Raw genomic sequence first — 72,089 nt, forward strand, 5'->3', positions numbered from 1 at the left:
TATTACTAATGATGTTAAACGTTCATTAGGTGCCTACTTTGTGTTAGGTGCACAAAGCATGGAAAGCAATAAATGCTCTCCAGATAGGTGTCAATCTACAGAATAATACTGCCTTCCTATAGAAGTGTAGTTAAAAATATAAAGACCAAGGACTCATGAGAATAAATGACATTTTGTGAAATGTGAAACTAGAATATTTCTCCATAAGTTTCATAAACTTGTATACCTTTTACCATGCTTAGCAAAATAATTGAGCGCTCACTAAATATTTATCACACCATCATATCTGAGAGCATTTTACAATAAAAAATTACATCTTCTGTTTCATTTCACTTTACAATAACCCAAAGGTAGATAAATACAGGAAACAAATACAGGAAAATAAACCCATTTTATGGGTGAGAAATGAGCCTCAGGGAAGTTAAATGATTTGTTGAAGATAAGGAAGCCCTCACCGCACTGCTTTCCCATTCACTGTTGGATGGTTTCAATATTTGAGTGCCAATTTATCTCTGAGCCCCAAGTTATCTCTGTAAAACTTGTGCTTTATAAGTTCGCTCTCCTATAACCTTGCATTGTCCTTATGAGGTTCGTGGGATAAAGTTCATAGTCTTAAGTGTGACCTAGAAGGCCCTGACGAACCAAACCTTCACCTAACTCCCTGGCTTCATTTCAAGGTACATGGACTTCACTCAGTTCTTATCACCAAGCTCCTTCTTAAATACCAGTTTTCATGTCTGTTCTCCCCTTTGTTTATGACACCCCTTCCTCCTCCACCCTTCAATCAGGCTAGCTTTTATTCACCCTTTGGGTCTCTGCTTAAGTAGCTTCCTCTTCAAACTTTTCCCCAACTTTCCACATTAGGTGAAGACCCTGTTATTCATTCACATACATTCCATATATAAAGAAAACATTTGTCAAAGTCTTTTTGGCTGTCCTGAAGATGGACTGATTCCTTATTTGGTCAATTTCCCAAAGTATAAGTTATAGTGAAGGATAGAGCCCACCTCCCATTATGCAGGGCTAAAAGCAGATACTTGTTCCCGCCTGTCTTTTAGCTAGAACACAGATGCATGGAAAATTAGATGCACCTGCTTCCAAGCTCAAATGAGAAGCTCGTGACTGAAAGAAGCATGGACAGAAGAGAATTTATCCCCAGTATGGTGACAATGGCTGTGCTGACACCCAGTTTTGAGAAATCACAGAGACATCAACAGGATTGTTGTCGATGGTAGAATCCTTGATCCCATTCTGGCAATGTAAGGAGTACAAGTCATGGATCCTGGTGATTAGTGGAGTAGTTGGTAGTGTCCATACTTGACTAGTTTTGTAGCTTAATTTTGGGTGTGACCCAGCTATGCATCCACCCTTATCCAATTTCTCAGCTTGGTTTCCCAACACTCCTGACAAATCTATAAACTAACACATGTCTTTTCAGTAAATTATATTTCTGTTTCAAGCAGCCAGGTTCAATTTCTGTTGCTTGCAACTGAGAACCCTGAAAAAAACACTATTTCCCTTTTAATCTTATGATTTAAAAGGAGTACATATTTCAGTGATGTCTGCTTCCCCAACTGAACTATAAGCTGGAAGACTTGTACTTTGTCTATTACATGAGCCACAGCTGCCTAGCACAGGTTTGTCACATAGTGGACAAAATCAATCTGCTGCATGAAAACAGTGAATTAATATCTGCAAAGCACTGTGCCTAAATGATAGAGAGGGGAGGGGATAATAAGGTTCAACAATGGAAAATCATATATATGATACTCAATAGAGAGGATCTGTTTATAATGAATTATAAACAGCCACACACACACATATATATACTAATGACTGTATACATACATATGAACTAATGAATGACCATTATGTAAGATAGAAAGTGAAAAGTGTGGGAAAGACAGAAAAGTCAAAAGGAGAAGAAATGAAGGCATTATGAAAGAGATATCTTTCAGGCAGGATCTTGAAGTGTATATCAAATTTTGATATTCAAAATTTGGAAGAGGGATTATTCAATGAAGTCTGGACAGTTGGAGAGATGGACAAAGGCACAGAGGTCAAAATGCATACAATGTAATGGGCACCCTACTAACAGCTATTCCGGAGGGGGAAAGCTATTAGGGAAGAAAATGGCATGTCTAGGCTGCACTATGAAAAAGTCAAAATTACAGAATTATTTAAAATCTAACAGAGTAGAAAGAGTAGACAAAAAAAAATCAGGTTTTAGAAGCTGTGGGTATAATTCAAAGGAGAGGTAATAGGACACTGTTGTAAATAGTAGAAACAAATGAGTGAGACAAATTATGAGCCACCAAAAAGGTGGAATTGCAAAGGTTTGGAAACTGGCTGGATATGGGAAGTTTCTTTAAAAGTGAAGAGTTTTTTAAAAGGGAAAATAAAGCATGGATAACCAGGAAAATGGTACTACCAAGAACAGAGGAAAGAAATCATAGGGAAAGGTGAAGTTTTATAGAGAAAGATCAAAGTTTTTTGTAGGGTATTTTGAGCTTAAGGTACAGATGCATTCCCACAGGCAACTGGAAGTAGAGGTCTGGAGCTCAAGAGAGAAATCAGAGTTAGAGGTCCAGATTAGGAACAGAAGCAGATGCTGTCCGTGGTCTTCTAGGTCCCCTCAACTCCCTTTATATCATTTCTGTGTACCCTTCTCCCCAGTTCGGTGTGGGTTCAGGCATCAGCCTCTGTGGCCCACTTTGGAGGACAGCTGTGAGTTACTGGAGATGTACTACCTGCGTGTGCAGATTGCTACAAGAGTTTGGAGTTTACGTGCTCTTCTCTTCTGTCCTTAGCCCTTTCTGGTGCCAATCAGGTAAAGAAGTATGAAAGCCTTGCCTTGAATTGTGCAACACTGAGATGTACCTTACACTCCAATTGTTCTGCAAGATCAGGTTGACTTATGCCTGAGATCACACCCTTGCCTGACCTCCTCCCTTCCCTGTCCTGCTCTAATCCTTTCCAGTCTCCTATAAGAGCACTTCTTCACTGAATCATTTGTATATGAATCCATTTCTCAGGGCCTGCCTCTGTGGAACCAGAAGGAACACAGGGAGTTGTTCTCACAATGTGGCTCAAGTCCTCCATATTGCCACCGATGTTCTTCCTGCTTGTTTTATCAATTTTTGAGTGAGGGGTGATGAGATCTCTGATTCTAATTGTGGATTTCTCTATTTCTCCTTACACTCTACTGCTTATGCATCACTGATTTTTAAAACTCTGTTATAAGTTGCATAAACCTTTAAGAGTTTTAAGTTCTCCTGGTTAAGGGATACGTTTTATCATTATGATATTACCCTCTTTATCCTAATAACTTTGTTGTGATTGAAAGTTATTCGGTCTGATGTTAATATAGCCCCTCAGGCTTTATTTTGATTACTATTATCATGGTATGCCTATTTGCATCCTACTACTTTTAATATGTTTGTGTCTTTATAGTTAAAGTAGTCATTTTTTAATCAGTGTGTAGTTCAGTAAGAGTGAACCATAATGTAAAGTATGGACTGGGTGACTAACATGTGACAACGTAGGTTCACTCTTTGTATAAAATGTACCATTCTGGTGACAGATGCTGAAAATGTGGGAGGTTATGTATGCATGGGAACAGAGTGTACATAGGAAATCTTTATGTCTCTCTCAATTTTGCTGTAAACCAAAAACTGCTCTAAAACAATAAAGCCTTAGGGGCGCCTGGATGGCTCAGTCGGTTAAGTGTCCAACTTCAGCTCAGGTCATAAGGGTTCGAGCCCCACATCGGGCTCTGTGCTGACTGCGCAGAGCCTAGAGCCTGCTTCAGATTCTGTGTCTCCCTCTCTCTCTGCCCTACCCCTGTTTGTGCTCTGTCTCTTTCTCACTCTTTCAAAAATAAACGTTAAAAAAAATTTTAATAAAAAAAAACAATAAAGCCTTAGAAAATAAATTTAAAAAAATTTTAAGTGCATATTTTACCTTCATTTTTGAAAGGCACTTTGAAAGGCAACCAATTTTAGGTTGGTAGTATTTGTTTTGTTTTTTCTGTTTTAGTAACTTAAACATATTTTACTCTCTTCTTGCTTGCATTGTTTCCAACAACAAGTCTGTTGCCACTCTTATCTTTGCATCTCTGTATGTCATGTATCTTTTTGGCTTGTAACTTTGAAGATTTTTCTCTTTATCATTGCTGCTAAGAAATTTTATTATGATATGGCTTGGTATATATTTCTTCATGTGTCCATTGTCCATAAGTTCACTGAACTTATTAGACCTGTGGATATAAATTGATAAAATTTAGAAATCTGTCAGCCATTATGTCTTCAAAATTTTCTCTATGTCTTTCTTCCTTTTGAGATTCTAATTGCAGAAATATTAAAACAAGGTTCTCCCACTGATCACTATACTTTCATTGTCCAGTATTCCCTCCCTCTGTGTTTCATTTTAGTTCCTGTTTCTATTTCTATGTCTTCACGTTAACAAATCTTTTCATCTGCAGTGTCTAATCTGTTAATCCTCCACAGAGTATTTTTCATCTTCAACATTGTAATTTCCATATCTAGAAGTTCAATTTAGGTCCTTTTTATGTGTTTTATATTTGTTTCTTTAAAAAAATTTTTTTTTACGTTTATTTATTTTTGAGAGACAGAGTGTGAGCAGAGGAGGGGCAGAGAGAGAGAAGGAGACACAGAATCCAAAGCAAGCTCCAGGTTCTGACCTGTCAGCACGGAGCCCGACACAGGGCTCGAACTCACTAACCACGAGATCACGACCTGAGCCGAAGTTAGATGCTTAACCAACTGAGCCACCCAGGCACCCTATATTTGTTTCTACATGCTATACTCAATCCTTATGTTTTGAACATGTGGCATACATTTATACTAACTGTCTTAATAATCTTTCCACTAAAATTATCATCTGTACCATTTCTGGATTTGTTTATGGTGGCTGATATTATCTTCATTATGTTTCATATTTTCTGCTTCTTTGCATGCCTTGTAGTTTTTAACTGGATGCCAGACATTGCGAATCTTATCTTCTAGGGTGCTAGACATTTTTGTATACCTTAATATTCTTGAGGATTGCTCTGTGATTCAGCTGAGTTATCTAGAAACAATTTGAGCATTTTGAGGCTTTTTAAAAAGCTTTGTAAGGCAGGACCAGAGCAGCCATTCACCTAAGGCTGACTTTGTCCCAGTACCAAGACAATACTTTTCTGAGTACTCTATCCAGTGCTCCATTAATTAATCAATTTTTTGCTCTAGTTCCTGGAAACAAAAATTGTTCCTGGCCATGTATGAACTCCTGGAATTATTCCTCTGCTCCCTTGGCATGCTTCTTCCTTGGCCTCAGATAAGTTACTTACCTTCATGTGCTGATCAGCATTTATCTGAAGATTTAAGGAGAACGCTTTGCTGACCTCCCAAGCTTTCTCTGAATGCAGCTCTTTCCTCTAGTATTCTGTGAACTCTAACTCCTTTGGACCCCTCAAACCCAGCTTCACCATCTCAACTCATGAAGACAGCTAGCCTCCACAAGGGTCTTTCTCCCCCATACTCTGGAAACTTGCTCCTCAGTGAGAAAGTAATAGGGTTCACATGACTTTTTTCTTATTCCTAAGCGATCACTACCCTGCACTGTCTGATGTGCAATGTCAGAAAACCAGTGTTTCACATATTTTTTCTGGAATTTGTTTCAGCCACAAAGATGAATCCAGTCTTGGATATTATATTTTGGGCAGAAGTCACGTGTTGCTGTTTTTGGTAATAAAGGAACTTTGTAAGTGCTCATAGAGGGGAAAAGATTGTAAAGTAGAATTTGAAATTGAAGAGAGAAGGAAAAATTAATGAATGAATTTCCTAAAGGAAGTACAAAGCAGATATAATGAAAAGCTGGGATGGGACTCAACTTTGGATAAGGAAAAAAAAACCCACTTCTTCTGAGACAGGAAGAAAGTAGGAGAGCAATAGTGATAAGGCATAGAAATTTAGACTCAGGCTTCATGTGGTCAACTGATACTATGTGCACTCCTATTATGTAATGTGAACAAATCTCAGCTCTTTTCTGCAGGGTGGGTCAGGGGATGGAGGAGGAGAGCGAAGCATGATACCCAGTACATGTCTCCCCCAAATCACCCTCATTCCAAATCCTCCCTCCTGAGCTTTCCATATTCTTGATAAAAGTGAATGTTTTGTAGATTACCCGATGGGCTCTTAACCAACTTCCTTTAAAACTTCTGGTGGTCTGATTCACAGCTCACATTGGTATCTGGTATTTATCATCTTTTGGTGCCTCCACTGATCTTTTCAACCTAAAATCCTGTGATATAACATTACCTAAGGGGTATGAGACAAGTGAAAATACAATTTCAATTTAGCAAAGCAAGTGTTCTGTTCTGTAAGTGTTCTGCATATCAGGTTATGGAAATACAGTGGATGGGCCGGGGCCCTACATAATATTCAAAGGCCAGATAGATAAGGGGAGTAGGAGTGGTAAGAAGGAAGGATGCTCCATTAGAGGGAGGAGAATGTGTGAAGGTCTGGAGGCAGGAATTTTTGGAACTGCAGGTGGATTAATAGGACAGGTGAGGTCAGAGAGCTCATCAGAAGCTACACCCCCACAAATACCCTGAATGCTTTCTGGGGTGTTTGGAATTGATCCTGAGAACAGTAGGGAATCCTAGAGGAGTTTTAAGTAGAGGAGTGGCTGCAATCAATTTTGTGGTCAGAAATCATTCTGATATCAGTGTAGAGACTATAAGGGAAGGAACAAGACTGTTAGAGTAGTTACTGTGACAAGGGATACTATCATATCCTGAGATAGAAGGAGAATAGTAGGGATGGACAGAAGTGATACATCCTCGAGAATAAGATGGTGGAACTGCCAGATCTTATAAGTGATTAAATATGTGGCATAAGAGGAGCTACCAGGGAAAACACCCAGATGTTTGCCTTGGGTAACTGGATTGACGGCCCTGTTTTCAATGAAACAAGTATAACTGGTTAGATGTCCTAAAACTCCTTGTAAAGTAAGAGATAGTAGGGACGGTTGGAATGGTTTAGATTTGCTTTCGTTCACTGGACATATTTGTCTACTGTGCCAGGCTTAAAGATGGGGAAAGTGAAAGAAGCTATGGGATAATAAACAAGACAAGTAGTGGGGAGGGGTGGTGGCAGAAAGTGACAACCTCAGGAATCCTTAAGTCCCAGTCAAGGTTAGATAACATGAATTAGTGGAAGCAAGAGGCTTGGTTATGATCTTCTTTCAGTAACCCTGGACACTATGAAAGCAGCATCAGAGAAAGCAGATATTGATGGCGGGTGGAAGCCAAGCTGCAGAATATGGGGGCAGTGTGGGTAAATTTACAGTAAAGTACAAGATGGAAGGCAATATCTGGGACTAACATGAGCATCTCTAAAATGCCTTCCCATGAGCATAGAAAGGACAGGGAAGCCAGAATGGGGCCAATGGGAGAATAAAGGCAAAGTGAAAGTCTGGAGGCCAATGCACTGAGAATGAAGGAGAGTGTGATGAATAGGAGACAGCCATCAGAGAGAATGTCAGCGTTGAAAGGAATGGCAGTAGTGAAATTCCAAAAGGTGTGTGCAGATGTGATTTCACTTCATAGAAGGCAGCAAGTGGTTGTGAGGCAAGATTGTTAGAAGTGTCATGAATATGAATGATGACATTCCAAAATAGGGGTTCCACAGGAAGTCTATGAACAAGGTAAAAGTCAGGCTGGAAGTCAGTTATGGAAACAGGACAGGGAAAGAGCAGAAAGTAAAACTGTGAAGAGCGCAGAGTCAATTGTGTGGAGGAAGAGACACCGTGGTGAGGTGGAGGTGGGGGTGAGTGCTTTCCTTCCTGAGTCCAGAGGTATTACTTTCATTAGAAGGAAACTGGTATTATCACGAGAAAAGAGGTATGGGTGGCGACCATGAGCAGGGAAAACCATTCTAGGAAGGGATTAATTTTCAAGCAAATAGTATGTTACAATAATAGAAGAAACCTCGAGGATACTTCTTTTCATTCCACTGGTCATTGTGGAAGCAGGTAGGAGAGGGAAAACAGGGATGGTCAGGGATACATGGGATAGCAAGGAACGTGCTGGAAGGGACACAGTGAAAAGTTTTCCCCTCAGTGGCAATTTTTAAAATAAGTGAAATTGAGGCTCTCTGGGTCATTTGTATTTCTGGAAACTCCAAAGTCATTTTAAGTTTATTTGCTAAAATTTGGGGGGCCCATCATAGTTGCTGAGCATCTCCCTAATGAAATTCTTTGAAGAGGTCTTCCCTTTGAATTTTCCTTTCATTTTTTTAATGTTTATTTATTTTAGAGAGAGAGAGAGAGGAGATTGTAAGTGGGGCAGAGAAAGATGGGGACAGGATCCAAAGCAGGCTCTGCACTGAGAGCAGAGAGCCTGATGCCAGGCTGGAGATCATGACCTGAACCGAAGTCTGACGCTTAACCAACTGAGCCACCCAAGTGCTCCCTTTTGAATGTTCTTCAAGTGCTTATGGAGAAACGTTAGGCAGAAAATACAATGTGATATGATACACAGGAAGATTATTCCCTACTGTCAGGGTCTGAACACAGAGAGAGTTCACTAATGAAACAAGTCAGAGGAGAAAACTTTCTATTTCCTATGAAATAACTAGCTCACATTAAATATCAGAAAGTAATGACGAAGAGGTGGAGAAGATGGGAGGAATATACAGAAGGTTTCACCCACACCCTGTTTTGTGGTGTTTGCCCTCATCCTGCCACCACACCTATGAGTTTCGCTTATTAAAATAATAAAGAGGTAGAATGACTAAAAGCTGCTGACCATGCATAGAGCTATACACAGTCCCATAAAGGCTAGTACCAACAGACAAGATCAGTATTCAATTTGGGGAATGCCTGATGATGTTAGCTAATATTTTTTCCAGCTTGGTCTGTCTGTGCATACTGGTGTGTGTACTTTTGTTTATCTTCAGCGGATCATTGAGAAGATTAATCTCCTATCCTTCATTTCACTTACAAAATGTTGACATTAAAATCAAAGATAAAACGGGGATGAATTGGGGTAGGGAATCTAAACTATACATAGCATCCTTTTAAAAAAAATCCACGTAAGTGTTTAAAAGGCAACAGCAATTCAAAGTTTGGAACAGGTAAAATCAATTAAAGTTTTATGCGGAAAATACAGCCTGGGCAACATCATATGTACACAAGAGCACGATATGAACATGTGTAAAAATTCAAAAAAATAGCAGTCGTCATAAAGCTACCATTAAAAGAGCACTTCCCATGGTCTAAGCTCTTTCCATGTTAATGTAATTTCGGTAATGACAGGAGGTAGCTATCCTTAACCCCATTTCACAGATGAACACACCACAGGCCCGCCAAGAAGCCTTTGCAGCACCCACCACCAACAGGTGTTGGAGCTGAGCCATCTGACTGCCCTAGCGGTGTTTAAAAAATCCCACTAGAGTCTCACTTAAGGCAGATCTACTCCACTTTTTAGGTGTGCCTAGTGACCTTCATTTTACCTGCCGAGTCACAATTTCAAGACTTGTCTTACAGTTACATTGAAGAAAGTAGGGTAGAGAAGTCGTGAGAGTAGGAGGAGGGGTAGGGCAGGTGGAAGAGAACAGGTGGAAACGAAGGGAGCTAAAAGAAACAAATAAAGGGCAGGGCGCTGGCCCGCGGAGGGGCGAGGAGGGCGCGGGAAGGACCGCGCCGGGTGGCCGCCGCACCTGTGCACGTGACCGGTGCGGGCGCCAAGGCGGCCTCGGCGCGCTCACCTGGACCCACGTGACGGGGCGGGGCCCCGCGCGGCCCTAGACAGCGCGGCCACGCCCCCTCCCGCGCGGCGCGCCGGGACCCCGCGGACCCGAGCGGCGGCGGCGGCGGCGGCAGCGGCGGCGGCGGCGGCGGCGGGAGCCCGGGCGGCGGAGGCGGGCGGAGGGAGGCGGCGGCGGCGCGCAGAGACGCAGAGCGGCAGCGGCAGCATGTCGGCCGGCGGAGCGCCAGTCCCGCCGCCCCCAAACCCCGCCGTGTCCTTCCCGGCGCCCCGGATCACCCTGCCCGCCGGCCCGGACATCCTGCGGACCTACTCGGGTGCCTTCGTCTGCCTGGAGATTGTAAGTGGGGCAACCTCGGCGCGTCGCCCGGGGAGCGAGGACCGGCAGCGGCATCCTAGCTTCCCGGGGCTGGCTCCCTCTGCCCGCGCCCCAGCTCCCTTACATTCGACGTGGCCTTTACCTGCGCCCCTCCCGGGGTCCTGCCCTCTCCATGCCCAGAGCAGCCCGAACCTGGGCCCTCTCGCCTGGCACCTGTTACGCTGGCACCTGCTCTCCCGCTGGCGACAGAAATGGCCCCGAGGGAGCGAGCAGACGTCCCAGCGCCGGGGCCAAGGATTGGGGTCTTTGAGAGGGGAAGGGTGCTTGGGCTTGGGGCGCCGCGGAAGACCCCCGGTGGCTTGGCCAGGGGCCGCGCTTGGCTAGGGCAAGAGTAGGCTCTCTGGGCCTCGCCTGTTGCTAACCTGCCATTTTGTTGGGTGGTGCAAAGGTGTAGCCGATGACTGAGTGACCTGAAGGCTGCCACGACGTGAAAAGCCGGAGGCGGGAGGTGCCAGGAAGAGAAGGCGGGCTTAAGACCTGAGCCTACCCACCCCCTTCCCTTTCCATTGTTAGTGCCCTTTGGATTGGGGAGAGGAGCAGAGCTCTGGAGGCAGGGCAGGGAAAAAGGTCAAGTGAACCGTGCCCTTGGCAGTTTCTAATAAAGTGGGCCTGAGAGTGGCGGGGGCGTTGGTGGGGGAGGTACAGAGGTGGCTGTCAAGTTCCTCGCTGCCTGCCTTTGTGCCTACTGGCTTCCTTGCCGACCTGTGCAAGTGGACACTTCTCAGCCCACTTTGTTGGGCCTAGGTGAAGGTGAGGTCACCTGCCCTGCCGTGCACCTTATTGGGCTAGAGATTTTTTAAACCTTTTTAAAGCTATTTTGTGGAGTTGGAAGATTTTGGAGCTCTTTGTGGACCAGGGGGAATGTGCAAACATAAATTGGGCAACTCCAGGTTGCATCATGCCCTGAGAACGGCAGATCCAGAGTGCAGTGCTAGCCAGTCCCTGCCCTTCCTGTAGGCTGATGTTGTTTGTTCCCTATGGAGTTTTCATCTCTCTTTTCTCACCTCCTCTGAGTTTGCATAACCTGGATTTGGTCGCTTCGGTTTCGCTTTTGTGCTTGTGGGGCCGGAACGCCTTGTGAGCATTGGTTTTCTGCCCTATTGTGTGAAGGTGGCTAAGGCGTGCTAAGTTAAGTTTAGCTCAGATTTGAATCTGCAAAAGGAGACAAGTGAGTTACAGGCTACGACATCAGTAATCGGATCGTGACTGCGAGGCTGGAAGAGGCTGGTTTTGAGTCTGAGCCCAGTTCAGAAGCATCTGAATGCTTGGGATGAGGCGCGGGCATCCATGTGAGGAGAGTAGAGAGGGGATGGCACTGGGCCCGGGCACCGTTGTGTGTGTGTGTGTGTAGGAGGGGGAGACACTCTTAGAACGGTAGAAAGCTTGTATAAGTTCTGGGCTGCTTTAGTCCCATGTTCCTCAAACTCTACTCATTTGCATATCGCTTTTAGGAGTTTTTGCCATATCTGCATTCCACCTGTTCTAGGATTTACAGAATGTTCACTTCGATTCACTTTCTAAACTTCAGTACCTACTTTAGCCTCATCCTAAGCAACAATATACATGAATTCTCGAATTTGATATACTGGGTATATTTTTTTAATATTTACTCAAATATATACTTTCGCGTTTACATACATGTATGCATACATGTAAAGATATGTAAGGATACATGTATGTATATAGGGACCTGTATACATATATACGCAAAGAAGGCTCAAACACGTGCCATCACATCAAATACTGTGCCAAGGGCCATCTATGGTCTTGTCATACTTTTGGAAACACTGCCTAATTCTGTGGGAAAAAAGTGGAAGTGATTTATTTTCTCTCCCCTGCCCCCATATCTCTTTATCTAGCCCAGGAGTTAGTTCTCAACTCTGCTGTACTTAATTACTTGGGCAGCTTTTAAAAATACGGTGGCTGGCCCAGACTAATTAAATAAGAATCTCTGGGGAAGCACCCTGAGTCGGCTAGGTTCTTCTAAAAGCTCCCCAGAGGGTCTAGTGAACACATGGCTGGGAACCCCCGAGGGTGGCCTTTACCAGGGCTCTGTGGACAAGACAGCCCTCATGCAAAGCCAGAGCTTCTACCCCTCCCCATTCTAATAGGGACCCAGGCCCAAAGAAGTATCCAGACTGTTCCCCTTATCTCTTCAAGTTTTCTTGTTGCTTTAAAGTGTTCAGTCTCCCACGGCTCCTCCTCAGAAATTCCTCTGCCTGTGAATGAAACGTGACAGTTTGCTAGGAGCAGTTCTCAACTCCAGGTGATCTCCTTTCTGGGGGCCTCTTCCAGTGTTTCTGGATATCCCCAATCTCCTTCTCAATTTTGGCCTTCGGTTCAAATGCATTTGTCTTGGTGAGTTCTCTTTTTGCGTCTTGTTGCCATCTAAAGCTTGATGTGGGAAAACAGCAATTGACAAGTGGGCTGGGCTATCAGCAGCTGACTAAGCTAATGAAACCGTGATCTTGGAGTTCACTTCTCACACTAACTGGAAACTTTGCTCAGAAAATTCAGTGTCACAGATGGTGCCTATACTTACTGTGGTGAGTACTCAGTAATGTATAGAATTGTCAAGTCACTGTGTTATACACTGAAACTAATAGAACGTTGTATGTCAACTATACTTCAATAATAAATTTTCTCAAATTTTACATTAAGAATTCATTTTCAGTCCCTCTTATTATATCCATGCATAATCTCTCAAGTGTAAGCCGTTTATTGAGAGATAATTCAAAAGATGCAAACAGTGCCTGCCTAATGGCACCAGGTAAGGCAATTTATAGCACTGGCTTCATAGGTGGAGAATATTGCAACCACATAGACGTGGCATGGTTTTTTGAGACAAATGTGGTCCACTCCCAGAGATTTAGGTTGTCAGCTCCTATGTTTTTGCCCTGAGCTATACTTACCAATGCATGCTTGCCGTGAAGAGTGTAATACTAAGTTATTTTTGCAATGCTAAGTCTTTTAGTTTAGGATGGAAAACATCACCTTCAAAGTTACATTTTCAAATTCTCTGTGTTTCCTGGTTTAGTGTTTTCTAAGTCTTTTGTCAGGTGCTGATTGAATACCTACTGAGTGCAAGACACTCGTCTGGGGGGAAAAAAAGGTGGTAGACCCTTCCTCACCTGAAAAAAACATCTAACCTAGTTGAGATGATCTGCATACAAATAACTGCCATTCAGGGACGATGTAAATATGGAGAGTGGGCTACAGCTAAAGTGTTTTCCAGGCAGGTCTGTTTATAAGAAAATGAACGTCAGAGCATCTGTCCTATGGGGCCGAACAAGATACTTGAGGTCCCTGTCCTCAGTGAGCTTACCTTGTATAATCCGCAAGATAGATCAGATGTTACAGTTAAACATGGAAAAGAAGAAAGGTCAATATGTTGAATTCAGTGCATTGCATGGTTTCGGTGTTTGGGAAACTATCCACATTCCCCAAGATATTCACTAGCGTTTTTCTTTATGGGAGATATTCTAGGACTCCTATTCACATGCTCTGACCTGCAGTGGTGTGGATGTCCCAATAACTTTCACTCATCCAACAAATAATTAAGAATCTGCTATGCATCAGGCCTTATTTTATGCCCTGGGAATAGGATAATTAACATAGCTCTTGCCCTTAAATTCGTGTATAGTGAAGTATACAGTCAAGAAAGAATTCCAGTGTCTGAAGTGATAAAATTGGTCATGAAAAGTACTATTGAAAAATGGGGTAAAGCACATCCGGCCACTGGGGAGTCCGAGCCAGGCAGCTCGCATGAGATGGTGACACAGGAGTTTAGTCTTAAGTGATGAGTAGACATTCAGTAGACAAGAAAAGTGGGAAAGAGAATTCCAGGTAGAAACAAGGGCATGTGTAAACCCTAGAGACAAGACAGACCATGGCACGAAGTTTCCAGCAACTGTTTGTTTTTGTTTTTGTTTTTTATTTTTTCTAATTTTTTTTTAATGTTTATTTTTGAGAGAGAGACAGTAAGGCAGCAGCAGAGAGAAAGAGAAGGAGACACAGAATCTGAGGCAGCCTCCAGGCTCTGAGCTGTCAGCACAGAGCCCAATGCGGGGCTCGAACCCATGAATCACGAGATCATGACCTGAGCCAAAGTCAGAGTCGGATGCCCAACCGACTGAGCCACCTAGGTGCCTCTGGTTTTTTATTTTTTTCACATGACACATGGGAAGGTGGCAGAAGAAGGAGAAAGAGCAGAAAAGGCCCGAGTTGTGATTTGCTGAGAACTGACTGGACCAGGCATCACATGGGGAGCTGCTGAAGTCCAGGGGCAAATGTGATCGTACTTGTGTTTTAGAAATCTTTGAGTACGAGCACCTGCGTGGCTTGGTCCAGTCAAACGTCCGACTTCAGCTCAGATCATGATCTCGTGGTCCATGAGTTTGAGCCCTGCATGGGGCTCTCTGTCATCAGCACAAAGCCAGCTTCAGATCCTCTGTTCCCCTTTCTCTCTGCCCCTCCCCCATTCATTCCCCACCCCGTCTCAAAAATAAACAAACATTCAAAAAAATCTTTAAGTGGTGAAGTTTGCTGATAAAACAGAGGCTGAAGGCAGATCAGTTAAGGGACTTATGTCAGTGGTTTGAATGAGGGATAATGACAATGACAAATGACAGAAGTACAGAAGAAGAGAGATCTGACCTTTAGAAGGTCAACCAAGTATGTAAAGTTTGACATGTTCTGAAGTGAAACTACGGTAAACTTAAATATAAGATGTAACTCAGAGGAATTACGGCAGGAGCACAAAAGTTAGAGGATGGTGGGGAGGGAGGGGCTCTGGAGCGGGCGTGCACAGAGAAACCTGTGGAAGAGATTTCAGATTATTGTCAACCCGAAGTTTTGACATTATACTAACATATAAACAGTCAGATGTGTAGGGTTTTCTTTTCTTGCCCAGAAAATAGATTTGAGTTGCACAGGCACATTGTGTGTTTGCAGCGGTGAAGAGGGGCTCTCTGTGGGTATGTTTCCTTCTCTGTGGGGGTTTTAATTCTCTAAGTAGGATTTTCCTTTTTCCTCTGGGTTAGAAATCTCCAGCCGTGTGAAAAGAGTCCTTAAAACTGCATAAGAGAAAAGGAACTGATGCCCTTGCCAAAGATTATTTTCGGCACTTGCTTCGCCCTGACTAGCAGCCCCTTACAAAATAGGAAGAACTACAGCTCAGAAAAAGTTACATCAGTTTCCTGAAACTCTTCACCTGGAGCTCCAAAGGAAAAGGTCAAGGACAGGAGATTGGTTTTGCAGAGCCCTACAGAAATGTTGGACGTGGTGGTAGGAGCCGTGGCCGTGGCATGTCTGCGTGGATGTGTCCGCATAGAAAAGACTGCGTAATGACAAGGACAGGGACCGGGCTGTCATACACAGTATTGTGCATGCGCAGCACCTGACCCATGCTATCTGATCTGGAGGACGGTCTGGACGGTGTGTGAAGATATTCTAGAGAAACTGGCTGGAGTGGACAAGGGCAGCTTTGAGGTAGATGTCCTGAGCAACTCTTTTTTTTTTTTTTTTTTTTTTTTTTAATTTTTTTTAACGTTTATTTATTTTTGAGACAGAGAGAGACAGAGCATGAACAGGGGAGGGGCAGAGAGAGAGGGAGACACAGAATCTGAAACAGGCTCCAGGCTCTGAGCTGTCAGCACAGAGTCCGACGCGGGGCTCGAACTCACGGACCGCGAGATCGTGACCTGGCTGAAGTCGGACGCTTAACCGACTGCGCCACCCAGGCGCCCCCTGAGCAACTCTTAAAACATCATGGTTCTTCTCCAGGAATCTGCAGTCTGACCTGAATTTCCTGTGTCCTCTCTAACATGAAAGGGGCCATGTCCTTTCATATGTGACGTTCTTAACTTTTGTATAATGGCTTTCAGAAGGAGGGAGGTAAAAAGCAAGAAAAGCGGCATGACTGATCTGTGTGGTTCTTGCTGACATCAAGGCGTTGACCTGCATGAACGTTTTTAACCTAGGTGATAACTAGTTACCTGCAAACAGGAAAAGAGGATTAAAAAAAAAAAAAAAAAAAAGAAATCAAGGGCAGTTATAAGTAAGAATAAAAAGAGGCCAGAATTTATTTCTCCCCTATAAAGATGCGCTTTCCATTTTAGGACCTTAAGTAGCCTCAGCTACTTAAGAAATTGAAATGGAAATTTGGGGCAGATGGGGAGGAAAGGCCTGTAGTAACAAATGCTTCCCAGCATCCTCAAACATACTTTTGAAATTTTCAAATGTTAATCTAAAAAGTAAAACTTCCTTTGCATTAGTGTGTTTTGTACCTAGGCCCCTTCCGTATATGCTATTTCCCATTGCTTCCCAGAACTTGTCTTGTTCTCCTTTCTCTGATTTAAAACAAAAACACCTTGCCAGCTTGTGGCTCTAAATCAGAACTGCACCAGGGCTAGTCCGGGGCCAGGACCAGTTTGGATGGATGTCCGCATGGTGAGAGAACAGATGGGGATTGATGGAGGGCTCAGGAGGGGGTCGGGTAAGGCACAAGATAAACACCACCCTGGTCAAGAGTTCCAGTCGCAATTGCAGGAGAATAGGTGAATTGAACACATTTGAGACTCGAAGAAGAGTAAAAATGGAGTGTCATGAGCTAGACTGGCAAAAGCTGCCACCTTCCCCATAACTTTCCATCCCCGCCTCCTGAGATCTTGCTAGTACAAGATCGGGGTGGGTGTTGCCAATAATAACTTAAAAATTGAGAAGTACATGTTCCTGCTTCACTAGACTTCATGCCGATTTTTGAACACCCACCATGTACCAGCGAATGAGCTAGGCTCCAGACAGCAGTGTGTTCTTAGCATCTCAAGCTGCACTTCTGGATCATTTTCTTCTAGAACCATTCATTACACATACCGGTTGGTTTCCGTTTCTTTCAGGGAGAATGCAGTTGAACGTCTCCTGTAGAAAGCACTGTCCTGGGTTCTGAGCGTACAGAGATATTTAAGGCAATGCTGCCGACTCTGACCTCACAATCCGGTGGGCAAACAGCCATATGAACCCATGATTTCAAACCAGTAGATGTCAGTGCTACAGAGGATACACCTATCAGTAACCATGGAAGGACCAGGTGGTGGCATCCAGCCAGGGAAGTGTATGTGGAAGACGTGCTGCCAGAGTTTAGTTATCCAGAGAAAACTTTGATGGCAGCATGCTAGGCAGAAGCATGAACCAGTGTGATGGACTCGCGTGCAGGGGGTAAGAGACCAGAGCCCGGAGTGCCAGGTGAGGGTGGCTGGGGAAGCAGCAGTGCCGGGAAGAAGGTGAGCTTGACTACAGTCCCACGGTGAACGAATTTATATACTTATGGGCTGCCTCGCAAGCACATCTATCTGCTGACCAAAGTATGTTCCCAGTTAAAAAAAAAATCTTGGAATACAAGTTATGCATAAAGAGCTAACTGTAGGTCATCTATTCATTAGACTATAAATAGTCCCAATATACTAAACACTCTTTAACCATGTTTAAACCAAGTTTGTTTATTTATTTTGAGAGAGACAGTGAGGGAGCATGAGTGGGGTAGGGCCAAGAGAGAGGGAGAGAGAGAGAAATTCAAGCTCATGGCGTGGAGCTTGACGCAGGGCTTGAATCCACGAAACTGTGAGATCATGACCTGAGCTGAAGTCAAGAGTCGGACCCTTAACTGACTGAGCCAGCCAAGTGCCCCGATATTTTGAACTTTTGGAGGGCACAAACTCCTTTGTGATCCTGATGAAAGTTGTGTCCTCAGAAAACTGCACATGCACTTTACCCAGCTGGATATGACTTTAGGGAGTCAGCACTCCCACATCCACCAAGCGACTCCACAGCAAAAGGATAGAAACCCTTTGGGGGAGACACAATAGCATAGTATCGAGAGCATAGGCTCTGGAAGCCAGGTGTCAGTTCGAGTCTCATTCTAACATTTATTAACTGTGTAACTTAGGGCAAGTTATTAATGGCTATCTGCTTCAACTTATCTGTGAAATGGGAGTAATAATAGTAATTATCTCTCAGTGTTTGTGAGGATTAAATTGGTACAAATAAAACCCTTAGAGCAGTTCTTGGAACATATGCATTCAATAAATGCTGGCTACTATTTCTTTTATCCTCATTAGCTTCAACCTCTTAGTCAAACTGACTCTATAAACCAGACTAAGAGACCATTTTTTTTCCTCTAGGCTTGCTGGTGGGTTCATTCTCACTGCTACAGTGATGAAATTCTCAATATATAAATTTTTTTAATGTTTATTTTTGAGAGACAGCACGACTGGGGAAGGAGCAGAGAGAGAGAGGGAGACACAGAATCCGAAGGAGGCTCCAGGCTCTGAGCTGTCAGCATAGAGCCCGATGCAGGGCTTGAACTCACAAACCACAAGATCGTGACCTGAGCCGAAGTCGGCGCTTAACCGACTGAGCCACCCAGGCACCCCTGTAATGCTCAATATATAAATTGCAGGAAAATTGGAAACTTTCTGTTATATACAGAAAGTTCTAAACAATTAAATATTTCTCCTTAGGGGTAGTCTAACCAGTCCTTCCTACCTTCAGATTCACTTACCTTTCCCTGTTCTCATTCCAAACATTGACTAAAAATAGGTCAGAGTAGGGACTGGCCTGTTTACTTAGTGCAATAATAAGAGTGCAGTGCACTAAGGTGAAGGTGTCAGATTGGTTTGGAAACTGTCAGCTAAGATGTTGGAGGGCATGTTTAAAAGCATGCTATTAGGAAATAAGTGACATTTGAAAAGACATAGGCTATTTGCAAAATGAATCCTTTCGAGACACGAAACCATCCAAATAGGAGACAAGTCGCGAAGTGTGTCATTGCACAGCCAGGATGTGGCCAGAGTTGTTTCTGGCACAACACCCTGTTTTCCTGCAGGGTTATGGGTTTTCACCCGTCCACGGTTTCTAGTGAAAACACGTTTTAAGTCCAACTCGGAGGGCTCATTTCAGTGTGATGGGCGGATGAAAACGTCCGCGACTTTCTTATGGGAAGGCTTCAATCGACTCACACCCTCGTGGGCTGCAGGAGCCAAGCTGAAGTGGTCAACACATGGGAAGCCACAAAGGAGATCTGTGGTTTCAGGGATGTGTAGCAGTTTAACAACTGCAACTCGACACAGACATGAACACTCCAGGTGGCTGCCAGGGACCCCTGAATTTGAGCGCAGAAGGGAAGGGGAAACTGAGACACAGGGGAAGGCTGACACCTACTTCTAGGAAATGTTTGCCTTTGCAACATACCTGGAAGTCTGGTTGTCTTTTTGTTAGAGCTTGAGGTACAGAGTCGTGCGCCCCAGCTTTGTTCCTGAGAGAAATGTCAAAATGTGGTGCATTGGGGAGTTTTGTGTGTAATTATCAGACTTTTCAGGACACTAGAGTGATGGAAGGCAGTGGTAGACAAGAGGTCAGAATGTGGATTCAGATCCAAGAAGAGAAAACGTGGGCGGACACAGCACCCCATCCTTCTTCACAGTGTGTGTACTGTGCAGTTGCTACGATACTTTATCAACTGTTCTCCCTCAGATTTTAACCATTTTTGACTCTGCTTTTCACCTCTACAATCAAGGCTCCCTCCAGAGTCACCTCTACTAAACAGGGATGCTAATATTTACAGTATGGCTGGTAAGTGCTCTCAGCTTAGTAACACCCAGGATTAGAAGAGGTGAGTGTAGTGAGCGTTGGTAATATTATTAAAAGATCAGTCGTTACAGTTGCAGCCAGGTTGGGAAGCTCAGGAGAAGGGGAAGCTTTTGGCAGAAGGAAGTCATGAAGTGAGGAAGAAAAAACTGTGTCAGAGCCCTAGTGACCTATATGCCAACGTGAGTCTGTGCAGTGAGGAAGGTGGAGCTCTGTAGTGAGCTTAATTACGTTCTCTGACCTGTCCCTCCAGTATCTCCCAAAGCTAAAGCTAAAGTGGTGAGCAGGACTTAAATCCGGATTTCACAGACTTTTCAAACCCGGGATGTGGAGTATGTTTACTTGGGGGAGGGGCATTCGCACACCTTCCTCCCTCTCCTGCCCCCTTCCCACACAACACACACCGCGAATGAGGAGGCGAATCTGTTCTCTTTCCATGTAAGTGCTTGGTTTCCTTCCCAAGCCTTTGAGGTGTTGGAAGGGCTCTGATTTTGAGTAAGAACGGTTTATCTGTATTGTTTCACATCAGCATCTGCTGTCAGAGCCCTGGTCTGCTCTGTAAACCTGCTTCAAAACCCGCCTCCCTGCCTCTCTTTCTCCATGCCTCCCATTAGATTTCTTCTCTCCTCTCCCAGCCTCTCAGAGCACACTGCATGGAGCTCTTTTTATAGCACTCGCCACAATCTGCTCCGGAATCAGCTTTGATGGTGTCTGTTTCTCCCTAATCTAGAGCTCCAGGATACAGAACCTCGCCTTTTTGTCTTTTTTCCCCGAGTATTCTTCTGCAGTACCTGGCAGTAGATTTGAGGTCAACTAGTTTGAGATCCAGTCTGGGTTTATTAAATGTTATGCCTAATTCTGGGGGATCATATAGCCCTTCTTCAGAGTGTCAAATTTATCATAATCCCTGTAGCATATATTTATGCTTTAATATCTGAGTCTGCCTGCCCCTAATAAACAGGTTCTTTATTACCCTGGTTGAATGAATAGATATTTATTAGTGATGTATATTTCTTAAATAGTATTTAAAGTAACATAAGTTATTTGTGGTGGGAGAGTAAGAAAACGTTACCAGAAAGAGGATGCTGAGAATAAAGGAAACAATTTGAAGATCTTATCACCTTCGGGTATTTAGTAGACAGTATGAAAGAGTAGAGAATCTTTTTACGAGGAACATTATTTCTTTCGTAACAACTAATCAGTTTGTGGTTAAATTTTTTAATGTACATTAATATTCATGACTTAGATTTATTTCATAAAACTTTGTGGGTTGATTGTTAATTTGTTTATTGTTATTTTTTTTTTAATTTGAAATCAGGACTTCAGGTATACCAGAAACCACAACTGTAAATGTAATGATTGGTGCTTTAGTTATCATACTCAAGTCATAATTCATTATGCTTTCAAAAATATTTTTCAAAGTGGTAGTGAATTGTATGACTTGGCCTTTGTGGAGAAACTTGAATTAAACTTGTGGTTTTGACTTTTAGCGACTTGTGCAATTTGGATATTATCTACACACTTAAGCGAGATACATGGGATTTCTGTTTGTTAATATGTGGAGCTCTAGCTATTCTTGGAAACTTGGAGCTTTTTTACTAAACAAATATGGGAGAGCCTTCTGCCTGCCAGACAGACATGTTTCTATGATATCACTTCCATGTATATGGGGGGGGGGCGGGGGAGGGAGGGGGTGCTGATTCCTACTTGCCTATAGGTTTCTTCAGAACAGGTTTCTTCAGCCTCAGCTTTTGGGTCACCAAGTCCAGCACACTGCCTGACTGACAGTTAGGAAGGGATCATGTTGATGGATGAATGGCTTAGGATGCAGAGGCCTATAAGGCGGCTGGCTGCCAAGAAGGTCTCATCGTGCAGTTGGCATGGAAGCCAGGACATTTACAATTACAATTACATCAGTATAACATATCCATACAGGGAGCTTGCCCAGGTGACAGGGTACCTGAGCATGGGGTGGGACTCAGGAAAGACTTTGGGGTGTTGTCCTCTTCAAGATGAGCTGTGAGTGGAAGTTTCTCAAATACTCATGGGGAGGGAATGACATTCTCGGCCAGCATATGTGAGGCCACTCAAATGTGAAAGTGCTTTGTCTTTGGACTATGGATTTTTTTTCTTTAATATAAAATGTGAGGGGCTTAGTGGCAGGAGACAAAGATGGGAAAGACAGGTTAGAGCATAAAGGGCCTGGAATGCCATGCAAAGGACGGGTAGCCTCTATTAGCACTAGCATAGAGGAGAATTGCTGTGGTTAGGTTCGTGAAACTGGCCGTCTTCACCCCAACACCATTCCTCCTCCTATGATGTCTCACTCACCCCTAGTTGCCCAAACCAGAAGTCTGGGTTTCTTCGTTATCTGTTCTTTTGCTGACATGTTCCCTACCTGCCACCATGCCTACTTCTAGGCATGAAACTAGAAACTGGAAACATTCTAGTATCTGTCTAATCCACTCACTTTCCTCTGTCCTCCGTGCCCGAGTCTGGACTGTGCTCTGTGGCTGTCACAGTCTCCTCTGTGGTCCCCCAGCCCTGCATCCATTCCTCTCTAGCCCTGTCCAGCTCTCTGGCCAGAGAGAAGCATCTAAATACATGTTAGATGGTGCTCACTCCTGCTCAGGCATTCTGTGGCCTCCCATTGCCTTTGGGAGAATGCAGGACCCTTCAGCTCAGCATCCATCCCTCGCCTGTGGCCACCCCCTATGTGGTCCCTGCTGCCCCTGTAGTGCTGGGCTTCACCCCTCAGCCCCCCCCCCCCCCGAGTCAGGGCTCATCTCCTGCAGGAAACAGCCTTCTCCTCCCACCTCTACACTCCCTAGCTTTGTCTTTTGGGTTGCTGCTACTGGGGTGTATTTCCTGTCTTTTCAGCTCTGGATTTTTAGAGCCCTCACTCGGTGAACCTGCAGTGCCCAGTATTTGCCCAATTGTGACAGGTGTGAAGCAGCATTTTACACACTTACTTGTCTCTTTCCTGTAAGAGGCCAGGAATTCTGCGATGGCGGAGACCAGGTGTAGCTTGTTGACCATCTTATTCCCAGCATCTGGAACAGTCCCTGACAGGCAGCAGCTACTTACTGAATATTAGGTCTGTGCCCAGCACATAGAAGAGTATCAAAAATCAGGTAGACCTTGTTCACTACCACGTACAGCCGCTGCGGCTTTTACTCGACAGATGGGCAATAATCTCACATGTTCAAATAGGCCATGATAAGGACGGACACGTGGCCATTAGCGCTGACAGGTTAGGAAGTCATGGCTGATCTGTGCTAGTAAACTCTCTGAGAAGTGGTAAGAGCGGAAGCCAGAGGTGTGAAGGATCACAGCTAGGATAGGAGGTGAGGACCAGGCACAGATGAGTTTGCAAAAATGGTTGACTGAAGAGGAAATAGTTAGAAAGGCCACGGGGTCAAAGGAGGATATTTTTAGGTGATGCAAGAGTTCTGTGTCTGTTCATGGACTGGGGATGAGCATCCACCACGGAGGCAGGTGCAGAAACAGGTGTGGCTCCAGGTCAGACCTGTGCATGGAAGCTCTGGCCTTGCCCTTGAGGAAAGCAGGTGTCTGTGTAGGGGGCTTGCAGCATGTGTACAGGGGTCTGGGGGGAAGCAAAGGTAGAGGTAGAGGTGTAAGCATGGACGTTCAGTTCTGTTGCCCACTCCTGTGACATCTTTCTTTCTTCCTTCAGCTGTTCGGGGGACTCGTCTGGATTCTGGTTGCCTCCTCCAACGTTCCTCTACCTCTGCTACAAGGATGGGTCATGTTCGTGTCCGTGACGGCTTTTATCTTTTCCCTCCTCTTCCTGGGCGTGTTCCTCTCTGGCATGGTGACTCAGATTGATGCCAACTGGAACTTCCTGGTAAGGGATTTTTAAGTCTATTTCAGGAAAATGAGAGAGACGTATAAATATCTTATTCTGTCGTGAAATGCCTGATCTCCTCTTTGATCCCCAGTGAGAGAGAGAGGTCTGACCACCGGGTCTGCTGTGCTAGTGCCTTGCTGGACAGCAGGGTCCCTCTTTGTGAAATTTCTGTCAATAGAGCCGAGAAATCTGTTACTCCTTTATGAGTTGGGTGACCTTTACTCAAAGACTCTTTTATTTCGTACAGTAAATGAATTGCATTACAGTTATTGAACTATCAAAGAGATGCTTTTGGGGGATGGATGCTATGACATACATCTTGAAATTTTCCATTGATTTCTGCTTCAGATATTAAATATATATATCCTTTTCAGAAAACAAGGAGCGGTATATTCTCTTCTCTAAATACTTACAAAAGGGGATAGTTTGTATTTATTTTTAATTCCTGTCCTAAATTATTAAGAATTGGTCAATTTTAAGAGATGAATTTACAATCAACATAACTTTAAAAATTATGACACCATTAGATTGGATCCACTTACTTTCCCTTTTCCCATATAACATAGGGTTCCTTTTTCATGCTTATGCTTATTCATTCTCTGGGACTATTTCATAATGGCCAGTGGAGGTTGAATTCCAATCAGTCGGTAGTTAGAAATTTAAATCAAGCCTTAAATCAGGCTTATATTGTTCCTTTCAAGTATGGTAACATTGTATTCACCAGCTTTAGGACAGAGGCTAGGCATATTAAAAAATGTTCTTTGTTACAGAGTCTTAGAAGAACCATCATCCCAAATGTTACTAGCAGTGAAGTCTAGTGAATGTGGCTGCCCATTAACCCAGCCCAGGGGCAAATGGTTAGTGTAAAAAATTAAGGAGGAAGTGTGGTACAGTGGTTATAATCCTGCACAGGCTTTGAACTTAAGTCTGGTTTGCTTAATAACTATGTAGCCTTGGGCAAAATACTGAACCTCTTTGGCTTTCAATTTCTTCCTCTGTAAAATGGTAATAATGATACCTACCTCCCTTAGATACCATTAAGGAATAATGGCACGAATGCATTCTAAAGCGCTCATCAGCTTTGTGATTTATAGTAAGTGATCAGCAATTGTCATAATTCCATAAATACACAAGGCTTGCAGTTTGAAACTTTAAAAGCCTTTCTGTTGAGGGATGCCTTGGTGGTTTAGTCGGTTAAGCATCCGAATTCGGCTCAGGTCATGATCTCATGGTTTGTGTGTTCGAGCCCCACGTCGGGCTCTGTGCTGACACCTCAGAGCCTGGAGCCTACTTCACGTTCTGTGTCTCCCTCTATCTCTGCCCCTTCCACTCATGCTGTGTCTCTCAAAAATAAATAAATGGTAAGAAGAAGAAGAAGAAGAAGAAGAAGAAGAAGAAGAAGAAGAAATAAAAATAAATAAAAGCCCTTCTGTTGAATTACTAAATTGTACACCTGAAACTAATGTTATACTGTATGTTAACTAACTGGAATTTAAATAAAGACTTAAGAAAAAAACATATTCTCATTCTCTCTCTGTCTCTCTCTGTCTCTGTCTCTCTGTCTCTCTCTCTGTCTCTGTCTCTCTCTCTCTCTCTCTCTCTCTCACACACACACACACACACACACACACACACACACACAGGAAGTCCTATTTCTGAGGTTGCTGCTGCAGTGTGTTCCTACATTTTTGCCTTGATTTCTCATTAATGATGAGAAAATATTTCTAATAAATGGTCAAGTGATGAAGATCAGAAATCTCAGTCTAAGTTATAGATAGACACTTAATCTCCTCTCCCTAATTGCCTGGCTTTCCTGTAATAATGTATGAATGAACCATCGATACCTAACGTTGGTACAGCAGCAGCCTCTTCTAGTATTAGGTTCAAAGATGGTGTTTGGCCACCATGTACCAGTATAGCCTTCAGTCCTAGCTAATACACAGTCACTGCCCCCACCCTGCTACCTCTTCCCCAGTGCTGTGCTCCCCATCATCCTGGCCCTTCCTCTGGGACTTTCCCGGACTGCCGAATAGCTCAGCAACTAATTAATGCCTGGAAAGGTAGTGAGTCTCCAGGAGCCTGCACTGCCCAGCGTTCCTTCTAACTGGTTGATGCACATGCTGTACCAATGTTTAAATGTTTTGCCAACATCACTCCTGGTTTTATTAGACATACAATCTTTTTTTCATTTATTTAATTTATTTTCAAATTTTATTCAGATTCTAGTTAGTTAACATATAGTACAATATTGGTTTCAGGAGTAGAATTCAATGATTCATCACTTGCATACAACACCCCGGCTTATCATAACTAGTGCCCTCCTAATACCCATCACCCATCTAGTCCAAAAAAACAAATAATCCAGATATGAAAAGGACAGAAGACATGAATAGAAAGTTTTCCAAAGAAGACCTCTGGATGGCTGACAGACACATGAAAAGATGCTCAACATCACTCATCATCAGGGAGATACAAACCAAAACCACGATGAGGTACCACCTCCCACCTGTCAGAATGGCTAACATTAACAATACAGAAAACAACAGGTGTTGGCAAGGATGTGGAGAAAGGGGAGCTCTCTTGCACTGTTGTTGGGAATGCAAACTGATACAGCCACTCTGGGGAATAGTATGGAAGTTCCTCAAAAAGTTAAAAATAGACTACCCTATGATCCAGAATTGCACTACTAGGTATTTAACCCAAAGGATACAAAAATACAGATTCAAAGGGGTATGCACTCTGATGTTTAGAGCAGCATTGTCAACAATAGCCAAACTATATAAACAACCCAAATGTCCATCAGCTGATGAAAGGGTAAAGAAAAGGTGGTATATATACACAATGGAATATTACTCAGCCTTCAGAAAGAATGAAATCTTGCCATTTGCAACAGCATGGATGGAGCTAGTGTGTATTATGGTAAGTGAGAGAAGTCAGAGAATGACAAATCCCATATGATTTCACTCATATGTGGAATTTAAGAAACAAAATAGATGAACATATGGGATGGGGGTGGGGAGGGGAGAAAGAGGGAAACAAACCATGAAAGACTTGTAAACATCTGTTTTCCTTTTGTTTATATTGAGTCTAATTTTTGATATTGAGTACGTTGTTAATATTCTTATAAATGTATTAGGTTTCCTAAACTTGTGTTCCTCCCCCCAGTCTGTAATGTTATATCTGTTGTTCGGGCAATAAAATGTAAGAGTGGGTTTTCGTTTTTTGGTTTTTTGTTTTTCCTAATTAAACCACTTTATGGAAGAGGCCGTTGAAATTGGAAGACCTCCCAGTCTGTTGCATGGTCCCCTGCAGAGTGTATCCTGTGGTTTTCTTAGCTGCGGCCGTCCACCCTGAGGGAGCGAACGGTGGTGGCCACACACAGCACACGGTGCAGCGGGGTCACTGCGCAGCCTGGTGACGGTAGCCACGTTTTACAGACCTGGCTCACGCCTTCAAGGAGCAGACTTAAACGCTTGCCATGTTTCCAGAGGGCTCCTTTTGTTTCTCCTCTTGTGTGATTTTCTACATAATCAGTCATTTTTTGACCACATGGCTGCTTTTGGTGGGTTTCATAACCTATGTTGTGTACTCCTAGCCAGAAAGAGTTTTGAGCCAAACGTACTGTGGGAGTTGCCACCAGATGGTAACAACTTTCAATTGCTGTGTTCTGGAACTGTTAGACATTAACTGCTCAAAAGATAATCATTTTCCCTAGTGGTGACAGTTTAATGCTACCTGCATACAATGCACAAAGGAAGCAGAAATACATTTTGATGAAGAATTTATTTTCTAAAAGTGTTTGTTGTGGGATATTGACTAAAATATTCATAGCTTCTAACTGTTGTTGATCATGAGATTGAGTTAACATCCGTGGTGGTAGATGTCCTCAGTATTTTTCCCCAAGCTTTCTAGCTTCGGTATAAATGATGAAATAAAAATATAATATGTAATATATGTAATAAGCTATATTAAATGCGAAAAACTTGCCCTATTCTGAGAAAAGAAGCAGGTTTTCATTTTGAAATGGTTTTTCTGTACTCTGTGTGTGTGCGTGTGCGTGTGTGTGTGTGTGTAGAGGAAATAACACCATTCTGCCTAACTTTAAACAAGGGATACCATACTTATTTTCCACTTTTGGAGAGGAGGGGTGTGAAGGAAAGATATATTTTAGGAAAATAAAAGCTACAAAAAGAAGTCCTGTACAATTAAACAAATTCATTTTATTCCCCCAACACAGTTGACCCACATTTGCCCATTATGGACATCACTTAATACTGTGAATGTCTTGATCTGTATTTTCTGTCCTGACACTTCATTTACTTATTTGATCTTTAGGTCGATTCCTATGGGACACCATTTTCTCATTTTTTCAGATGAGAAGGCTGAGGCTCTGTGTGGCCATCACCCCTTTTCATGCTGCCGTTGCAGAAACCAGGATTCCCCTATTTATGATGTAGCTTTTTTTTTAACTAGTAAAAATTTCACCTTGAAGTGCGGAGCAAAACATGGCCTTAAGATAAGAATATGGGGGGGGGGGGTCATTTGTTGCTGAAAAAAAATCAAGCTATGCTTGAGGCCATTTACCTGAGCAAAAGGTGAAGACAAGTGGGCGGCACTCTGGGGTGTATGAATATTGGAAAGTTTGGCAGAAGAGCAAGGGTATGCAAAGGAGACTCAAGAAGGACGGCGCCATCTGCTGATGGGGATGTGCCAAGGACTCAGGACAGGTGGTTCCCAAAGGGTGGTCCCTGACCAGCCGCAGCAGCGTCAACCTGGGAACTTGGTAGAATGTAAACTCTCCCATCCTACCCAGACCTACTGAGTCAGGAACTCAGAAGGTGGGGCCCCATAGTTTGTGTTTTAACAAGCTTTTCAGATGATTTTGAGGCATGCTTACCTTTGAGAACCACTGGTTTTGCATAAACAATCTGCGTTGTCCAGAACGAGCAAAACGTGTGGAAGACCTTCTTGCACACATTCCACACAGAACAGCAGTTGGAATAAGATGACAAGGATGGCCAGATATAAACATGGGCGTGGCTCTCCAGTGGCGGGGGATCTTTACTGAGCACCTAATACGTATCTGGCCCTATCCTAGACCCCAGCAATAGAGTGGTGAACAAGACAGGCCTGCAGTGGCTCTCAGAGTTTGTTGTAGCAGGCAGTGGCATTAAAGAAATGATTACACGATTGATGCATTAATCAAAATGATGTTATTGGCCAAGCAGGGAATGCTCAGGGTACTAGAAGAACATATCTGTCATCTCAGGTCCACTGGGAAGCGGACTGTAAGATGGATTTAAAAGTGCAAGATTTTTCTTTTTTTTTTTAGAAGGAGGGGAAGAGATAACACCTGTCAAAGGTAATGGGCAAGGAAGTAGGATAAAGCAGGAAAGTCTTAGAGTGGGATGTAGATTGGCAGTCTTGTTCAAATTAATGAGAAGCTGAAGAGCACAGTCCTTCCTTCAAAAGTCTTGTATTGGGCAAAAGTGGCCAGGCATCCAGCATCCCCACTGGAGCATCATTAGCTGGGGGCTGCCAGGAGGAATGTGGCATTGGCTGAAACACAGCAGTAGGTCCCCAACCCACTGAAGCCGAAGCTGTCAGCTAATGCCAGCTTCTTTCTTAATGGGGAATGCGTGCAGTGCGTGATTACAGAGGCTACTGTCCACTTCTTGCACCGGTGGATCCACTTCTCTGTGTCCGAGGAACTGCTCCTCCAAGGTTCTCTTCCTGAGTGAGCACTTAGGCCAGATGGACAAAGCACAGCCCCTCTAACTGGCATTGGTCTCAGGGCCACAACCGGTGCTCATCATCTCCCTCCTCCACGAGCCGTCTTACTGCCCTTGCTCGACACTCAGGTCTGCTGGTCTCGGTGGTTTACCTGGCGGTGTCATCCAAACCCTCCTTCCCGAGGGTGGCTGAGCCCCTGGTAACCATATCCTTGTTTTGCTGCAGCTGTCCATTTTTAGTCCCAACCGGGCATGAGAGTTCCAAGAGCAAGATCACCTGAGTTCCACATGCACTGCCCTCCTATGTATCTGCAGCCTTCCCTTCCCTTGATGATACGGGCAAGCTACCCTTGTCAGGATGGTGATTCCTTCTCTTGCCTTTTGTTCCCCAAATTCACAGGCAGGCAGCATAGCTTATAGCTCAGTGGGACCCTTGCTGTATCCTCCAGCAGGAGTATACCCTTTGGGGGACCAGGGCCTCTGGACATGCAGAGCTCAGAGTCGCAGGGGCAGCAATCACAAAGTCATCAGGTTATTGGGAGTAATAGTAAGTGGAGAAATTCCTGCTTCTACCCCTCGTTTCCCGTTCTTTCAGTGGGGATATAACACCATGTAGAAAACTCATGTGCCCTATACCTACCGCATCCCAAAAGATGGCCACACATTCTCCAAACTGTGCCTTTAGCCAGTCATTCCGTCATGCTCTCAGGCCAGCAGCTTCTAAATGGTGCACTATGACACAACTCATGGTCATGGGCCCATTCCCACTCTTCCTCTGCTGAGAAGTTGGTCCTTTGGTCACATGCTCTGTTGAGTAGATGCCGGTGAATCAGGCATTCTGTAAGTCCCTGTATAGTGGTGGTGGCTGAGGCTTTCAGGAAAGGAATAGCTAATACAAACTCAAAATGAGTGTTTGATTTATGAGAATAAACCATATGCCTTCCAGGAAGCTAGGAGCCCAGTTTCATCAATTTGCTACCAGGTAAGGATTGTGCTATATCAAAGTCTCAGTCTCTGCTGTTGGCAGGTTCAACATTCAGAAGAGGCAGTAACTAAATCAGCTTTGGCGATTGGAAGTCAATGCTACTGGGCGTTACATAGCCTTCTCCCAACTATGGTCGTTCTGCTCTTGGGCCCATAATGCCAGTAATCAGGTGGCTGGTGACAAAGCCTGGCTTGCATCAACTGGCTGGGCCATTTTTTCTGTGTGTCATTCCATGCCTGGATGCTGCTGGTGGGCATCACCATGTGACAGACAGATCACACTTCACACCAAATCCCGTATGTCCATCTCCCTGCTCCGTACTTCCTTGTCTCAGAACTTTCAGTCTTTTATTCTCCCAGGGCCCTGACCATTACCACTGACCATGAGTCTCTGTATATCCTCACTCTGGGCCACTTTGTTTTCCAAACAAAGTACATGGCATAATGCACCATTCACAGTTCAACCCATTAGGAAAATATTCCCTAACCACTGTCTTTCAAAGCCAACCCTGACTGTGGCTACAGTGCACATATGATACAGCCACTGTCCCTTGTCACCTTGCAGCCACGAATCATGCCACCATAAAGAAGCGCAGGTGTTTTCTTTCTCCTTCAGCTAGACATAAGGGACCCCCTCCTTCATGTGGCCACAAGTGAGTGAGGAAGGGGGACAGTTCCACTGTGGTAGGTGATTGGGGGTTCAGGCTAGCACCTGATGTGCCCTCTAGCCCGGCTCAGATTGATCTCTGATGTGCCACCCCATCTTAAGGATTGCTGTTGACCTGTTTGACTTACTGGGTGGTAGTTTTGACAGAATTCCGTTCATGGTGGGACATTCTGAATACTTAGTCCTTGGTGTCTCAAGTCAAAATGCTCCTTCTCCACATGGGCCCCGTAGAACATCAGGAGCAACTTGCTTTACAAGGACATGTAACCCCTTGCTGCAGGTTACCTGCCTGACTCTAGAACTCCAAGCGCCTGCGTGGTGATTTTCTCTCCAGTGTTGCCATGAATTCAATTCTTTTCCTCCAACACCTTAGGGTACATGTGGCCCTAGAATAATATGGGTAGCTGGACAACATGGCCTAAGCCAAACAGAGTTAGGAGTGCACGAAGTTTACTGGATGGTTAACACCATGAAAGATGAAGAGGGAAGGAAAAGGGTTGGACAGGGAAGCCTTTACCACAGGTCAATTCTGATACTCCTGAAAAGGAGGGAGAAGGTAAAATTAGACAAGAATAGAAAGTTGGTGGGAGGTGGGGAAGGGTGCAAGTGGCAATTGGTTGTGGGAAGAGTCTCTCCAGCCACACAATACTGTGTGTAAGGAGCATCAGCCTTGAGGCATAGAGTGCTTCCTAGCACCAAAGGCCACCACCTTGAGGCCGAAGTGGCCGATATTCAGAGATGTGAGGGTGGCAGGAGATGAGGTTGGTGAAGATGATAAAGGCCTCATCGGACCAAGAGTGGCAGGCCATGTCACCAAACTCCTCGCCTCTTCAAGGTAACATGAGCTGCTCCTGAGGATCCACCGCAGTAAATTAGTTGAGTGCCTAATGATCTCAAACATATCCTCTCAATCTTTGTTACTAATTGAGATCCAGCTCTATTATTTTTAATCCCTAAAAGTAGTCACACGTGGGCTTTGACTTTCATCAATTAACATTGTTGAATAACTACATATATCTGAGCATTTCTCCTCTGGACTAAACACATGGTCAGTATGTAACACTGTTCTTAAAACTTTTGAAGGCACTGGTGAGTTAGCTTATGAATTAGGTGTTCAGTAGAAAGCATTTTTAGCGTGTACCTTTAATTCTCCTGATGAGTTAACTTTTCCTTATTATTCTAGGCAGGGTAAGAACAATTCCTATGGATAATTTTGTTTGCTGAATGGGCATTTACCAAGGCAGAGCTGTGTTCTTTCTCTGTAACGTTGCTGTATCAGTAATAGACCATGTGATAGAGGAAAGAAAGTGGACTTTGGAACCAGACAGACTTATGTGGCTTTGAGTTCTCCTTTCAGAAGTTCATCTTTGTATGATTTTAGAACAGTTATTTAATTAGGGGTGCCTGGATGGCTCAAATGGTTGAACATCAGACTTGGGCTTGGGTCATGATCTCACAGTTCGAGGGTTCGAGTGCCGTGTCAGTCTCTGTGCTGACAACTCAGAGCCCGGAGCCTGTTTCGGATTCTGTGTCTCCCTCTCTCTCTGCCCCGCCCCTGCTTATGTGCTGTCTGTCTGTCTCTCTGTCTCTGTCTCTGTCTCTCTCAAAAATAAATAAACATTAAAAAAAATTGTTTTTAAAGAACATTTAGTTAATTAAAAAAACAAAAAATTACTTGTTTGTAAAATGGGAATAATAAATGGTAGTTGTAAGGATGGATGATAATGAGTGTAAAGTACCTGGTACCTGGGAGCTGCTGACAGACACACACAGCAATGTGTTGATGGATGTCATCCGTTCACGTAAGACGATGTGAGTTCCAGTAGAGTCGCGCCTCACAGTGCCAGCAATGTACGAAATCACCTGATGACAATTAACTTTTGTGTGAGAAGTTCCTGTACTTTTTGTAGAAGCCTATGATATAATATTTGCTTTGTTAGAATATCAGGAGATACGTTATTGAATTCTGTGATGTCATAGGTCGTCTGCATTTTTCAGTGTATGAGGTGACAGTCTCGTGGATGAAAATCATAATTGCTCAGAAATAAAAGACTTAATTATAAATGTGTGTATATTATTACATAACTGTATAATGTACTACAGTAATATAATTATTATCTAGTAACTATAAGAACAAGGTGTAATTTTTTTAAGTTTATTATTTATTTTGAGAGAGAGAGTGTGTGTGTGAGTGGGGGAGGGACAGAGAGAGAGAGGGAGAGAGAATTCCAAGCAGGCTCTGCACTGTCAGCACAGAGCCGGTCGGGGGCTCAGACTCACACACCGTGAGATCATGACCTGAGCCAAAACCAAGAGTCGGATGCTTAACGGACTGAGCCACCCAGATGCTTCAAACAAGGTGTAATTTAAATGTTGTTTTACTTGAATTTTAAGAATAGCATACGTTATTCCTTTTTTATGTTAATATTGATCTCTGTGGCACCTTACTCTATGCTGAAATTACATATTTTACTGTAAAATTAAGTGTAGCAGAAGGTTTGCCACTACCGATTACGGTGAGTCGGTTGATTTTCCTTTGGATTTTGATAGCTTGACGTTGCTCAAGCAGCCAAAGCAAATGGTGAGTATGGTGAAGGATTGACTACATGTTCTAACCTTCCGGAACCTAAACCTCATCAACTGAAATAAGGAACAGAGGGGGAAAAGTACTACTTTAAATTGTAGCTGTCTTTTTTTTTTCCTGTTTCAGGATTTTGCGTATCATTTTACCGTGTTCGTCTTCTACTTTGGAGCCTTTTTACTGGAGGCAGCAGCCACATCCCTGCATGACCTGCATTGCAATGTGACCACGGCTGTGCAGCCACTCTTGAGTGATAACCAGTATAACATAAATGTAGCAGCCACAGTGAGTGTCGAGGAGTCCCGGTTACCAGCACCCACCCCTGCCCTGCGTTCGCTGTCATGGTCTCCCAGAAGCTCCTCAGGCAGCAGTAGTTTTCTCTAATAATAGCCGTTGGCTTTAAACATATACTAGCTAAGTATCTATGTAATAACCTGCTGGGCAAAGTACTGCCGTTACCCCTCGTGTTGTAGACAATGACGTTGAAGCACAGAGGCTGACGTCCGTGTAAGATGACAGCCAGTCCGTGGTTGTGGCTGGCATGGTACAACCAAGTCTACTTTGTGAAAAGAATTCCTTGTGCTTTTTACTTCCTGTAACTCCAGACGTGGTAATTCATCTTAATTATAATTGTAATTCCTTTCAATTCAGTGAATATTTATGGAGAGCCTAGCACGAGGTAGGTAATTTGCTGGGTTTTGGGGACAGGGATGAACAAGGTCCAGTTCCTGCCACTGGGGAAAATCCCTGTGAGTGAGGGGGTGAATACGCCAGCCAGTACGATAGATGACAGATGAAATACATGCCGTGGAGAAATATTTTGATTTTTTTTATCTTCCTTAATTCATAATACTTAAGTGAGTTTGTTGTTTTGTGTTGATATGGGGAATTTGAAGACATATTATTTCTGTTTTTATAATCTTGAAAATGCCAGAAATCCAACTTACTCCCTAAAATGTGCCGATATTTAATATGACTATATAGCAAGTTAGTGACCCTCAAGTTTTACTGTTCTATGCAGACAGCACATACAGACATCCCAGGACTCCCCATGTGGCCATTAAAATCTCTCTGGAGCAGCGCTGTCCAGCAGCACTTACTAAAATGGTAGAAATGTTGTGTGTGTGCACTATTTGATATAGCGGCCACTAATTAATCCAATTAATCCATTCATTTTAATTAATTTACACTTCAATTTGAACAGCCACATGTGGCTGTGGCCATCCTATTGGACAGCACAGGTCTAGAGTCTGGGTTTCAAAGGGGAGAGCTGTGATGATTCTAAGACCTCCTATCATCCCCCGGGTTCTCAAACCTCTGTGACAATTTGTCAGAATTCATTGAGCATCTCCAATGATTAGACTGATGATAGATTGCAACAGAAAGGAGCATGGCTCCAGCTTTGACAGGCTTATAGTTTAGATCAGTGTTTTTATACTTTCTTTTATAGGAAGTGAAACTGTCTCACGTAATGAAACCTTACTGAAAATCCAATGAATATAGAAGGCAAGAGCACAGATGCTCTAGTTGGATTGGGAGAAGACGTTCTTCCTTCTCTTAAGCCACCTCTGTCGGCCTCATCATCTCTGAGGCACTTTTGTGAGATCCTTATTACCAAAGACCACAGCTAGAAAGCCACTGGACTTTTAGCAATTTTATGAAGTGAAGAAAAGTTCAGGGCCTTGGAGTTGACTTTTTTCCTACCAGGTGTCCTTCCTATTAGTCCTCAATTCTCACAGAATTTTCCTTTTCTACTTCCGTCCCCTCCTTTTTAGTGCTGCAGGCTGTCTTCGCACTACCTGCCAGATCCTTGTACTAGCACCAGATTGGTCTATTTATAGTCGCCTTAAGATCCTACTTTCATAAGAGTAGCAGGTGCTCAAGGACTTGATCCATGTCATTAATTTCTCACTAACGTTCCTTTGTCCCAGGAGCCCAGTTTTCAGTGTTGCCATGTTGTGATTCCATTGTGGCTGACGCTCTTCTGTGACTTTGTCCCTGTTATCCTTCCCTCTCTCTGTGCCTAAGTGAAACTGCCTTAGTAAACCTCTACATGCTTTCCTTCTGCATTACATAGCAGCTCATCCATATGTTCTCATAGAAGTAAACCTTTAGTTTCTGAGTTTTAATCATACCTAAATGTATGATTTGTTCTTTTGTAACACTATATTGAGTCCCTCACTTTATTTTTTATTTCAATATACCTGAGAGAGGAAAATTCATTTTTGTTAACAATAGATATCAACAGTGGTCATTCTCATTCAGTAGACGATGTCTAGATTAGAGATGCATCAGAGAGACAACCAGCAGAAGGCGGCTGGGGAGAATAGCAGAATGGCAATTAGAGAATGGTCACGTTCTGTAGGTGAATCCGATATTCCCTCTCAGAGCTGGAGTTTTCTGGTAAAGGATTGCTGCACTAAGTCATAATGTTTTATCACATTTAATTGCTTTGTCTTATACTTTTCTATGGATCGTGAATTCAAAAAGGATGAGGAGAATAGCTACTGTTTGTTTATATGCACCAAATGCACTGATGTACACGTAGCTGTTGCTAAAGAAATCCTTGTCAAATAGTAAGGACAGTAATTCAGAGTCCAGTGCGGGTTTCAGAAGTATCTCCCACGCCCAATGAATCTGTTGATTCATTTCTATGGGTTTTCTTTGTTTACTTCTAAAATCCCTTTCCACTGTCACCGGTAGGATTTTATACATCCTCCAGCTCTCATACTTGCACTTTTCTTGGCCATGAGATCACTGTATGAATAGACACCTCGCAGCGAATTTTTGAATACGGTGTTGAGAGTTTCATAAATACTTAACAAGTGAGTCCAGCATGTGAACAAACGTTAAAGCTAGGCCTGTCCACAAACCAAAACATTATTAGGGGCTAGAATGTTGAAAGGAAGGGTTAATGGTGTGAGGGGATTAGATGGTAGTACAATCATCAAAAAGATGAATGAATACAAACCATTTTCGTAAGTGTTGAAGTATCTTTAGGTACTTCAGTCTTCAGATAGTTGTTCCTTGGGATGAGTGGGTTTTTCTAAAATTAAAGTCAGTGTTATAAATCTGATGTGAGCTTTTGTTTCCTTTTTCTTAGATTTTTGCCTTTGTGACGACAGCCTGTTATGGTTGCAGTTTGGGTCTGGCGTTGCGAAGATGGCGACCGTGACACTCCTGAGAAACTAACAGTCTATGTGTTGGTTTCATTTGTCTACTTTACGTGTCTGATCAATTTGGATACCATTTTGTCCAAATGTAATAACATTCCAAAAGCAACTTGTTTATATAGAGAGAGCACCTAAGGACAAGTTTTGGTTCATTGCATGGAGGGAATTTTAATTTTATTATAATGATAAACAGAGAAGTGGCCTTTAATTTTACAGCTGCCTCTTTCCTTTTTTAAGAAAATTTTCCCTTATATCCATAAAATATACCGATATTGTTCATGAAAAAGAGGTATATCTTTTGTTTGGTTATTGAGTCACCTAAACCTTAATTTTACTAGGTAACTAAAATTTCATAAAAAGAAAAAAGACACATTTTAAATAGTCTTCCCACTGAATTCTGTCTTTTTAGCATAAAACAGAGATTGGCACCATTTTTCTGTAAAAGTCCAGATGGTAAATATTTTAGGCTTTGTGGGCCATACAATCTGTGTTGCAGCGACTCAGCCTTGCTGTTACTTTGTGAAAGCAGCCATAGACCACACATCAGTGAATGAGCGCGCCTGGGTTCCAACAAAACTTTATTCGGAAAGACAGGCAGCAAGCTGGATTTGGCCTGTGGGCTGTGAGTTACGGTTTGCCGACCTCTGGTGTAAAACCTTAGTTCTATGTTATGTATTTTATTGAACTGATCCTGAAAGCTATAAAACTAGATAAGCCACATAATATTTAGCCTCATTATGCAATAATCATATCACCTTTGTGTTGATGGTCAAGTGCTTACCCTTGAGGTGGTGGATGGTTGCTCAAGCTAATTCAAGCAGAGTCTTGGATACAAGAAAAAGTAATTTATGAACTAAATCCTAGTGGCCTAATCTGACCAAGGGTCTCTTTAACAACTGAGCAAACCTGTCATCCGGCATCCTTCCAATGAGATCCCCAGAGACCCTTCACCACTCCTGGAACTGGTCTCTTCTACTTCTGTCTTACTTTGGATTTATTTATGCTTCAGAATACAGCTGTTTGTCCCTGTGCATGAACATGGGAATATTCATGTGTGGATATATGAGGCTCTACCAAATAGAACTCCCTGAAGAGTTAACTTTTTACTTCTCATTCTTTTACATTACTTTGGGTTAAATTTCAGTAGAATACTAAATATAACTTAAAGTTGTAACTTCTTATGTGTTTTAATAGTAGCCCCGACATTTATGTTGGTTTGCATTGGTGACAGATGTACAGAATCCATTTTAAAACAATAGCCATCATAAAAACTTGTCTCTGACTGAATTGCACAGAAAATATTTGAATGCATCTGTTAGAGGTATCCTGGTTGTGGCAAGTGCCAAAATGGCTTGAATGGGAAAACAGGTAAGAGTTAGATCCCACTCCCATGACACATCCAAGTGGGGTACTTTTGTCCTGCCCCAGGAGGGCTGCCTCCAGGAAAAGAAGCCTTTTGATAGTGCTAAATCTTCAGCCCTTTGCTTTTGTGGCTGAATCATCCCCTAAGAGTGCCATGTATAAGTTATGCTGGTAGATTTCATGGACGTAGAACAGTCTTGAATGAGTAACATGATCAATGCTCAGTGATCAGATGCTGTTTATATAATCATCTCCAAAAAGAAGAATCTTCTTAGAGTTTGGTTTGTGATATAAAGACGTGTTTCAATATGTGGCAAGAAGAAATCAGTCTTATGACCTGACTTCCATGTTTTTTCTAGCACCATACCACACACTTAAACCTGTATTATGAATTGTATATTACAAAGTCATAAATGTGCCATAAGGATATATAGTCCATGCAAGTTGGAATCGTTTAAAGTTAGTCTGCTAGATTTAGTTGTGAGATTTTATTTTTGTTTCCAAAGTATAACAGGTTCATGCTTGGTGGCATTAAATTAAATGATTTCATGAAATGGCTTTGGTGGCATTTTTGTAAATGGATTGCTTCTAGATCATTAAGAACCAAGCCTAAAACTCATCTGACTGTGAATAGTTATATTTGTAGATTAATCGTGTTCTGGGTTTGTGAATTGAGTGACAGAGCACTTGAACAAAAATTATGGTATTTGAGAATTCTTTATATATGCTGTAGAAATGAGAAAGTATTGGTTGGTTTTAAAATCTGGTAACTCCACGATGAAAAGAAATTTATTTTATAAGTGTTATGACTCTAATAAAGTATTCATTTGCTAATCTTTTTTGGTCATCTATTTTTTATACAATTCACTTTGAAACTCAGTTAAAGGTTTGATATAAACTTGACAGATTTGGAATTTCTAGACTCATACCATATAAAAATTCTGCTTTAAACCTTTCTATGTAAAAAATGGTCTCTCAGGAAATGTCAGTGAGCCTTTTTTCTTTGATGAAGGTCAAAGAGGTAAGTCTTTGGAAGTCATATTTTAAAGGAAGTTAAAATTATGCTCTATTTTATTTTAAAAGCATTTATATAGTGCTTAATATATGCCAGGCAGCGCTCTAAGCATTTTTTCAAATATCGCTCATCATCTTCATCATGACCACTCTGTGAAGTAGATAACATCTCCTCTTAAAGATGAGGGAACTGGGGCACCTGGGTGCCTCAGCCGGTTAAGTGTCCGACTCCTAATTCTGGCTCAGGCCGTGATCTCACGGTTTGTGAGGTCTAGCCCCACATCGGGCTCTGCGCTGACAACGTGGAGCCTGCTTGGGATTCTCTGTCTCCATCTCTCCGCCCCTCCTCTGCTCGTGCTCTCTTTCTCTCAAAATAAATACATTAACCTAAAAAAATTAAAAAAAGAAAAAAGATGAGGGAACTAAAACAGACCTAAGGAGCACCCAGGGTCATGTGCCTACCAAGAGGGAAAGCTGGCCTTTGGACCCTAGTAGTCTGGCTCCAAAGTTCAGGCACTCAATGGCTGTGCATCCCTCAGTTCAAGATTTTACGTATGAATATATATATATATATACATATATATATATATGATGTATAAAATATATGATACATATCATATATATATATGACCCTTTTTTCCCCTAAAGAAGTTTTTAGCAGAATGTTTAATTGTGTTAGATGCCATCTTTTAGAACTTTTTTTGTCATAACCAAGGACTCATGAGTTTAGCTGTAAGAATTTAGGCCAAACCTGCCATATAAGGGAAAAGTTAGGCAGCTTTGGTCTGCAAAGGTCCCCAGAGTGCTTGACTGCCTGTTTCTCTAGTCCGTTAATTCTGGCATGGACTGCGGGGCTTCGGTCTCCTCTGCTGCCTTACATCAACGTTGTCAGCTCCTCATTGACTCTTGCATCAAGAGTCAGCTCTTTCCTGAATTGGCCTGGCTTCCTGATCGGCCCTGGAGCTGACATCAGGAGGGTCTCTAGTCTGAGACCCCCCCCATTCGATCTTCATACGTAAACTCTGAATTTGCACCTCTGCATTTGCCAGAATCTGGAATCCTGAGCCATCGTCACGAAGGTTCTAACATCATGATGCTTCAGGTTTGTCATTGAGTGAGCCAGTGTCAGGTGGCAATGGAATAGATTCAGGGGGACGGGTCCAGAGTTAAGGGGAGGTGATCATCTTTAGAACATGTATGCATTTTGTTTAATGCTCTGAAAGTTTGGCTTTTTGAGAGAGTACTAACTGTGCCCTGGGCAGTAGGTCAAGACTAGTTGCTTTCTCTGGAGCATTCTTCTCTCAATTACTTGCACGACTTGTTCCCTCATCCTCTTTGGGTTTTTGCTCAATCATCACCCTGAGTCTCATACCGGCACACTCCTCCTCCATACCTGCTTTTCTCCTAGGCACTTACGACATACCTTTAAATATGGCATCAATAGAAATAGCATATATTTTACGTACTTACTGTATTTGTCCTCTTCTCCACTAGGATGTAAGGCTTATGGAGAGGAGCCATCTGTTCACAGCTCTCTCTCCAGTGCCTAGAAAAGAGCATAGCAAAAAGCATGTAGTCAGTAACTGTATATTGAATTGGCAAATGGATGAATGTTGTAGCATTACTTACTTTTGTGTTCTAATCAATATACTCTATAAAAATTGATCTTGTTAGCACTTGCAAATTTCTGGTGTAAAATGACTAGGCATTTTTCACCTAGCTCTGGATGTATTTAGGGCAAATTCTACCTTACAGGTTCCCTAGTAATTAAATATATGTGTATTGTAAAACTGCCTTATAATCAGTCTTCTATAGCAGAGGAGCTGTGCATATAAAAATGAGGCATCCCATGTAAACTCATTAGGTCATTATTCCAGCCTTTTTCATGACAAAAGATGTCACTGTAGACTCAACTGACCTAGTCCTCAAGGCATCATCAGAACTAAGAATTAATGGTCAAAGGCTGTCATTTTTCTATAATTATGATGGGAGTGGAGGGCTGTGGCTAGTGGTGTTTGCTAAAAATTACAATAGTCACTGTTCTAAGACTAACAAGAGGTGGAGATATCTGTATATATCATGTGGCATTTTGATTTTTTATGTCTCCCAACTCCAAGTTTTATCCTCAGATATGCGTGAGAGGTATTCCAGATGAAGGATATTGTTGAATTTTCTATCTACAGTTTCCTGTATCATTCTAAGTACGTCTTCTGTCCTGAGGCAATGTATAGTTTTGCCAAAGCATCCGTGTACTGGGCCACATTGCCTTTTCATGAAATTGCGCATGTTATTGCTTATTAAATATGCCATCTTGCTGAATACCCTAAAACTTTTGTGTGGAAAATTTTTGGAATGTGAATAAACTCATTTGTTTATATACATAAGTATATAGAATATTTAACAGTGGTTAACTAAAGATTTGTTACTTTTGAACAATTTAACAGTTGTCTCAATTTTTGACCATGCATACCCTATTTATGTATATGAAATATGTGAATTAGTGTCAACTTATTTTAACTATTAGTAAAGCATTTTAATTTTAAATCATAAAATACAGTTAAAGTATTTTCTTGTATCATGCTGTGTAATAAATTTATTCTGAATATTTCTTAAGGCACATATACTCATTTTGGAGGCCATAGGAATGAATGGATCATTGATCCAGAGGTCAGATTTATCTGGATTTATCTCTTCTACTGGTGTGATGAAAGTTTTGAATAAAATCAGAGAGGAAAATGTCTAATATAGGGTCTGGCAACCATAGACATTGTCTTTTATCAATATCTTTGGTTTCCTAGCGAGATGATAGGTACTGCTCCATTTCTTTTGAGTGGAAAATTGCCTGTCTTTCAAAAAATACTCTGGTCATATAAATTTTTATGAAACGAATATATTCTCAGCAAATGCATAGGATACTATGCTCTTTCCCAATGTGAGATGAGTAAGGGTTGCCTCAGATAGCTTTTTTAAATAGTTATACTTCCAGTGTGCACTAGGAAAGTGTAAGTTGCACATCAAAGGCGTGATTTCATGGATATTATTCAGCATGAAACGAAACATTTAAGTAGGAAAAAATATTCCATTAAGAGCTGTGTGACTTGAACCACTTTATTTAAGTTTATATATTTGTCTACAGTGGTGATCATATATACAAGCCTGTGGCAATAATTCCTTTGGGAAGAAGAACCCAAGATTTAAAAATACAAGAAATTGATTGGAGGTAATGCCTATGAAAGATAAAGAGAAGGACAAATAAGATTAGGCAGGAAGAGTTTCAGACCGTGTTCTAGTTACGAGAAAAGTCTCAACCAACTTAGGAGGGAGCTCCCACACCAAGATCGCCCATAGAGCACTCCCACACTAGCTAGGAAGAGGGAATCCTGTACCAACACGATGCTCAGTCATTGGCCTTGGATTGCCCAGAAAGAATGTGATCTCACCTCCTCGGCTTAAAACCTGAAGGAATATCCTAAGGCACCTGCAAGTGGAGGCTGTCCAATAACTGCCCTCCCTGTGGATGGTAACCTGTTGGAGAGCTGAATGGCACACTTGGTGACTGCCACTTTCTGCCCCTTTGCTGTATAAGTCCACTTCTCCATACCTGTCCTGGGCGCCCCTCCTCTGAGGTTCCAGTGGGCCTCTTGTCCTAAGGGAAGGATCAGAACAAGGAGGTTAGACAAACTACTAGCTCCATCACAGCAGTTAGCCTTGGGGTCATCACTGGTACCCATACTCTCTCTGTGATTATCCATTCTGACTTCCTAGCAGCTACCACCAGCCTCTCCAGGTCTGGGTCACTGATTTGGTGTTGTGACTCAAATCCCTAAGAGGTCTAAACTCCTGGCAGCGATACTTTCTACAGGTATGGGTCACTGTCCTTGTCCACTCACCATCACTGTTGGGCAAGGAAATACCAAGAAGGTACCTATGTGTATCACCTGAGTTCCATACACATTCCTCCCTGTCTCCATTGTGTGATAGCCCTACTCCTTCCTGACCAGGATCAGTTACCCCTGTCAAGATGGTGAATCCGTTCTGCCTGTTGGTTTCTAAAATCCTAAATGCCTCAACAGAAGCCACAGCTTATGAGACCTTTGCTTTGTCCCTGGCAAGAATGAATTTCTCTTGAGGATCTGAGCAGTAACCATGCAGAACCCAAAGTTGCAAAGGCAGGCAGTATCAAGTCCATAGTGAGTTATGGGGAGTGATGATAAATGGGGCTACTCCTGTTCCACCTTCTTTTGCCCCAGCCCCATGAGTCCTTTTGAGGACATAGTGTCTTATAGAAGTTTCAGATTCAAGGCATATCTAGCATCTAGGAAGATGACTCCCCACCCTCACAGAGTATTATTGCCTCTGTGCTGGTGCTTCACCTCTGCTTTCCACAGGCCATTTCAGGCCAGCTGCTTATGGATGCTGCATGGTCTCTCATGATCAATGACCGCCGTCACAGAGCTTTCTCCCTGGTTAGATGCTATGTTGACTGGGATTCCACGCTTATGGACCAGCACTCCATAATGTTGTGGTGCATGAGTTTGTAAACATTCTCACCTCAAGATATTTTTCCTCTCACAAGAGGAGCATGAGCTAAAACTGGAGAAAACATAAGGTTAAATCCTCATGACCTTGGTTTAAACAGTGGCTTTGTGGATATGACAAAATAGATAAATTTAACATCAAAATTCAAAATTCTTGTGCATCAAGAGACACTGTCCAGAAAGACACTGTCCACAACTTACAGAATAGGGGGAAAAATTGCAAATCATATATATGGTAAGGGTCTAGTATCTAGAATATATAAATAACTCATAACTCAACAACAAAAAGCAACCCAGTTTAGAAACAAAGGACTTGAATGGACAGTTCTATAAAGAAGATACACAAATAGCCAACAAATACGCGAAAAGATGCTAAATATCATTAGCCACCAAGGAATGAAAATCAAAACCACTTCACATTCACTAGGGTGGCTGTAATGTTTTTTAGAAGAAAAATAACTAAATTGGAACCCTCATTAATCACTTATAAGAATGTAAAATGAGGGGTGCCTGGCTCAGTTTGTTAAGCATCCAACTCTTGATTTCGGTTCAGATCGTGATCTAATGGTCATGAGATTGAGCCCTGTGTCCATCGGGCTCCACGCCCAATGTGGAACCTGCTTGAGATTCTCTATCTCCGTCTGCCTCTCCCCTGCTCATGCATGCTCTCTCTCTCTCTCAAAATAAATAAAACAAAATAACTTCTAAAAAAAAATGTAAAATGATACCATCACTGTGGAATGACACTTTGGCAGTTCCTCAAAATATTTTAGCAGATATTCAGAGAGTTATCACATGACCTGGCAAGCAATTCCATTCCTAAATATATACCCAAAAGAGTAGAAACAGATATTCAAACAAGTACTTGTACACGAATGGCCATTGTAGCACATTGGGAAACAAACCCAAATGTCCATCAATGCATGAATGGATACACAAATGTGGTCTATCCATATAATGGAATATTAATAAGTCATAAAAAAGAATACTTGCTAAATGTGGATGAACCTAGAAAACATTATGCGAAGTGAAACAAGACAGACACAAAAGGTCACATATTGTATGACTCCATTTATATGAAATATACAGAATAAATCTAGAGACAGAGAACAAATTAGTGGTTGCCAAAGGCTAGAGGGAGGCGACATTGGGGAGATTCTTCTCCCTCCCCACTGTGAGGACACAGTGAGACGATGGGCTTTCTGCAAACCAGGGAGAGAGTCCTCACCAGAAACTGTCTCTGCTGGACTGGGATCTGGGACTTAGAGCCTCCAGAACCATAAGGAAATACATTTCTGTTATTTAAGCCACTCAGTCTGGTGTTTTGTTCTGGCAGTCTGAGATGACTAAGACAGGGTGCTGTGCCAGAACTTGGGTCTGGACCTCAAAGAAGTATCCTTTTTATGTCAGCCAGAATACGGACCAGAACAATATTCCTACACATGGAATGTATTGGCTTGAGAAAACCATGGTGCTTCCATCTTTGTGGTTAAGAAAGCAAGACGCAGCAATTTGACTTCTTTAGAAAGGGTGCTCCAACATGCTGCTGACTACAAGTTTTGTAAGAAAAGGAGGGTCCCTGAATCTTTGCAGGGTTTCTCTCATGTCCTCTGGAGCGCACATCATACCAAGGTCTTAAGCTGGCTCTTGTGCTCATCCTAGTAGTATTAATGTCAACTGTGCTGTGGTTATGTCAAGATCGTCCAGATCTCTGCAGACTATATCATGGCACATAACAGAAAATTTATTCTAGTTCTGGACACATCTGTGATGTGTATTACTATCCGATCCATATGAAAGCCAACTGTTTCTGATCCCCTTTTTTGATTAAGATGGAACTCCTTCACCTTACCAAGTGCCTGACATCTTGTCTGGCATGCCAGCCACAATCAGGACCATTCTATGGTCATTCACAAAGATGTTTCTGATTCCTTCAGAGGCCAAACTGTTGAATTAGAGATATGTTAGGGACCTTCTCCCCTGCATCCTTAAAATCCTAATGATGGCACTATTCTAGGTCATATCTCTTCCCCCAGAATGTAATATATATATATATATATTTTTTTTCATTTCGTATATTGGCTGAGGGGCTGTGCAGTTTCAGAAGCTTCCACTTGGCCTCTCCTTCTATGATAGCTCTTAATCTACAGACCAAGGATCCAATATGAAGTTTACTCTAATTGCCAAGTATGGTAAATCCAGTTATACATTTAGGAACCAGGAAGATGATAACCAAGTTGGTTCACACACATAGTAGGTTCTTTGTAAGCTGGATTTTGGCCAGGAATCTATTGTCCCCCTATGTCCCTACTCAAACAGGGATGATAATCATGCTTGAATCTCCAAACATCCATGCCAACTCAGCCCTTCTGTCCAAAGTCCCTCAAAATATCTTGCCACTCTCCTTTAATCAATATTAATCACATGGAGAAGGATCAAGGGTATTATTATAGTGTACATCTGAGGTCCTTCCTCGTGGGGAATTAGCCACTCCTTCAGTTAATAAGTTTCCAGGTCTGAAAATAGGTTCAGGTTGTGGGCTGAGCAAGAAAAGTGAATAATTGCCAACAGTTTCATGCTCATCCATTTTCTCCTGTTTTTGGCTGGATGTAATATGCAGTACTCTCATTGGTTGCTCATCTGTTTTTGCCCCTACAGGAGCCACGTTCTACTAACCAACTGCATAAACTCCAGTGGGTCAAGGCTCTGTGATGACCTCTCCCAAAATTTATAGCCCCCCTGCCCTGGATTTGGGTGGTTAAGTATCACCTGGATTCTACTGCATCATGGCTCCATCATCCTTATTTCTTTTGATGAGTCAAGCTCTGTAAATGTCTTGCCTACCCACAGTTCTATTTTTTAAAGGACCTCCTTAATGACATAGAATAACACTAGCAGGTAACATTTACTGAACATTTATTAGGTGCTAGTTACTAATCTAAGAATATTAGATGTTTCCCATTTACTCTCTCCAATAACCCAAGACACTCTTATGATCACCATTTTCCAGGTACAGAAATTGAGGACGCTGAAATTTTGAGACTTGTGTAAGATCATGCAGCAAGGAGCACAGTCACATTTCAAACCTAAGCAGTGTGGTCCAAGAACCCAGTAAGTACTGGGATCCAAAACATTTTTAAAGATTACAATTCTGAACCAAGTGCAAGGAGTTGAGTAGATACACACTTTTAGGTGTTATCATAGCCACGAATTTGGTCGATAAACACTGGAGAAATGCTGGAGTATTTTACGGTGAAACACAAACTATTTCCATGGATCACCAGCTACCTCTTTGTTTGCATTTCAGTCTGGTATCAGCCTTTAGAGCTGCCAGTAGGGTACTACAGAGCGCACCAGGCAATGAGTGTGTCAGTGAATGGAAATCAATGCAATTTCGGTGTCCCCGGCTCCACTGAGTCCTGCCTTATAGTTTATGGGATCTGAGACAAACCTGTCCAGAACTTGGATGAATTCTGGTCACGCACTAGATAGCTCTGGGACAGCCCTATTGATCAAATGACTCTAAAGCATGACTTAATTTCAACATGGGGATACTTTTTTGTAGAATTTGTTTAGTCTCGGTTTACATTTGCACTACAAAGTCACAAGTAAGAATTCTCTTTCTGTCCTGTTGTTTTTCGCTTTTGATCCCTTGGCAATTTCCATTTCTATGAAATTCAGGTTAGTCTAAGAGCATGCAGTGCTAAAAACCCATGTTCACTTTTCTTTTAGCTGTTTTTCCATCCAACCAGGAGAGGGCAGTCAGAGTACATGTTAGAGACTTCAGAGGCAGCTGCTTAAGGGTGGGGGACTGCAGAAAGGTTTTCCACTTTAAGACGATGTCCTCTCAAGTCCCTTTCCTCAGGGTAACGCGCAAACCCAAAGTGTAAGGCTCTATGCAGCATGCTGGTCTAAGTTAAGAGCTGAGAGCTAAGGCCTCTCTTGAGTCACTAGTTAAAACTTAATCATTAAAAAGCATAGATAGCAATAATTGTCATCAGAATGCCTGTTTCCACAGTGGAGAGGGACTAAAAACATCAGTGTCTTTCATGTCCTTGAGATACTCACTATATTACAATTAAATGTCCCCTTTTCAACACCTTTCAATCTCTTTCGCTGTTCATCAAAACGCAATTGTGGAACATACTCACTGGGCTCCACTTGCAAAAGTTGGCCATGACTTCTGAGTTTGGGCGTTGCTCTTCTAGCCTTCACCTTATACCCATGTGGTGATTGAATTGTTTATAACAACACACACTGAAGGCCGTCCTGTGCTTCATGCAATAATCAAAACTATTTACAATGCTGCATCTTGTAGTAAACTTTCTCATTCCACCTTCGCCTTCTTGATTGAAGTCACTGTGATTCCCACAACAAGCTTGGTCGGGTGGTGCCATGATAGAAACGGAGTTCGGAGCCAGGTGGGACTTGTTTCATATTTTGGCTCAGTTGTGCGATTCAGAGCCAGTGTCTTAATTTCTGGATCAGTTTTTTCTCCAGTCTGGCAGATGTGCAATGCTCTGATTTTACTGCACGGTAGGACTTGAAGCAGAAATTGCTATTGCTGTTGTTTTTGCCACTGATATTTTGACCAAAGTAGCAAGGTACTAACCAGTGACATCCTCCCAAAGGGTAGCAGAGACTTTGATTCATTCTGGAAATACAGACAGTAGCCCAAAGAAATCTGGTTTTTATCTAACAACCCTAGTTTCAATGTCAAGGAGATAAATTAATTTTTGTTTTCATTCACCAAATAAGGTCATATTTCTCAAATTTCCTTTTTTATATAAAACCTTTTCCTTCTTTATGTCTTCCTTCTCTTCAGGAATACCAGCACCAAAAATAAGAAATAATAGTAAAAAGCATTTTTAGTACTTGTAGTTGACTCTGAATTCCTCTTAGAAGGAATTCTAATTCCTCTTAGAAAGGAATCTAGTTTGGTCTCAAAGAAAGAATGTTTCAACAAATACCACATATGTAATGAAAATCTTTCTTACATGCTTTGCATATTACGTTACGTTTTACATATGTAAATTGCATGCAGAAATCAATCTACCAATTTGAGCAAAACACTTTGACAGGTATAGTTTGTTATTTACAACAATCTTCTAAGAAAGCAGATATGGTTCACATCCTACTGAGAAAATGATGTTAATGGTTCATTAGCTCTAAATAGATCTCAGAAGACAGATTTTTTCAGACTCCTAGTCTAGTGCTCTTGCTTCAGTACAGCATCATCTTCACAGCCCTACCTCAGGCAATCTAAATATGGGTGCATTTATAAGGGACCCACAGGTGTACCATCCCTATTCTCAGAGAGTGCACAAGTAGCTGATGTAACATCTTTTGACCACCTTTACTACTACAAAGCATAGCAGATTTATAACACAGCCTGGCAACAAAAAAAAGCAAATTCTTCCATCTTCAAAATAATGACACTTTGAGTGCTGTTTAATTTTTGGAAGGCACAGTGAAACTCAGCAAAACTGAAGACTATGTAAGTGCATGCCATCATTTGGGTGATACAAACCAGGATTATTTTTTGCAAAAAACCTGAATTATAACTATCTAGTTTTTTCAGTATGAATGACAAGAATTTGTGTGTTTGTTAGTATACTCTTTATTCTCAGGGAATCCTAAAGAATGACAGGGACACTGGCAACCTACCTAGTGCTGATACTTAATAAGAGATTGCTAATAAGAGTGTTATAAAGGTGTAATACATATTTTTAACCATGTGCCACAATATCATGGGCCGAGTGTATGGCAGGACAGTATGCTAGAAGCCCTCCTCATATTGTTTCATTCAATCTTCATGACAATCCTATGAGATAAGGGCTGTCATTATTAAACCAGTCCAGATAAGAAGGAGAAGGCTCAAGGAGGGCCCCTTTGCATAAGCCAAAGGCTTTTGCAGGAAGATAATGAGAAAATGAGGTCACAGTGGAGGTCAGGAACAAATTATAACAGGCCTTGGGTGATAAGCTATAGGTTTAATATTTTATTCTGTAAACTCTGAAGAAACACAAAGCAGTGCTTTAGTAGGATCATTCTAGCTGCAATGTGTAAGGGCAGATTGAAGGAGGAGAGACTGGAGATCTCCTGCAAGCTAGTGCTATAATTCAGACATGGAGAGATAATGGTCAGGGTAGGAGGAATAGGGAGAGGAAGGAAGGAAGGAAGGAAAGGAGGGAGGGATTCCTTTGGTGATGGGGTGTGTAGTGCTCAGAGGAAGTTATCAGGATTTAGAGGCAGAGAGAATCAGGACTTCGGGTGCTGACGTCGAAGAAGATGGATGAATCAAATTCCTAGTGGTGTAGGAGTTGCTTTTTAAAAATCAAACTGATGTCAAACTGCATGTTTTTACACATAAATGTGACATTCTAAATGAAAAAACAAACGAAAAGTCTTTATATTTAAAACTCTGCATGCCTTGGGTAAATTCCTAGCAGTGCTATTGATGGAATACAGGAGTGCTGATGCATAGGGGCACTTGTACCCCAATGTTTATAGCAGCACTTTCAACAATAGCCAAATGATGGAAAGAGCCTAAATGTCCACCAACTGATGAATGGATAAAGAAGTTGTGGTTTATATATACAATGGAATACTACTTGGCAATGAGAAAGAATGAAATCTGGCCTTTTGTAGCAATGTGGATGGAACTGGAGAGTGTTATGCTAAGTGAAATAAGTCATACAGAGAAAGACAGATACCATATGTTTTCACTTTTATGTGGATCCTGAGAAACTTAACAGAAGACCATGGGGGAAGGGAAAGGGAAAAAAAAGTTACAGAGACGGAAGGAGGCAAACCATAAGAGACTCTTAAAAACTGAGAATAAACTGAGGGTTGATGGGGGGGTGGGAGGGAGAGGAAGGTAGGTGATGGGCACTGAGGAGGGCACCTGTTGGGATGAGCACTGGGTATTGTATGGAAACCAATCTGACAATAAATTTCATATTTAAAAATTTTTTTAATAAATAAATAAACATTAACATAAATAAATAAATAAATTTCTGCTGGTCCTCAAATTTTCCAGATGTTCCATGATTCTGAGTACATAGTAGGCTTGCACTACTTGGGGCCCAAGAAATGAATTGAGGTCATATGACCTCTGAGATTAAAGATTGTTACTGCGGGGGGGCCTGGGTGGCTCAGTCGGTTAAGCGGCCAACTTTGGCTCGGGTCGTGATCTCATAGTTTGTGGGTTTGAGCCCCGTGTTGGGCTCTGTACTGACAGCTCAGAGCCTGCTTCAGATTCTGTGTCTACCTCTCTGCCCCTCCCCTGCTTGCGCTCTGTCTCTCTGTCTCTCAAAGAATGAATAAAAACGTTAAAAAAAAAAAAAAAGATTGTTACTGCAGAAGAACCTCACTTATCCTGAATGATATACTAGTTGTTTGAATCATGAAAAAATTAAAAAGGAATTTCCTAGAGTTAATTAGCCAACATTTAACATTTCAGGAAAGTAAAAAAAAAAAAAAAAAAAGAATGCTTTATAGGAGCCTGTGTGTGTGTGTGTGTGTGTGTGTGTGTGTATTCATTCATTCATTCATTCATTCCTCCATTTGACAAAAATCTACTGAGGGATATTATGGGTCAAGCATTTTTTTAGGCAATGAAGATATGAGTTTCTTGGCCTCTGCTCACAAAGAGCTAACGATCTTATGAAAGAGAATAGACATCAGAAAGCATGTTATACTACATAATAGAAGCAGAGTGCTGTAGGTGTGCAGAGAGGACACTAATCCCAGGTGGGTATGACTACAACAACTTGCTAAGGGAGCAGGTTTCTAAGTTGAGTCTGAATTACAAACGTAAGTTAATTAGGCATTTGAGGGGATGAGCAGTTTTAGAAAGTAAGGACACCATGTGCAGAGGAGCAAAAGGCAAAATGGCTTGAGTGTGTTGGGAGAGCCACAAATAGTTCCTGTGATTGGGGCATAGAGTGAGAGCCAAAAATGAGTCTAGAAATTAGAGGTTTGGCCACTTGGAGTTTAGCATCTATGTAAAGAAGTTTGGACTTGATCTTGAGGGTGAGGAAAGCCACAAGATTTGATGCAGAGTCATAACTTGATCAGATTTTTCACTCGAGAAAGATTTCGCGAATACTGACAGAATAGGTGGATTGTAGGAAGTGGTAACTGAAAACAGAGAATTGAGTTAGGAGGCCACGGAACAAATCCAGGCAAGAGATGATGGAGTTTAGAATAAGATAGTGGCAGAGTAAAAATGTAGAAAACAAATGCATAGGGAAGATATAAACTAGGTGTAATTGATAGAGCTGGATTCTGTCTCGAGCACCTGAATAAAAGGTGATACCTTTCACTAAAGTAATCTATGGGAGTGGAGTTGGGGGAAAGGGAAAGTAATAAATTCTATTTGAAACTCATTCGCACGTTTGAATTTGGAAATGCCTTGCCAACGACAAGTCCTGATCTCAGAAGAACCATATAAGCTAGAGAGAGGTACAGCTTTGGATATGTGAGCGTACAAGTGGTCAGTGATGCCATGGTGATCTCTAGCTCACCATGGAGAAATGTACAGAGGGAAAAGGGATGAGAACACTGGCACATCAAAGCAGGTGGAGGAAAAACAGCCCAAAAAAGAAACCAAAGGGCACTCTCCAGAGGTTTAGATACAACGTGGCTTGACATAGTCAGTGAAAGAGAGACCTAGGAATAGTCACCAACCCATCAAATGCTGTAGAGGCATGAACTTGTTGTTGGCTGTTCCGTAGAGACTCCAAAGCAATGATGAGAACACAGCCAAGCAGCCAAACTAGGTAGAAAGTATTTATGTCATAGTCACTGAACACCTACTAGAGACTGGGTGTTGAGGAAAAAAACAGGAGAGTAAATTCTAGGTCCCTTGACATGAAGAAAAACAATTCAATTCATTCTGTGACATTCCAAAATCCCAGGTCTTTCCTTTGTCTTATCCAAAATGATCTCAGTCAGCTCTATAGGTACCTATGTACCTATAGGTCCATAGTACTTTATCCACAACTTTAAGCTCCAAACAGCTCTGGAAACTGTGTTTTGTTTTGTTTCAAGAATCTGACCTGGACAAATAAGAGGTTATTTTTAGTCTTTATTTATCTCTTAATGTGAACATTCATATGTTTGACTGCAGAAATATTGATACAGATTATTATAACGTACTGTACTGTACCCCACTTATGGTCATAAAATACATGGCACGTGTTCTTTATTTGCTTCTTAAAATCTCTCCCCCTTCAATAATTAAATTCCAAAACACATACGATGCGAGATTATGGACATCTAGAATTAAAGCACTTTATTAAAACACCTCAGAAAATAGACATTTTTCTTCTTTCTAGATTAGATACTTCTGATGGGAGCCATATATAATATTTATTTTGAGTGTGAAACTTTCTGGCAGAAATCAAGTCCTTGCACTAAACAATAGTCTATTTGTCCCTCTCTATGGCAACTATCACCACTGTGCCACTGCATTCACTCCGAGTATAGCAGCAGAGACTGGAGGGTGCTCCTCAGCTTGCGAAGAGATGTCCTGTCCCGGAGCTGACCTCACTCCCCTGAGCGTTCTCTCTGCTTCCTTCGCTCTGTGGCCCAGGGTCTGCTGGCTCCCTTTTCTGCCCTGCACCTGGGCCTGCTTCCGTTTTCTTTTCCATGAAATCTTAGGCCAGGAGACTCTTCCCATTCTTATTTGGCAAGCTTGGGATCATTACCATTTCAGAGCTGGAAGAAAATTCAGAGAGAGCATTGTGTTTAGTCCCCATCCTTGTAGAAACAAGGACACTGAGGGGCAGAGAAATGAGGGGACTTGGCCACATTGCCTAGGTAATTTATGACCAAGTGAGGACTTCAATCCAGCCTGCTATTTCACCTCCCCAGCTCAAGGGAGCCAAACATCAGATGCATGGGTGCAGTAGGTTCTGTAGTGGACACTTTTGTTTGCTTTGTTTGTTGGATTATTTATTTTACTCTCCAGTTTTCCTCTGGGATATCACTTCCACATCTTTATCCCTGTGGTTCAAGCAAATGTACTCAACTCCCTAATTCCATGGGTAGCAAATAACTGGAGCCAGGCCAGTCACAGAAATAAACTCCCAAACCAGTCGGACAGAGATCTGGGAAGCTTTGGAACAATTACCAAGAGGAGGGCATATGTGCACTCTTTAATCCCCATTGGACTTCAGTGGCATCTGGGACCACATGGCCCAGAGTTATTTAGAGCCATCTGACTATCACATGAAGCCAAGAAGGGAAGCCAGAGCCTAGAGGTGGAAAGACAGGGTGTTCTGATGACACTGAGTTTCCAAATTCTCCCATGCCTGAACCCCTTCTACCTCTGATTTTTTCAGTCACATAAACCAATTAATTTCTTCTTCTGTTTAAGCTCACTCTGAGTGGATTATCTGTCACTTGCAAACAAAAATTCCTTACCACATAAAATGACCTTTTATAAAGCCTCTTCAAATACTGTCTGTTTGTGGTTTGATGATTTTTTTCTAAAGGTCTGGTATTTCTGGAATCTCTGAAATTCAATAACTTGCGGAATTGAGGTGAAGTGAGGAAATACACAGAGGGACACTTGTGTCTCGATAATACGCTATGGTTTCTACTCTACATAAATGATAGCATTGCACATTTTACCGAAGTCCGATGTTCTCATTTTATGCTGGGTGTGTGACTCCATTTGCTTAATTTGAAACGTATGCAAGCATCCTAACTTTTAATGTTGCAAACTGAGCTCTGGCATTGGGCTTTTCTGTTTATTTGTGTTTATAAAATCATCGTCTCTTGTTCTTAAGAACAAGAAGAGTTACAAGGGTGTTTTTTTTTTTATGTTACATAGTTTTTTTTTAAATAAATAAGTCTTAAGAGGTTTCGTAAACTTCAAACCACTGTAAAAGAATGACATGATATGAGCTAAATGTAAATGAATCAGAAACTTTCAGATTAAATTTACCTTCAAATCCACATGAGTTTATAGACCAAAGGGAAGCTTTGATATCTTAAAAAGCCCATGGGAGAGTGGGTAATATTTAACATGTTGGTCTATGCCAAATTAGGCCCTTTTTATTAAATAGTTATCTCCTTTGCATATGGAAAGGCCTCCCAAACAGGGTGTTTTCTTGAGTAAAATCAATGAGGAAGACAGCTCACGTACCACTACTCAGATGAGATGAGCCAGTCGCAAGGCGATTTCAGGTTTAGGAGAAAAGGACATGGTTGCTTAAAGACACCAACAGCAACTGATTATGCACATCTTCTTTTGAAAGGAGACTTCAGTCCCCTTGTTCAGCTTCCAAACCACCTGCCTACTCATTTCTATTCTCATTCTTGGCTTTGGCTGCCTGCTTCTCCAACCTTATGCCACTCTCCTCTTTCTTAACGCCTATTTAGCTATATATCATGCTCCTTTCTCTATCTTGAACTTGTCAAACTCTTTCATGCCTTGGGGCCTTTGCATTGCCATTCCCTCTATCTAGAAGACTCTTTTGATGACTCCTTGCAAATTGGTCCATATGATATTCTCAGAAGAACCTTCACTGCTCATCCTATCTCCATGCCCCATTATTCTCTCTCATATCATCCTATCAACTTCCTTCATAGCTATTATAACAATTGTATGCATCCTATTTATTGACTCTTTTGTCTGTCTCTCCCTTTTAAAGTATAAGCACCTAAAGTGAAGGATCATTTTTTTGTTTGTTTACTGCTATATCTCCAGAGCTGTGAACAGTGACCACCACATAGTGTACAAACAATAAATATTTGTGGAATGAATGAGAGGGTGAAGGAATGAAGGATGAAACTGTGCAAATATGCTCCTTCACCTAAAGGATTATTTATAGAAGGGGAAGGTTATTGTGCTCAAATGTTAGCTATTCTAGATAAGGTTGAATAAGCAGGCTTCTCTCTACTTGTTTAGTTTCCATTAAGTTCCATTAAGAAAAGCAACATGAACCATGACTTCATGATCCATAGCCTAATCTAAAAAACATTAATACTTCATCAGGAACTGCTTCACCAATGACCATACACTGTTAAACTGTCTCTACAAATTAGGAAAAACCAAACATCCAGAATTCTAGGGTGCTAGAATGAGTTCTATGATTTTTTTTACCTTGGACCTTCTCTTAGAGATGAACCAGGAGTACAGTTTGCCCTAAGTTTAAGGACAAACACTAACTGCCCGCAGGAGAAGTGACTCAGTCTTAATGGAAAACAGGAAAGATATCAGGCTGGATATTGTCCATGGTAAGATCAATTATTTAAAACAATATGTCAATTGCCCATCTATCTATGTGTACTCACAAAATAAGTTGAACAGAAACCATAAATACATTGCTTCATTTAATTTTATGACAACTCAGGGGTGCCTGGGTGGCTTAGTTGGTGAAGTGTCTGACTTTGGCTCAGGCCATGATCTCAGGGTTTGTGAATTTGAGTCCCACATCAGGCTCTGCACTGATAGCTTCAGATCCTCTGTTTCCCTCTCTCTCTGCCGCTTCCCCTCTCATAAGGGCGCATTCAGGCACATGCAGTCTCTCTCTTTCTCTCTCAAAAATAAACATTAAAAAAATTAACTTTATGAAAACTCAGAATACAGGAATAATAGGCATTTCATATCCGTATTTTCGATGTGAGACCCTAACCTTTCCCAACTTCCCAAACCAGAAATTCTGAAGATAAGACCACTGGTTGCTACTGACAGACAAGAATACTCATGGTGTCTGTAAGCCTAGTGAAAAGAAAAGCCTAGTTTTAAGAAAGGGAATAATAAGGAGCTTTTCTCTATACTTCTCATATAATTAAAAATCGATAACTTATTGTGTGTAAAGTTCATGCTGGGTTTGGTGGGTGACCTAAGAGTTTGTACGACAAAAATCTCCTGACCAGGAGCTATCGACATAGTGTAAGATCAGACATGCACACATAAAAGGTTTTGTAAGAGTTGCAGATTCAGATCGTTGGTGCTAAAGGAATTAGGCAGAGGTGAAAAGGAGGGCATCAACCCACGACTGGAGTAGACAACGAAAGTGCTTCTTGAAGAAGATGGAAATTCAGCTCAGCAGAGCCAACTCAGACACAAGGGCTTGGTGGATAAAGTCTTCACATAAACACTGACAAGGGGGAAAGTATGCCATACTTTGGGAAAGAAACTGACTTGGACAAAGGGTCTACCTTGATGGAGAGAAGCTGGGTTATAAAGAACCTTAAAGCCAAAGGGGCACCTGGGTGGCTCAGTCGGTTGAGCACCTGACTCTTGATTTTGGCTCAGGTCATGATCTTGTGATCATGAGACCAAGCCCCGCATCGGGCTCTGTGCTGAGTGTGGAGTCTGCTTAAGATTCTCTTCTCTCTCTCTCTCTCTCTATCTCTCTCTCTCTCTCTCTCTCTCTCTCACACACACACACACACACACAAATCTTGAAGCCAAACTACAGAGGTCAAGGTGCTTGGTGGTGTCATTAGAGGCAAACATATACAGCAGAGGAAGAGGAAAGTGAGTAAAAGGGAAAGATGTAGACAAGAAATGAAAGGGAAGAAGGAGTGGAGAAAAAGAGAGAAAGAAAGGGAAGAAGTGTTTTATAGTAGAGGGTGAAGCTGATTCCAAAAAAAATTGTCATTTTTCTTCAAAGACAACTTATTTTCTAATTTTTTTAATGTTCATTTATTTTTGAGAGAGAGGCAGAGCACAAGCACAGTGGGGTGGGGGTGGGGGTGGCAATGGACAGAGAGAAGGAGACACAGAATCTGAAGCAGGATCCAGACTCTGAGCTGTCAGCACAGAAGCTGATACAGGGCCAAACTCATGGACCAGTTATGACCTGCGCTCAAGTCGAACGCTTAACCAACGGAGCCACCCAGGTGTCCCTAAAGACACCTTATTTCCTAAACCGAAAACACTAGGACAGGTGACTGGCTGCTATAGAAAATTCTGGGTGCATAGCTACCACGTCCATAGGTCAGACTGCTTACCTGTACTGCCTTTGAGGCATGTTTTTAAGTTAAAGCCTGATAGGGTTTTTGTTGCTGTCATTGTTTTAATGGATACGTGCATCCTTCAAGCAACTATAAATCATAAGCACATCTTCCAACAAAATTAAGCTATTCTTGGAGACATCCACCTGGTATCTGGGCATTGAGGGAATGAGAGGCAGGGATAGAAGCACCAGGAAATTGAGAATAGAATTAACATCACCTAATTTGGGAGATGGAGAAGAGACCACCAGAGGTGGAGCTGGGAAGTGCCCTATGGAGATGAGGGCCTTGGCTGGCAGGAAAAGGGAAAACAACTAATGAGGGCCTCACAGGATGTGTGCTAAATTTGTTCTTTTATGTCTTAGGAGAATCCCAAGAGGAATTGTTATAGCCCCTCATTCAAATGGAGGGAAAAAAAATTAAGTAACTTATCCACAATCACATGTTGAGTGGTAAGTCCAGTCTGATTCTTAACGTTGCTGAAATCCATTCCTTCCGCTCACCCCCACAGCCATCCTTTCTTTTCAACCCATTACAGCTCTTGCCGGGATTCCTATAGTCACTCACCAAACAATATCCCTGACTCCAATCCTGTCCGGCTACAATCTATTCTCTGTGCTGCAGCTAGGTGAGCTTATCAAACCAGAAATCAGATCAACTCACTCTCCTGCTTGATCCTTCCAAAGACAATATGTTTTCCTCTGACCAAAAGGCCAGACTCCTTAGCCATGGCTATAAGTGGGCCAACCATACAATGTATCTTCTTTTCGGGTGCCTGGATGGCTCAGTCGATTAAGAGTCTGCTTTTAAATTCTGCTCAAGTCATGACCCCACAGTTTGTGAGTTCAAACTCCCTGTTGGGCTCTGTGCTGATAGCATGCAGCCTGCTGGGGATTCTCTCTCTGTGTCTCTCTCTCCCTCTCCCCTGCTCCTAAATAAATAAATAAATAAACAAATAAGATACACTTTTTAAAAATGTATCTTCTTTTGAAAGAGAAGGGGAGGCTACTAAAATTAACCTGGGACAAGAGGCATGAATGAGGACTGTCCCACGTAAATAAGGACATGTGATCTCTTACTAGAGAGCCTTTCATGACCTGCTCATTACTTTCCTACTCACCCTTCACCAATTCCCCATGGCCTTCTTGTACTCTTGCTGTACTAAACTACTGGAAATCCCTACATCATAGTATTTTCACTTCTGGGGTCTTAATACACACTTTCTCATTATCTCATCTCTCTTCACCACTTGTTCTTCACCCAGCTACCCTTTAGAACCCAGATCAGAGTTTACTTCCTCTATGAAATTCCCCCCACCCCAACTCCTTGAGGCCGGATTCAGTGATGGTTTTTTTGGTTCCATTTCACCATGTGCATGCCCTAGGGTTACATTTAATAGATCACACGCACATCTGCTTCCTTGTACATCTTCCCCTCCGATTGGATACTTCTTTACTGTAATTAAACACCTAGTACATAGTTCCATTCCTACTATAAAGGAGGCATTTATATAGAGGTTTAATAAATACATGTTGAGAGGATAAATGGGTACATGGGTAATTGAAAGGATAAAAAAATAAGTTGTTTTCCAAACTTGTAACCCACTGATATGATTCAGTTTTCATTTCCTTCAAGGTGAATGATTTCCTAGCCTGGCTATGCATCTGAATCACTGAACTGGGTTACCAGATATTGGGGCTAAAGAATCTGTATTTTTAGCAAAATTTCTGGGTGATTCTTATTCAACCCACGTCCAGTTGGTCTGGATTTAAGAAACTACATCTCTGCAATGATCACCTGATAGATTTACTTTATTCTCATACGGTTTGTTCTGGTGGAGAGAAATATTAACCCTCTATTTTAAAGTGAGAAGTTATTTGCCTTGGAGTTATTAGGTTACAGTATCTGCAGTCTCAGGACCCTCGGTGCACTAATGTTTTCTTAAAAGAGTTCAGTATACCGAATTGATATGAAATGAACAAAGATACATCTATTCAGATATGAATCCCAGGGTTCCCATTCCAGATATCCATATCTCCAATCTGGGAGCTGGCTCCTATTGGCTCGCTCCTATGGTCAACATTTTTAAGATAAGAAAGATTCCTTAGAACAAGCCAGCAGCCAGGAGTGGGGAGAAGGCAAGAGTTCTCCATGGGGAATACATTTGCTGAATTTTTTCAAATTGCCACATTTCCTATCTTTAGCATTTGAAAAATATTGACTGTACTGAAAAGTTTTAAATTTATGGCAGGTTACTGGGGATTTTTCAGTGTAGCCTGATCCAAGCATTCCCTTTGAAGTAGTGCCTATAATATAGTGCACTTCACCAAAGAAGAGAAAAGAAAAATAGTCCGTCTCCTTGAGAACAAGAACAAACGACTTGCAAACATGAATTGAAAGCCTACTTTCTGAGTAGAGGACCTGAGCTGTTCAGCACGAGTGACCAACAAAGCCATGACCTACCTCCCCACCTCATGCAACCACAGCTGGGAGACTCGACAGAGCAATGACCTCTCTGCTGACTTCTCAGTTAGCCTCCGGCCTGTCAACTGGCAAATAAGAAATCTCAAAAAAGGAAGAGCCGTTGGAGTTCTAAATGAAGGCAGGAAAATGAAGGACAGAAGACAGACTCCACTGCCTCTCCTGCTGCCAGTTTGTTGTAAGTGTTGGATGAAGCACTCCAGTTCTGGGCTGAGTATTTTATCCCTTCATAAAAATAAGCCTCGCAGCTCTTGCCCAACTTGCCAGGCCTAATGACCACAATTCAATGCCATAAAATGCTTTGCATTCCTTGGTGAAAGCTGCCATATAAAAGGTCAGGATACCAGCCTGGGCTTGTTTTGTTCCCGGGATTAAAATTTTGAGACTACAAATTTGACATTATTATTTTTGAAAACCACTCAAACAAGGCTGAAGATAGATTAAATACCATCTAAGGCTTTGGTGACTTCACCCATAGGCACTTGGGTATACTATGAATGCAGGATAATGGAGAGGCTTTGGATCTCCATGTAGCAGGAAATTGGTGATATATAAATCAGGAGGGCTTCCCTGTAGAGTATAAATGAGAGGACAATTGAAAAACGAGTAGCTGTACATCAGGGCAGGAAGAGGCATAGGTGGCATTTAGAAAAGGAAAATGAGTGTATTTAAATAGAAAATCTAAACTAGGAAAGAGAAAACTTCTGATGTAGAGAATTTGAAAGACATAATAGGTATTTGAAAATGTCAAGCAAAAAGATCTTGCTCATCAGTCCAGTTAAGAAGATTGAGCACGTGTGGTTTTTTTTAAACTTTTTGTTTTGAAATAAGTTTAGATTTACTGAGTAGTTGCAAAAAATAGTAAAGCAAGTTCACATATACTGTTCACCAAACTTCCCCTAATGTTAACATCTTACATAACAATAGTACAATTATTAAAACCAGGAAATTAACGTTGATTCAATACTCTTTTTTTTTTTTAAGTTTATTTATTTATTTTGAGAGAGAGAGAGAGCACAAGCAGGGAAGGGACAGAGAGAGAGGGAGAGAGAGAGAATCCCAAGCAGGCTCCATACTGTCAAGCGCAGAGCCGGATGTGGGGCTCAAACTCATGAACTGCAAGTTAATGACCTGAGCAACATTGATACAATACTCTTAACTAACCTACAAACTTCATTCAAATTTCCCTGGTTTTCCCACTATGTCCTTTTTCTGCAGGAGGATCCAATTTAGGATCCTACATTGAACTTCATTGCCACATCTCCTCTGTCTCCTCCAATTAGTGACAGTTTATGAGTCATTTCTTTTATTCTTTACCTTGTCATTTTCAAAGAATACTGGTCATTTATCCTGTGGAATATTCTTCCGTTTGGGTTTGTCTGAGACTTCCTCATGTTAGATAGGAGAAATTGGGCCAGGATGTCACAGAAGTGATGCCGTGCCTTTCTCAGTACATCAGATCAGGTGGACACTATGTTGATATGCCTGATTACTGGTGACGTCAACTTTGATCACTGGTTAACACGGTGCCTGTCGGAGTTCTTTGCTATAAAACGCTTTCCCCCATTGTAATTTATGATTAGATTATGAAGAAATATTCTGAGAGCATGCAAATATAATTTTCTTAAAAAAAACACAACTTTATGTGTATAGTGCAGTTTTAGGGTCACAGCAAAATTAAGGAGAAGATAGAACTTTCCCGTATACCCCTTACTCTACACATTCATAACCTCCCCCATTTTCAGTATCCTGCACCAGAGTGATGCAGAGTGGTATTTGGTACAGAGGGGTATTTGTTACAATCAGTGAACGTACATTGACTCCTACTAATCACACAAAGTCCATACTTTGCCTTAGGGTTCACTCTTGGTGGGGTACATTCTATGGGTTTGGACAAAAGTATAATGGCATGTATCTATCATTATAGTATCATGCAGACTCTTTGCACTGCCTTAGAAGTCCGCTGTGCCTCACCTATTCATCCCTCTATAACCCAACCATGGCTCTTTTTACTGTCTCTACAGGTTTGTCTTTTTCCAAAATACATACAGCTGGCATCATAAAATATGTAGCTTTTTCTGATTGGCTTCCTTCACTTACTAATATGCATTTAATGCTACTTCCATGTTTTTTCATGGCTTGATAGCTCATTTCTTTGTAACACTAATAATATTCCATTTTCTAGATGTACCACAGTCTATCCATTTGCCTACTGAAGGACATCTTGGTTGCTTCCAAATTTTAGCACTTATGAATCAAGTTGGTATAAACATTCATGCGAAGGTTTTCACATGGACGTAAGTTTTCAAGTCCTTTGTGTAAGTATTAAGAAAAAAGATTACTGGATCATATAGTATATTTAGTCCTGTAGGAAATAGTCAGAATGTCTTCTAAAATGTGCCATTTTACATTCCTACCTAGCAATGAATGAGAGTTCCTGTCGTTCCACACCCTCCCCAGTACTTGGCATTGTCGGGGTTCCAGATTTGGGGCATTCCAAAAGGTATATAGTAGTATCTCATGGTTGTTTTAATTTGCATCTTTCTGATGACATATAATGTATAGCATCTTTTCATACAAATATGCTTTTAATCACACACTTTTGCTCACTAATTTTAACATTTATCAAGTGTTCTTATGTGCAAAATTATTGCTGTTAGTTTTGCCGAATGATAATTTTTCTATTTCCCTTGTCATTTCTACATTTAATAAGAGTACAATATTGTTTCAGTGAGGCCTAATGAAAAGATTTTCTGAGACAAAGAGCTTGTACTTTATGGCAAGAGCCTTATTCTAGCCCTAGAATAAGGGGAAGAAGCTTCACATTCTTATTTGTATTCCTTTTACCAAAGATGGTATTTGCAAACTCTCCTAATACTTGGTATAAATAGAATTCATCGTGCCCAGTTAGGATATAAGTGGAATTTTCATTTAAATGGGCACAGTCTGAAATAGCAACTTAATGATAAAACTTAAATTCTCATATTTATAGGTCCTTTTTTATTTAAAAATTCAGCAATTAATCTTGAATTCCATATTCAATGCTACGTACTATAGTTAGCACTAGAGATATAGTACAGACTAATACAGACATGTTCCCAGCCCTCATGGAATTTTTGGTAGAACAGAGGAGGCAAGTGATAATATAATGCATTGAAATTACAGTGAATTCATAAATGGAAAAGAACAGTTCACTCTATAGAAGAATAAATGTACCTAACCTAGTCTGGATTGGGCAACTGATCTGATCTACAAGAGTGTCTCAGGCAAAAAAAAAAAAAAAGCTAAAACCCTTGATAGGATGATAGTGTATAAAGATAAATGAGGGGTGTGAGGAACCGAGAAATCATGAGGCTGAGGAAACCATAAAGGGAAAATCTTTGCAGGCCACTTGGAACATCTGAGAACCATTAATATTGACCAGGGAAGCAACGGAAAGTCACTTCAGGGCTTCTAACAGAGGTGCAACAGATTTGCGTTGGCAACATCTGAAGACTACACTGGCAGGCTGGGGGCGGACTGGTTACAACCGGGTTAATACAGGCTATGAAAAGACCATTTGGGAGTTTAGTGAGGCAACACAGGCAAGAGACAAAACTATTTCAGACTTAGGTAATGATCATAGAAATGGAGAAAAGAAGAAAGATTCAGGAGATGCTGAAAGGTAGGATAAATCTGGGGCACCTTAGTGGCTCAGTCAGTTAAGCATCCAAATCTTGGTTTCGGCTCAGATCATGATCTCATGGTTCGTGGGTTTGAGCCCCACATGGGGCTCTACGCTGACAGTGTAGACGCTGACAGTGTAGGCGCTGACAGTGACAGACTGCCTGGGATTCTCTGTCTCCCTCTCTCTCTGCCCCTCCCCTTCACTTTCTCTCTCTCTCAAAATAAACAAGTAAACATTAAAAAAATAAAAATAAATAAAAGGTAGAATAAATCTGGACTTAGAACTGGATGCGAAAGATGGGAGAGACAGACATATCCATGGTCACCCCCAGGACTCTGGCTTGGACAACTGAGTACACAATGGAGCACTCACTGAGATAGGGCAAGCAGAGGAGGAAGTTGGTTAGGGAAGCTCATGACTTCAATTTTGGACATAAACAGTTTGGGAAGAAGCAAGTGTAAATGTTAAATGGGGAGTTGAATGTGTATGTCCAAGCCCCAGGAAAAAATTGATGCTGCACGTGTGGCTTTTGAGGTTATTTTTTTTTAATGTTTATTTATTTATTTTGAGAGAGAGTACACATTCGCAAGTGGGGGAGGAGCATAGAGAGAGAAAGAGAGAGAGAGAGAGAGAGGGTGAGAGAGAATCTCAAGAAGGCTTCGTGCTGTCAGTGCAGAGCCAGATGTGGGGCTCTATCTCACAAACCATGGAACTGTGACCTGAGTCAAAATCAAGAGTCTGATGCTTAACCGACTGAACCACCCAGACACCCCTGCGTGGACACTTCTGGTCTGTCTTCGTATCAAACGGTCTTTCAGCCACCTTCTGTACAGTTAGCGCCTCCCTCTGTTCCAGTTAATGTATTGCTATATAACAAACTACCCCGAGACTTACTGACTGAAAACAACGTATCATCTTTCATAGTTCTGGATTGACTGGACTTAGCTAGATGTTTCTTGCTCACAGTCTTTTATGCAGACGCAGTCAGATATCTGCTAGACCTACCATCATCTGAATGCTTAACTGGGGTGAGCCAACAGGATGGATCGTTCACATGGTTGGTGGTTCAGGCTGTCTGTCAGCCGGGGGGGCGCGGGGCTCAGCTGGGGCTATCTCCTGGAGCATCTACGCGTGGCTTCTCATGCCGATGTTAAGTGTGTTGTCTCTCAGCTCCAAATCTACCTTTCCCTGCCCTTTGGCGGGATACCGCAACTGGACCCTGCAATCAATTCTTCATTGCCAGCTAGTGAAACGTCAGGCTTTTCACAGGGGGCTTTGGAGTGACCCTGGTATCCCTGGGTGACAGTGGCAAGAAGACACTTCTCTTCAGGGTTGTGATCTCCATTGTTATCATGCAGCCTGAGAGTCTGATGGTCCTGTGGACAAGCTCCAGATGCACCCTCAGATCACGCTCTGCCCCTGGCCACCGTTGGCGTCCTTGCAGCCGGCAGCTTCAGCTGTAGCTCTGTTGTGCACTCGGGCCACGTGCTACCACCAGGGCCTCCTCTGGGCAGCCCCAGCTTGCTCCTCAACCCTCCTCTCTCACCTTCTTGCCACTTACAAGCTGTGTCTCTGGGGTAGTCACAACCGCTTCTAAAAAGTTCAAATCTCAGCACTGGGGAACAGGACTCTCTCCTAGTCCGAAATTCCTTCTCTCATCCTAGAGATGATGGTTTGCACCTGCTATTTCTGGGCCTCTGAAAATCCACTCTTTCTTCGTTTAGTAGTTGACCACCTCTACTAGATGACAATTACCTACATTACATTTTCCCTGTTCTGATAACAGGTGTGGTTTCTGTCTCCTGACTAGACCCTTATTGATTTACCGTTCCATGTGGTGTGGCCAGGACCTCTCATAAGGTGGGTTCCTAGAGAGAGTGACTCCGGGCTCATCCCTAGCTTATCTTTTCTTCCCTATATATATTTATCTTCCAGTTATCTCATCTAGTACCTGGTTTAAAATAGCATCCAGATGCTGATGGCTCCCAAAATTACACCTCCAACCCATACCCCACGGAGCTCCAGCTCGTATCTTCAGCTATGCACTTAACCCCTCTAATAGTTCAAACAAAGCTCGTAATTGCTCACATCCCCAAACAAACAAATTATTTCAAGAAGCCACCACTATTTGTTCAAGCTAAAGGAAGAAAAGTTACTCATCATTCTCTGTCCTTCTCCCTGCCCTCCCCTGACTCCAATACATAAGTAAATTGGTTCCATTTTCTCTCCAAAGTGTATTGCAAAGCCACCCACCCTAATCTAAGTGACAATCATCCCTCTCTGACCTCCCAATACCCCTAACCACCTCTAATGTTATCTTCACACACCAACCAGAATAAACTTAAAAACCTGAGTCAGATCATGAGTTTTCTTCAGTGATATCTTACTGCGCTGAGTAGACGGGCCAGCATTTGGAGAACACTGTGACTCTGTAGAGAAGTGGAGACTATTGGCCTCCTGCCTCCTCCTTTAAACTTAACTGATTCTTCCTCTCACTCATTCTGCTCCAACCACACGACCCTCTTGAATTCCTAGAGCAACTAAAGCCTTTTCTTTCTCTGGACTTCCAGAGTTCGTTCTCTGCCTGTGATGTTCTTTTTCTGCCTTTGCACGTGGTTTAGGTCTCCTCCAGGGCCACTCCTCCCACACCCTAACTACACTTTCACTCTTTGTGTTTCTTTCTTGGTGTGATTACTCAGTTTTCAGTCAGTTCCTTTTTGATAATCTATGTCCTTATTTATGGAATATAAGCACGATTTATCAATTCTACAAGCATTTTACAAGTTCTTGCTATGTTTCTGATGTTTTTCTGGGCACTAGAATACAGCGGTGACCAATATCCTGCCGTCTCAGAGATTACATTTGATTTAGGTAATCAGTAAACCAATATAAGAGTGTAAGAAAGAAAGTCCAATTTTATTTAATTCCAAATAAAAACAAATAGCAGGGCCTACATCTGAAGGGAAATTTTCCATCTTGCTTATATTGCTAAGATTCTTTGATAAATTTCTATAATGTAAACGTTAGGCAATAATCAAGGCAGCTCTGGTGGGCACAGAATATCAATGTGGGGAGATGCCACTTACATGGCCTGTTTACATCTCCCATTCTGCTTCTAACATAGAAGGCGGTGGTGACATTTACTTGTTTTCCTTAGTCGTTCTTGCAGATTCATGTAGGTGTCTCCATCTGGAGCTGTAATTCAAATCTGCATTGAATGCCAGCCAGAATTTGTAGAACACTGTGAATTTCTTTATAACAAGCTCATAGAGGATGGTAGCTGGGGTGGGGAGGAATAGCTACCCAGGCTTCCATGCATGTGCATCCCAAACCCACTGAAGACTCCAGAGAACAAACAAGAAATGCAGTAAGAATGAACATACCATGGACAGAACACAACCTTGGGCCACATGAGATAGAAACTCACATCTCATTTAAGTAGACAAAAGGACAGAACTTTCTAATTTTTTGAAGCCACTCACCATAGATTATCTGTGTATGGAGTTGAACTGTATAAAAAAATTCTAACTAAAAAGAGAGATATATTGATCACAGTGAACCTCAGAATCTTAAAATCATTGCTCCGTAGAGCAACATGGATGATAGATACCAAAAATCAAAAGCATGAATTCCCTACACAATGTCCCTGCCAAGCTTTCTTTTGGATCATGTTTATACACTTATGATGCCAAAACACTCAGTTCTTTTTCATCTAAAGACACTTCAGGCTGTTAAAAAAAAAAAAAACTTTTACTTATGCAATTCAAGGGTCTCTAAGCTGCTAATATGAAACTTTCTGGACATCAGTTTTCATTAATGCAAAAGCAAAAGGACTCAAGCCTCCATCTTACATACTTGAAAATTTTAGTTTTCTTACAATAGTCTGGGGGATGATCTGTGGGTTCAGTGGGCTTCCTGGACCTTCTGATTTTAGATTCCTGCTCACATTGAATGCACCACCCAGGTTCATTATCTTACTTTTCATTTCATACCTATTTCATTTCTCAAAGCACCCACTACTAAAAGCCATTTATGAAACCTGTTATTGTAAATTGGTGGGGTCACAGAAGGAGAGCAATTATGAGATATGACAGTTATGAAGTCACTTGGTCAACACACAGGTTCAGTTTCTCACTGGCCGTTCTCCTCAGTCTCTGGTCTTTCACTACCTCTCTCACCCTCTCTATGAGTCCTCCCTCTCTCTCTCTCTCTCTCTCTCTCTCTATCCCTCCCTCCCGTCTTCCCTCCCTCCTTCTCTCTGTCTTCCAACCTTGAATGTCCAGAACTGACATCTAAAAATAGTCAATTCTGTCTTACCTTATTATGGAAAGTAACTCTTTCTAGTTTCTCCCACTCAGACTAGTTTTGGTGTAGGAGATTATATTTGTACAGTAAAATTGTATTATAGGGTGTTTTTTGTGTGCAAAAGAACAATTTTCTCACGTTGATTAACCCTATTCCCTTGATTCCTAACGTAACCAGCTCAAACTATAACTAGTTTTAAAATATCCCAGACGTCTTCCCTAAACCCTTATGTTGGCCCAAAATGTGTCTTCTTGATGTTTCTGTCTATTGATTTTTATTCCATGATGGTTACTGATTTTTTACTAATGTGCTAGGCACCAGGCTAGGTATTGAGGAATGTAAAGACCCAATTCCTGCCCTCAGTGATCTAGAGACAATGCAAAAGCAATTAAAACATATTATAAAAATTGTTCCTCTGGAGCTAAGCACAATGCTTATGGGTGACATATGGGAGCGCACTTACCTAGACATGGAGGGGTGGACTGGGTTGAATTGTGTCTCCTTCAAAAGGTGTATCCAAGCCCTAACTCCTGGTTCCTATGAATATGGCATTTGGAAATAGGGCATTTGCAAACATAATTAAGGATCACAAGATGAGATCATCATCCTGGATTTAGAGTGGTCCCTAAATCCAATGATTAGTGTACTTATAAGAGAAGAAACAGGGAGATGACACGGAGATAAGGAAAGGGAACCACATGAAGATCTGAAGGCAGAAAATTAAGAGCTGCCACAAACCCAGAAATGCCAGGACCCCCCGGAAGCTGAAAAAAGCAAGGAAGCATTCTCTTCTAGAAGTTTTGGTGGGACTGTGACTCTTCTAACACCTTGATTGCAAATTTCCAGCCTCCAGACTGTGAAAAAATAAATTGTTGTTTTAAGCCACCACATCTATGGTAATTAGTTGTAGCATACCTCGGAAATAAATACAGAGGGTCATCTAAACTTCTCTCAGGAATATGTTTAAACTAAGAAATCAATGTGAGCAGGTTAGTGAAGGGTTAAGAGGGATTGAAGAGTGTCCTGACTCAGAGAACAGCACACGCATAATATGAATCTGTCAGGTGATGATTGCTACTGTTTTCTATTTCTTATGAGAGCAGGAATGGCCATGGAGGTGATGCACAGCTAACAAAAGAAACTATATTCCAATATGGCAATATAATATAATATAATATAATTAATATAATTAATTATATTAATATAATTAATTATATTAATATAATATATGTAATATGCCCATATGCACATATCATATGAGCAATATTAGTTATGAATTACCAGGTTAAATATTAATATCTAAATATTCACTTCCAAATATAGATAGACTTTCAAAATTGACCTAGGGTAAAAAGTAATCCCCTTATGTGCTTTGTGTGTTACACTTCTGTCCAAAAGAAAATCTCAGTGCCCCGGGGGTCACTTTACCACTGCAGCACTTACAATGGCAAAGCTCAGCAGAGAATAGCTTCACCCCTCTTGACCTGAAGTGAAGGTTAGAATCTATTTAGCATAGCAAAGGTTGAGTATCTTGACCTCAACTAAGAGGTCTAAGAAATTATAGTCTTGTACAATAATGTCAAACTTTAAAAATTTGACTACTGGCATTTCAAATGATAAAATCAAAATTGGAAAATTTAATATGTATTCTTATGTCCCAGAAATTCACTCCATGAGGTGACATTAGTCTTCAGCTTCAGTTTTGGCTGAATACTCATTTTAACCCTTGGTCATTAACATTCAGCCAAAATGTGTATTTGGTGTCCCTAGCCCACGGGTTTCATGGACTTATCCAGGGGGGTCTGCCATGTCACATGGCTGGTGCTGTGACAAATAAGCCGGGAAAAGCAAGATTCTTGACAAAAACATAATGTGTTTAACATAATAAGCACTCTATTGTTCCTGAAATGTGTTTAAAAAAATCACCTGGGGAAGAAAAAAAGGAAGCCCAGAAAAGGCCCTGTGTCCAGCTGAAGTGCCCATCCTTTCTACTCAGAGAAGCATTTTGATGAAGTGCAATCACAAGAAACAATTCATGGCACAGTTCATGCCAAAGGAGCAAAAAATATTGGTTGATGAAAAAGCAATATGGTGTGCCTATTGGTATAGGAAAGAGAGTGATGGTAATTAATGGAGATAGATGGAGGATAACTAACAGAGAGCCCTGGAGGGGTTGACCTTGGGTACGAGAGGTCACTTCCTTCCCAATACTGATAGGACATAGGATGGACAGAGGGGACAACTGTCTTGCATCTTGTTTTGTTTCCATTTTGAGAGCGAATACATCTGAAGCTGGGCTTCTGTCTTTTGAGGACTGGTGGGTTTCCAGTTCACCCTCACAGGTAGGGCAAAACCTTGAAGGGCTCCACATTTCAACTATTATCCTTCTCGCCCTATGGTTAGCCGAAATCTCTGCCTAGCTCCCCAACTTCTCTGTCGCTTTCAAATATGCAAACACCTTGAAAGAAAAGTGATGCCAAATGCTATGCTTTCGGCCCTTTGTTTTTCTCTTGGATCTTGGGTGCACAAATCCTGGCTGTGTCAGCAGCTCTCAGATATTTTCAGATGTTTTGGTTCTTGAGTGCTTTTCCTTGATTCAGGCAATCTGGTTGTTCTCAGAAAGAGATTCAGTTGGATTTGGCTAGTCAGCTAATTCATGGAAGTCTAGCCATATTTTCCCCCAATGTTATATATAATTCACTCTAGGTACACATATCCAGAGGTCTTAATCTGGGATCATATACAGTTAAAAGACAAAACCAAAACCCATAGGAGATAGCACCCTCACCTTCACCCTCCTCCATTGATGGTCACGGCTTCAGAGACTCTTTTCGAGAAGCAGTCTGAGACTCACCCTTTGGTGGAGGTTTAAGGAATAGCTTTCCTAGAAGCTAAACTTCCTAACTTCAGAGCTCACTTGACTGCAAATCACACTTGCCACTTGAGTAATTATTTCCAGGTACAACCAAGCTTTAAAAGAGTCTCTAAAATACAAGACAATTTTTTTAATTAAGTAGTATATTTTTTTCTATCTGTATCCCAAAAATCTCCAAGAGAAGTTTCACATTTTCCTATGTCATTTTATACATCGACTTATTTGCCTCAGGGTTTTTTTGTTTTTGTTTTCGTTTTGGGTTTTTTTTTTGTTGTTGTTGTTTTGTTTGTTTGGGGTTTTTTTTGTTTTTTGTGGTTTTTTTGTTTTGTTTTTTTTTTGTTTTTATTTATTTTTGGGACAGAGAGAGAGCATGAACGGGGGAGGGTCAGAGAGAGAGGGAGACACAGAATCGGAAACAGGCTCCAGGCTCCGAGCCATCAGCCCAGAGCCTGACGCGGGGCTCGAACTCACGGACCGCGAGATCGTGACCTGGCTGAAGTCGGACGCTTAACCGACTGCGCCACCCAGGCGCCCCTTGTTTGGGTTTTTTTGCTAGTGGGTAAAATAGATATTCCTGGTTTTACATAAACACACACAACAGGCATCACCAAATCTGAAAATCCCAGGTTCTCCCATGGCACCTGATAGGTGACTCGAAATGCCTTATCAGTTGTTCAGAAAGTGAGGGCACAGCCTGAGGGAGAGACCAAGTAGCCAGTTCCGGAAAATAAGCCTTTCATTTGAAAGATAAAAATTATAATTTCTAGCTTTCCAAACTTTCTCTGAGCAACTACAAAAAAAAAATGATTGAAAAATATGTTTTTTCTGTCTCCCTCTCAAAATAAATTTAAAAATCTTTGGTTTTTTAATTAAAAAAAAAAAAACGGGGACACCCAGATGGCTCATTTAGATAAGCGTCCAATTTGACTTGGTCATGATCTCCTGGTTCATGAGTTCAAGCCCCCCATCGGGCTCTGTGCTGACAGCTTGGAGCCTGGAGCCTGCTTCAGATTCTGTGTCTCCCTCTCTCTCTGCCCCTCCGCCACTCATGCTCTGTCTCCCT

General features: G+C 41.9%; 1 protein-coding gene across 1 annotated transcript; it reads left to right on the forward strand.

Moving 5' to 3' along the window:
• The first annotated feature begins 9,945 nt into the window (after nt 1-9,945).
• Nucleotides 9,946-38,997, forward strand: MAL2 (mal, T cell differentiation protein 2). The gene is made up of 4 exons (XM_007075578.3): nt 9,946-10,112; nt 23,491-23,661; nt 33,758-33,913; nt 36,732-38,997. Exons 1-4 carry the CDS (start codon nt 9,981-9,983, stop codon nt 36,801-36,803), a joined length of 531 nt encoding a protein of 176 aa, XP_007075640.2. The 5' UTR covers nt 9,946-9,980; the 3' UTR covers nt 36,804-38,997.
• The last annotated feature ends 33,092 nt before the right edge of the window (nt 38,998-72,089 follow it).

The sequence above is a fragment of the Panthera tigris genome, chromosome F2 (genome assembly GCF_018350195.1).
Source record: "Panthera tigris isolate Pti1 chromosome F2, P.tigris_Pti1_mat1.1, whole genome shotgun sequence".
Lineage (NCBI taxonomy): Eukaryota > Metazoa > Chordata > Mammalia > Carnivora > Felidae > Panthera > Panthera tigris.

What these genes read in the sequence shown, in the direction of transcription:
- MAL2 (XM_007075578.3), top strand. Translation starts at nt 9,981, where the DNA reads ATGTCGGCCGGCGGAGCGCCAGTCCCGCCGCCCCCAAACCCCGCCGTG. An exon ending in ATGCCAACTGGAACTTCCTG is followed by an intron (nt 23,662 to 33,757) that starts GTAAGGGATTTT and finishes TTCCTGTTTCAG; the next exon opens with GATTTTGCGTATCATTTTAC. An exon ending in ACATAAATGTAGCAGCCACA is followed by an intron (nt 33,914 to 36,731) that starts GTGAGTGTCGAG and finishes CCTTTTTCTTAG; the next exon opens with ATTTTTGCCTTTGTGACGAC.